Here is a 72089-nt window from a genome sequence, read left to right on the forward strand (position 1 = left end):
CCCCTCCCCCAACCATAAGCAACAAGGATATATTGTATAGCACAGGGAATTCTAGCCATTATCATGTAATAACTTACAATGGAGTATAATCTGCAAAAATACTGGATTACTATGCTGTACATCTGAAAACAATATAATTCTATAAATCAACTATACTTCAATAAAAACAAAAATCTTGGTGACTGTTTCTCTCCAAAATTAAACCACACCAAGAGGCTTTCACAAAATTAGTACTCGATAAATATTTATTGAATGAAGAAATGAATAAACCATAAACTGTTTCTTTCACAATTAAATCTTTATGATTCCCTTTACTGAACTGCAGCCTACTGAAACTATTGTGCAAGTGAAACATTTGGTGAATTGAATTGAACCAAACCTGAAAACAAAAATGAAATAGACACATAGAATGAAATGAAGTAAACCCATTGTGGTAGTTAATTTTATGTGTCAACTTGTCTGGGTCATGGTGCTCAGATATTTGGTCAAACATTATTCTAGATGTTTCTGTAAGGGTGTGTTGGGTGAAATCTACACACAAATCAGTGGACTTTGAGTAAAGCAGATTGCTCTCCATAATATGAGTGGGTCTCATCCAAACCACTGACTTGGGAATAGAAGAAATGGCTGACCTCCCTCAAGCAAGGGGGAGTTTGGCCAGCAGACTGCCTTAGGATATCATCTGCAGTATTGGACCTTCCTGATTCACCAGCAGACTGCCTTTGCACTAAAACTGCCACTCTTTTCGGAGTCTCCAGCCTGCTGGCCTCCCCCAGATTTTGGACTTGTGGAACCTTCACAGTTGCATGAGTCAATTCCTTAAAATAGATCTCTCTCGTGCTGTATCTATACATCCTATTGGTTCTATTTCTCTGAGGAGCACTGACTAATTCACCCACGCTATGCCAAAGGCCAAACACAAAACCAGTGGTAATAATACTGATTTTTTTTTTAGCCCAGTTAAAGTTGATATGGCTCTGCTCGCTATTGAATTAAAAGACTTAGTACTCCTAGAAGTCAGATTGTAATGTGTGTTTTTTATATCCCCCAATCTCGAACAACAAACTCAGCTTATTTGACCACATATATGCTTTATTTTTATATTTAGGTAGTTGATACAAAGTTTCCTCATGCCTGTGGTTGGCGTCACTATCAAGTTTTATAAGCAGGGATAGGAGAGCCCACTTCAGCTTTCAGCGATTCTCAGAGTGTGGTCTCCAAAGAGCAACATCGGCATTACCAGGCACTTGTTAGAAATGAATGTGAGAAGGCCCAACCAAGATATACTGAATCAGAAACTCTCAAGTAGTGACCCAGTAATCTGTCTTTTAACAGGCTCCCAAGGTTGTTTTGGTGCAAACTAAAGTTTGAGAACCACTGCTTTTACTATAAAATGCCAAAACATTTCCCCAGTTACAGAAGGTAAAGGTATTCCTCCAAACACCTCTTTTGATTGGGAGGGCCCTGAATAGAATCCTTCTAGATTGGCTATTGGAAAAGTAATAATTTTGTACAACCAGAAATGCAGATAGATTTAGAAAACAGTCCCAACCTGACTTTTGTTGCACCTCAGAAATTAGCAGAAGTAGTAAAAATAAGCAAATTTCTATCACTGCTCAAATCTTACCTTCCACTTTAGTTAGACTCAATTCCTGTTCCTTCCTGTTTTTGTGCCTTCCCTCATGCTTTTCACCCCATCACCTAAACTACTAACCCTCTCTCTGATTCATTGATTAACCAACCACTCAAGACCCAGCTGAAGTCTCACCTTTCTTATGATGTCATTTCAGCTACACTGCTCTCTCCCTTTACCAAATATATGGTAGGATTATCGCATTTTCTCACTTAGTTACTTTAAGTCAGCATTGGATTGCACTGTTATTTATTTTTTCTCCCTTCCCAGACCCCACAAAAGATTGCAAACCTCTGAAGGGAGGTGTATACCACTTTAGGTATACAACTTTGGTCAGCCCACTCTGCTAAAACAAGACACCCTGAAGTGGGTGGCTTATCAAACACAGAAATTTATTTCTCATAGATCTGGAGGCTAGAAGTCTAAGATTATGGTGCCAGGACGTCCAGGTTCAGGTGAAGACTCTCAGGTTGCAGACAGCTGACTTCTGGTTGTATCCTCACATGGTGGAAAGAGCTAGCTAGCTCTCTGGGCTTTTCTTATAAGGGCACTAGTCCCATCATGAGGGCTCCACTTTCATGACCTAATTACCTCCCAAAGCCCCCACTTCCTAATTTGATGATATTGGGGATTAGATTTCAACATATGAATTGTGTGGGGAAGGACACACACATTTAGTCGATAACAATATCCCAAAGCACCTAGCACAAGGCTAAACACATAGTAGATAAGTAACCCGTCCTTGTTAAATTAAACCGATCAACAGATCACCATCAGTTTTATTGGTCTCTGGCAATTGTTAAGATTGCCAGAGACCAATAAGAGATTTGCCTGTCTTTACTCAGCTATCATGAAGAAATCTCCATGCTGTGCCTTGGAGGAATTATATTCTAGGAAAGGAAAAACAAGTATACACAAATAAATATAAAAATCAAACTGGGTCCTTGTAGAGGGGCAAACAGTGTGTTACAAGATTACAGAGGTGGGAGAAATAAAGTATCATCCAAACAAACTGTATCTTCAGTATCCGGAGCACTGTTGGCACTCAGTAAATATTTCTGGTGGACTAAATAAGGTCCAGGTTTTGTTGTTTTTGTAGTAAATAGAACAGAACATAATACTACTCAAGAAATGTTTGTGGAATGAATGAATCAACTCAGGTCAAACATTAGACCTGAGATTCAGGCGCTCACCCAGCCTCACGGCCAGCAGCATACCCTAATATGTGGTGAGCCCTCTTGTTTCTAAAGTCTATGCACTGGGCTAAATCTGTAGTAGGAACTTGCAGAAAGTAGATCAGAAGGTTGTTCCTGCTCAGAGAATTGGGATTCTCTTGTGGTGACTATATCCTCTTTCCCTTGGAGAGCAAATAATATGTCTGCATCATCTGATGGTCCTCAGTCATCTGCTCAGAAAACTGCATCCTTGGGGAGCTGAACACTCCAGTTCCCAGTGGCTTTCCTGAATTTGATATGGTGGAACCTGGTAGATGGAGATCCTGATGCCTCTGCTAACATGGCTCACAAGACTGCTAACACAGCTGCCTTCCTTTGAGCTCTGGGACTGCTGAGAAACGCCAGGCTGGATAAAGTACCTGTTTTTGAATGGAGAAGGGGACTTCCTTTACCCAAGGGTCTGTTGCTCCACTGGAGGGAAATAATTTACCCACCCCCCCACCCCCCCCCGGCAGTGGACAGCTTTCTAGTATACTGGAAAGGACACTAGAAGGAGACCCAGGAGATACCAGTTCTGAGCTCTGTCATTAGCTAACTGCATGACTCTGGGCAATTCACATTTGTAGGTTTCAGTTTTCTCTGCAGAACAAACAGATCATCTAGTTTAATTCTAGCTCCTTCTAGCTTAGACATTCTATTATTTCTGATTTCAATGCTCTTATGCCTATTTTGTATCCATTTCTAGTCATCAAAGAATATGTTTGCTTCAATGTACTATGTCCACCTGGATAATACTTTTCCTGATTACTCAAGTTTCTGGCTAATTTCTCATTATTTTCTGGTCTTTCTGGCAAATTCTAACATCAGTCTTTGCGTGTCTAGTTTATAAAGCATGCAACTAATCTCTAATTTATTTTGTTTCAACTGCTATATTTCAAAACTGACCCTAACTATCCAGGCTATAAAGCCAAGGCTCTAAACCATAAACAAAGGAATTATCATGGTTAGAACCATTTCTTCATGACTGGACTCACTAGAGTTCAGAGAGGTTGGAACCGCTGAAGCCCAAGTTACTGAGACCTTGAGGTCTCCAAGATCACCTAGCCCAGAATTGTTGGTATTTTTAGAAACTGGTGTAGAGTTACTATTGAGAAATGTGAGTGTGATAAAATTACTTCCAGCAGTATTTGTTGGCTGAACTGAATCTTGAAGCCTGTTTTGTGTTAGGATGACAAGGTGAACAAAGTATATAGAAGCATGGGATCTGACACATTCAGGGATTTTCTTTTCATAAACTTTTAGATGAAGCTGATGTCAAGCACTGATATAAGAATGTATACTCTGTCTTGGAGGTTGCTATAGTATCTTTGGTGACTTGAGGGTTGTAGCATTAGGGATATAGGGTTCTCAGTCTAGGATTCCAAGAGAACTCTTCCTTAATGGGCATAATGACAGCAGAGGTGGCCATGCCAATAGTGAGGAGGGAGGGAAGTCCTGGTGCAATTGATGGTTTCAGGACAAGGGAAGGGACATAGAAGAGTGAGGCCAGAAGGATCTAAAAGGCCATACTTAGATGTTCTTAGGTTAATATGGCTAAAGGTCTCAGAAAAAGCTCAGAAAATTTTAATGAGGATTCTTGGTTTGTTAAAGTTGTTTTTGTTTTTTGTTCTTTGTTTTAGACCATCTTTCGGGAAATTCAAACTTCCCATTATTAATCATATCAATGACTATCATCTATTGAGGACCCATCATTTTCTAAAACCTGTGATATCTAATATAGTAGTTACATGGTACTATTTAAATTTAAATCAAATAAAATTTAAAAATTGAGTTCCTATCTTATGGGCATTATTCCTAATCCTCACCCTCTCTGCAGTATTATTACCTCATTTTTGCTGCTGAGGAAATCAAATCTCAGAGGGGTTCAGTGATTTGGGCAAGTTTGTGTACAGAGTAAGTGGCAGAGTTAGGACACAGTTTTAAGTTGGTCTGGTTCCTAAGCCCCTATTCCTCTCTTTCTTCCTTCCTTCCTTCCCTTCCCTTCCTTTCTTTCTTCCTTCCTTCCTTCCTTCCTTCCTTCCTTCCTTCCTTCCTTCCTTCCTTCCTTTCTTTTTTCTTTCTTTCTTTCTTTCTTTCTTTCTTTCTTTCTTTCTTTCTTTCTTTCTTTCTTTCTTTCTTCTTTCTTTCTTTCTTTCTTCTCTTTCTTTCTTTCTTTTCTTTCTTTCCTTCTTTCTTTTTGGTTTTGTTTTTTAATGAATATTCCAAATATAGGGAACTATAGAGAATAAATGAACTCTACTGTAATCTTATACGGTTGTCAACTAAAAAAGTATACTCACAACATAAATTTGAGGCTTATGTTTTATTCAGTGGATATGCTGAGGACTTCAAGTCTGGCAGGCAGTATCTCAAGTAACCCTGAGAAAACTGCTCCGAGGAGCAATGTACCATGTTTCTTAAATACAGTTTTACGGCATGGAACATTCTTTTTCAAAACGTCTTTCAAAGGGATATTCACCAAAGAACAGAATTATCATTGAGCTATTGAGAATTTGAATAGTCTGTCAAACTACCAAGGTGAAGGCTTATTTAAGTTGACAGAAAAATGGCATAGGAACTTCAGTATGGCTATGTGTAAATATACTCTATCACTGTTAGGCTTAAGTGATGCAAACCAGATTTGGGAACTATTAGACCCACCTGGTCGGTCCAAGAAATAGATGTAAACACCCTTGAAGATATAATTCCAATGTGCTCCTGAAGTCAACAAACATCAACCTGCCATTGGATGTCACCTGTTAGTAATGAGACATCCGTCTTATAGAAATTCATATTTTGTCTAGAGCAGGAAGCCTGTGTACAAAATTCTAGAATATACCTCAAGAAATTCTTGAAAGAACTGGATCAAAAGATTCCAGACAGAACTAAATTCATTAAAGAAATAGATAACCTCTAGGTAAAGGGAGAAAAAAAAAGAGCTTTTATCAGTGGAATGATTAAGGTGGGATTATGACTAGAGTAACTGGTATATGTTTCTCACCTACAGGAGCAAGAATTGTCTTCTTTTATCGCCTACAGATGCTACATATTAGTGGTGTACAGTTGTTGCTTATTAATTGTTTCTTCAACTGAATCAAATGTAAGAATTTTCTGCCTCCATAAACCCTGATGAAACAATTAGAATTATGTGATAGATGATCTAGTGTGGCGTTTTGGTCAATTTTAGGTTAAGAATGGTTTTGTTCTCCTCTAATATCCACATTCTCTTCTGTGGCACGTTCCTCTTTGATATTGTGTTCAGTTTAGGTGACTATAACTTATTATGGTTTACCCTCACAAACTCACTGTGAGAGGACAAGATTCATACCCCTTAGATGTGTCGACTGTTCAAAGTAAGCAGAGCTCAGCTCCAAGGGAATCTGTGTGCTGCGCCTCGGATGCCCATAGGATGGTCTGAGTACTGACTGTGAATCCTTGAACCTTGGATATCTGCCCTGGAAGGCAATCTGGACAGAGATGACACCAGCTCTACGCAGATGGGAGAGAGGACAGCTTGTTTTTAATACAAGGAATAGGAATCAAGCCAGAGGTCAGTGGAGGGTATCAAGTGGCCAGAGGGAAACACTGTTTCTTGCCAACATTTTTCTACCTCTATGCAAGTGGTCATCTTCAAAGACACTTCCTGTCAAGGTTACAATGATAGAGGGCAAATCCTGCCTTACCCCTGCATGCCATGGATACTCATACGTTGTATTAATAGGACATTATCAGCCCAGGTGCCAGGATTTGCGATTCACCAGGGAAAAAAACAGTGACACATGCTGGGTGGTTGTTAGCTTTCCAACAGTCCAAATCCCAGAGCTGTGAGTTCCTGCTCTGAGTGTAAGAAAGCTTTGCTGAACATTCTTTGTCAAGGAGGCCTCCCTAAAGTCACAGAAAAACTAACAGTATAGTTTTTTTCCAAGCCAAGTAATGAGGGCTATGCCTGGGGATTTGTCAAGGAGAGATTTAACGGTTCCCTCTAGCCCAAGGGCATGATAAAGAAGGATCAGTAGCAGCACAGAGAATGGATGAGAAGGAAGGAAAACACTCTTTAGCAACTCTTAGTTTATGCTAGATTTTCAGCTTCTCCATAGAGCACTTTAGGAAGTTGTAGAGGCATGTTGAAGATGAGCTGCAATTCATTCTTTTAACACATATTGGGCTCTTATTCAAGTGTCTGGCCATGAGGACACTATGTGAGCGTGTAGGTTACCTACACTAAACTAAGAGTGAAAGTAGAGACATTATCCCCCAAGGGAAAGATATCTGAGATAAGACATGCACAATGATAGCAGTTAGATAAAAAAATTAGAGGAAGGGTGTTCTAAGTCCTGGGAATAACATATACAATGACTTATAGGGGAGTGAGAGCTTGGATATTCAGGGGAAAGAGGTTAACAGTGACTGGAGCACCAAACATAAAGTGGGAGCAGGATGGGTGATGACGGAGAGGTGGGAAGGGCCAGATCTTGTTCTTTAAGCCACATTAGCCCAGCAACTTACATCAGCTGAGTACCTGTATGGACCTAACACTGTTTTATGTGTGTGATTTTATTTATTATTGAGAACAACCCTAGGAAGTGGTTACTATTATTTTTCCCAGTTTTAAAGGTAAGAAAACTGTGGCTTAGTGAATTCATATGACTTGTCTGTGATCATTGTTCTGTGGTTAATTAATGAGAGCACCAGAATTTGAACCCAGGCAATCTGTCACCAGAGCAATCCTCAAGATTAAGTGATAAGGTTAAATGACATAATTAAGTTGGAGTTCTAGACCTGTTGGTCAAAACAAATCTTAACCAAGCCCACTGAGCCACAATGCTTTATAATTTGCTGAAAAGTATTACTAATATTGGAAGTTAATTGTATAATTCATTCATTATTCCTTCAGTAATCAAGTCACCGTACATTTGAGTGCCTACTATGTGCTAGTACTGCTGTAGGAACTAGGAATAAGCCAGTGAACAGAACATGCCTTCACAGAATCTACAGCTCTAAAGAGAAGAGTCAGGCAGTTAACAAAAATTAACAAAAATATAATAAACGGGATTAAGGTTTTTTTTTCAATGAGCAGAACTCTTTAATTTTAATATAGTAGAATATATCAACCTTTTCTTACATGATCAATCTAAGAATATTTTCCCTACCTTAAAGTCTAAAAGACATTAATGTATATTTTCTACTACAGTTATTTCCTAACATTTTATTTTAAAAAATTTCAAATCTACAGAAATATTGTGAGAACAGTACAAAGAACCTCCATATACTCCATACCTAGATTCAGCTAGATTCATAAATTGTTAATATCTTGCATTGTTAATAATTTTACAAATTATTATTACTACTACTGTTATTATTAGTTTACTGAACCATTTGGATATACGTTGCAGATATTAAACACCTCACCCTTAAATAGCTCAGCAAGTATTTCCTGTGTTCTACATAATCACTATATAATGGCAATACTCAAGAAATTTAACACTGATACTGTTTTATTTTTCAGTATGCATTTTATATTCTAATTTCTCCAGTTGTACCAATAGTGTCATATTTGGATTTAGGGTCCAATCAAGGTTCACATATTGCATTTACTTGTCATATTCTTTTAGGCTTCTTTAATCTAACACCCCAGCCTCTTTTTGTCTTTTATGACCCTGATAATTTGTAATAATCCAGGCCAGATGTTTTGCAGAATGTCTCTTTATATGGGTTTATCTGATTGTTTCTCCTTCTTTAGATTCAAGCTAGTATTTGTTCCTGGTGTTAGTGGCAGTCAAAGATCCTTGAGGAAAGTTCCCATCTCCTCTAGGACTTCTGTTAAAAACTCAAGTTCCTTTCCAGTCATTGCATTAATTTGGGCACAGATTAAGCTACTATAACAAAGACACCCTCAACTTGGGAGCTGAAACAAGGTAGATTTTCATTTCTCTCTCACATAAAGTCCACAGGTGAGCAGTCTGCAGTCCTGGTAGAGTGGCTCTGCTCCATAAAGTCATGCAGGGACTCAGGGTCCTTTTATCTTGTTGTTCCATCATTGTCATCCTCGAGTATCCGTTTTTCACAAAGTCAAATCTTCATCACTAGCACCACGTCTGCATTTCAGCCGCAGGAAGAGGAAAGAGAGTAAAGTGCATGCAATTTCCTTTTTTAAAGGATGAGACCAAAAAGTTGCTCGTTACTTCTACTTGTACTCATTGGCAAGACTCTGCATCTAGGCACAAAGGAGGCTGAGAAAGGCAATTGGTAGCTGGGAAGCCAACTGCCCAGCTAAAACTCTAGTGGCTGTATTAGTAAAGGGAAGGAGAGAGTGGACACTCAGGGGCCATTAGTGGTTTCTGCCACAGCCATCCACTAGGTTTTATTTCCTTTGGTGAAGACTCAATACATGAACAAGTGGATTAACTTAACCATTTCCTTGGGTTCTTTTTCATGATACTTATTCAGATGTTTTCTTCTCTGAGGAGAGGTCTTCAGAATTCTCTTAATGCAGTTTTTAAAATATAAAAAATACTCAGTAAAAAAAAATAAAAATCATCAGACCTAATTTCCAAGAATGGAGTGTTGTCATCTCAAGAAGGTTTTTGCATAGTTTCTCAAAGACAAACCTGACGATGATGGCAAAATTAATTCAAAAAACAGAAACAAATTGCTTCCATCCCAGAATCGAGGTGTTTGTCTTTTCATTCATTACTGGAGAATCTTGGGGGTGGGGGAAAGATATTTATTTAGTGGGCTTATGTAAAGTATAAAAGGCACAAAAACACTGAGAGGTAGCTATAGAGTGTTAATGCCAACAGTGACCTTAGAGGTTGCTTCAATTTATCTCCTCATTTTATATGTGATGAAAATTGTAGGTGCCTCACAGCTAGTTAACTGTAGACCAAGACTTGGAACCAGATTCCCTGACTCTGTTTCAGATTCCCCCTTCATGTCATACAGCCTCTCATTGATTTGGAGTCAGTTTCTCCTTCCTGACATATCTGACTCAGTTACTAGAGTCCAGGTAATATCTCTATCTCTTCAAAGTTATCTGAAAGAGAAGTGCATTTAAAAAAGCAGAACAAACAAACAAATTAACAAAACAATCACTGGAAGTATTTGCTTGAGTCACGCCTTAGAATCTCTTTTAAACCAAGAGAACACTCAGGCCCAGCATGTCTTAGGTAAGATAATTAGTAAATAGTTGTTGCTTTTTTTAGGCAAGTATTTTTTTAATTTTGAAATAGTTTTATATTTTAATATTGCAACTATAGAAAAAAAATGCAAGATCAGTATAAAGAATTTCAGCTTCTCCTTCACTTAGAGTCCCACTTACTAATGTTAAAAAAGAAGTAACAGGCCCCTAATGGAGTCATGTGTGCTAAGCCCCATGTCAGCAAATGGAGACCTAACACTTAGCCTAATTGCAGTTTCAACCTCCTCCAAGAATGTAATTTTAACAGGTTAGTCTCGAATTTCCTGGTCAGCACTAGGGAGGTAATCCCTCAAGACCCTTTCCCTCCCCCAGAGGAGGGTGACCTAAACCACAAACTATCCACCTTTGCCAGAAATTTCCCTTTCTTGTCCCTTTTCCATCTATAAACACCTTTTCTTTTCTGCTGCTTGCAGAGCTCTTTTCTGTTTGCTAGATAGGATGCTGCCTGATTCATGTATTGTTGAATAAAGCCAATTTGATCTTTAAATTTACTCAGATGAATTTTGTTTATTAATAGTTTTGGTGGCAATGGTGGGATTGAAGGATTCTTCTCGCAGCTTCAGTGACAATGAGAAACACAGGCATGGTACACCTTGAACGCTTTTGAGTTGTCTGTCTTTCTCACCATTTCTGAGGGCCATAGATAAGTTCCTTTCAGTTCTGAGCTCCACTCTTTTTACATCAAACTCCTGATCTAACTGGATTGCCACAGTTCCACACTTGTTTGGAATCTCTCCCCAGACTGTCCCCAGATTCCACATTGGGAACCAGAGCCAGAGTTGGATTGGGTCCAACTGAACCAAACTAGGACTCCACAGAAGCCACTGCTCAGACCAGACTCCACTCACATGTACACCTTGCTCTGTTTCCTCTGAAACCATGTCTGACAGATTTGGTATGGCTGACCCTGAGAAATCCAATAAATCAAAATTGAAGAAGACAGAAACATAAGAGAAAAACCCACAGCCTTCAAAAGAAATGATTGAACAGGAAAAGCAAGCAGGTGAGTCATAATGAGGCAGGAGCCTCCAATATGCACTGCACGTTCCACAAGCTTTGCCTTCTTATTTGACTTCTTGTAGCTGTTTAACTTTGTAAGATGTAGAGAGGTTGGATCAAGTTCAAGTGACAGTGCTGTCCCTTTTCACACTAAAGAATGGTGAATTATTGGCAACAAAATCCACACCAGCTTCTCCCATCTGCCTGTCTGGTTGGCAGGGAAGGAAAGGAACTTGCATGTGGGTGAAAGAAAAAGCTGAGTGGGACAACAGTGAAACCTAGAGTAAAAAGCAAGCTGGTCCAAGGTGTCTTGCAGGCTATAAAATGCAGTTTAATCAGAATGCCATTGTTTTGTTCTAATGATTTTAATTCCTAGAGTGCATAATTTTTAATATGCAAATAAAAGTTTTAAAACCTGAAAAAAAACATGGACTTGGTCTGAGATCAGATTGGGCCTAACTTGAGCTGGTCTGGGTCCAATAAGTGAAAGCTGTTGCTAATGGAATCTCAGAAGAAAAAAAAAAAAAGAAAAGAAAAGAAAGAAAAACAACAACAAAACCCCAAAGACCAAAAAACGAACAAACAAAAGACAAAACCAGCAAAACTAATGGGCATGAGACAAGCAATTAAGAAATGTTAGAGCACTTGCCACCTAAGTCAAAGTCTCTCATGTTGAGATAAGTTGGTCATGGAATGGGTTAGATTGATTCAAAGTCACCCACCAACCTCAAAAAATTTACGTGCATTGAGGTACACTATAAAACACTGTGCAACCCCCAACACATCAGCACATCCCTTTTAGGTACTAGTTTGTCTCTGAGGGACCCAAAGGCTCAGCTGGAAAGAAAGAGGCTCCCTAAAATGTATAGAATTAAGTTTGCTACATTTCAGCATACCTGCTTATTTTACATCTAAGAATTATAGTCCTGGAAGCTGTAGATATCTACAAAAATGTCAAAATCTTACTTAAAACCACCTAGAATTACAATGGCCATTATGGGAAATATTCCAATTAGATGAGATTATTTATTCAAGAAGTGTACTTGAAAATAGGTGTTTCCGAATCAAATAAACAGAATGAGATACCTAATTTAATTGGTATGCAGAAGCTACTAAAATGCTTCAAGAGTCCAAAATAGCCTCATTAAAACAAATTTGTTGTAGAAGGCTAATGAAAAATTTAAGACACAAGAGGTTCCTGCAACCGAAGACAGTAAGACTGATGTGACTTCTACTGCTCCCCCTATCCTCCTTTGTCTGAGTACTTAAATTCTACTGATTCTCTATCTGAACTGCCTTTCCACTCTGAAGAGACCAATACAGTTACTTTAAAAAATAAAACCACCTCAAATTGCAGGTGATCCTCCTCAGATAACTTTCACTCCTTGGTCAAAGACTGAACTAAGGACCATAGGTAAAGACTTGCCTAAACCAAGGAGGATCCCCAAAAGCTTTCTGAAGAATTTAGCATTATTGTCAGGACCTATGACCCTGGGCTGCCAGATCTTTATCAGCTTGTGCACATGCTGGTAGCAGGTGGTAAAGCCCATAAATGAATGCAGGAAGCAAAATGGCTTCTTAATCTTCAACATGTTCTCTAAATGGACCAGAAAAAGCTCACAAAATAGAGATTAATCTTTTAAAAGCCATTCCTAGAGTCTTCCTTGCCCACACTGATTGGTCTCTTATTCAGACTTGCAAACAAAAGAAAGATGTGGCAGACTTTAAGCCCATCTGAAAGTCCTCTTCCTGTGGCATTCTGAGTTCCATACAATAAATGAGGTCATTCAACCTGCTCTAGCTGCACTAACTGTAAATGGATTATGTCCTGAGATTTGTGTATTGATAAAAAGATAGAAAACAGGTTGGGAGGCCTTGAGTCTGACTGAACTTATGATCACAGCTGAGCACTCCGAAAGCACTTTAGAACAAGATCGTAAACAGAAAATCACCAAACTATTAGTCTTACAGCTACAACAGCTCCAAGGCCAGAGACCTATATAACATCTGGGTTCCTTGAATTGCACGCTTCTAGGGGTTCATCACCAAAACACTGGTCCAAGGATTGATGTCTCAATTGTCATCAACTGGGACACTGGAAAAGAGATTGTCCTCGGGACTTCCCTGGTGGTTCAGTGGGCAAGACTCCATGCTCCCAATGCAGGGGGCCCAGGTTTGATCCCTGGTCAGGGAACTAGATCCCTCATGCCTGCCACAGCTAAGAGTCCGCATGCTGCAACAAAGACCTGGCACAGCCTAAGCAAATAAATAAATAAATATTTTTTAAAAAGAAAGAAAAGAGATTGTCCTCAAAGGCCCTATGCAAATTCTACAGAATCAACTCAAATGCTCTCATATCTATCTCCAAAGGAGGATCCCTATATGGGCCCCTCCCAGAACTGACAGGGCTCTGAGAAGTTCTCCAGTAAACTGCCTCTAGTAATTCCCTTAAACAGCCAAGGGGAAGCTAAAACTAAAATTAATGGGAAATTTTGCCCAATTCTTGTAGATACCAGAGCCACACTTTCTACTTTAAACCCCACTCTCATAGGACAACAAACCCCTCATGAGTGAAAAAGAACTTTCCATATTGGGGGTGTCTAATAAAATTCAGAGAGGGCCTCTATCTCCACCAGTACAAATGGCTCTGGGACCTTTTACTGAAAAGCATTCCTTTTACTATGTGACACAGCCCAATCTATTATGCAGAGCTCTCCTTTCTAAACTAAAAGGGCTAATACATTTAGCAGCCAATGGAGACCTCATCTTAGAATTTCCTGACCAACCTGAATCTTATCTTTTATGTTCTTTACAATCTGTCTTTGACATAGAAGAGGAAGAACTCCAATAAAAGTCCCCTAATTTAATGGAGGTGCCTGAAAATCTCTGGGCTACTTCTAATATTGATTTTGGGAGAATAAAAAGTGCAGAGTCTATAAAAATTCAAATAGATATGACTAAACTTTCTAAATTGCCTCAACATCCATTAAAGCCTGAGGCCATGCAAGGCCACATACCATCAGTAGAAGATCTAATTGCCCAGGAGCTAATCATTTCCTGTACATGTCCCCTTGTAACAGGCCAATTTGTCCTGTCTGGAAACCTAATGGGTGGGGATGGTGATTTGTCCAGGACTTGAGAGTTATTAAAAAGATAGCTCTCTCCCTGTTTCCTAGTTGTTCCAAACCCAAACACCTTTTTCTCACAGGTTCCACCAGACTCAAAATGGTTCACCGCTGTGGACCTTTGTTTGGCCTTTTTCAGCATCCCTGTAGATACCTATTTGCCTTTGCTTGGAACAAAAAGCAATATACCTGGACAGTCAAGCCTCAAGGGTTCACTGAGGCCCTTTCTAATTTTCCCAATTGCTCCACCGAGATTTAAGTACCCTCTAGTATCCCAGGAAATTGACTCTTTTATAATATGCGGACAAGCCTCTTGCTGTGCGTGTTACCAAAGAGACATCCATAAAGATTCTACTTATTTGCTGCTACCGTTAGCTGAAGAGGGACATAAAGTCTCTAAAAAACAATGACAATGATCTCCAGACACTTTATTATCTAGGTCAAAATCTAAGCACTGGAGGAATCCAGTTATTTCCAAAAAGCATTAAGCAAATCCAAGAGTTTCCTAGGCCCACAGCTAAGTGACATCTTTGAGGATTTCTGGACCTGGCTATTATTATAGGCTATGGATTCCTAGTTTGTTTCTATGGGCTTTCCTACTTTATGAACTTCCTAACATTTTACTCCCTGAACTCCTTCCTTGGGAAGATAAACATGAGCAGAACTCGAGAAAGCTAAAACAGGTACTGCACAAAAAAACCTACCTTAGGGCTACCTAACTATTCTAAACCTTTTATTTGTGCATGAGAGAAAGACCCAAGCCCTGGGAATGCTTATGTAGCACATAGCAATAAACATAGGCTTACTGCTTATTATAGCGTGCAGTTGATCCTGTTCCTCTGCCTATCCCAAGTGCCTTAAGGGTATAGCTGCATTCACAAGGTTAGTAGAAGCCTCAGCAGATTTAATCTAGAATGACATTTATTAATCAACTCCACATGCTGTCCAAAACCTCCTTAATTCATTTTTTTTAACATCTTTATTGCGGTATAATTGCTTTACAATGGTGTGTTAGTTTCTGCTTTATAACAAAGTGAATCAGTTATACATATACATATGTTCCCATATCTCTTTCCTCTTGTGTCTCCCTCCCTCCCACCCTCCTTATCCCACCCCTCCAGGCGGTCACAAAGCACCAAGCTGATCTCCCTGTGCCATGCGGCTGCTTCCCACTAGCTATCTACCTTACGTTTGTTAGTGTATATATGTCCATGCCTCTCTCTCGCCCTGTCACAGCTCACCCTTCCCCCCTCCCCATATCCTCAAGTCCGTTCTCCAGTAGGTCTGTGTCCTTATTCTTGTCTTACCCTTAGGTTCTTCATGACATTTTTTTCCTTAAATTCCATATATATGTGTTAGCATACGGTATTTGTCTTTCTCTTTCTGACTTACTTCACTCTGTATGACACACTCTAGGTCTATCCACCTCATTACAAATAGCTCAATATCGTTGCTTTTTATGGCTGAGTAATATTCCATTGTATATATGTGCCACATCTTCTTTATCCATTCATCCGATGGTGGGCACTTAAGTTGTTTCCATCTCTGGGCTATTGTAAATAGAGCCGCAATGAATGTTTTGGTACATGACTCTTTTTGAATTTTGCAAAACCTCCTTAATTCTGAATTGACTCAATATGTCTCCACAAACAGACTAAGCTCCTATGAGATCCTTCTGTTTTCACCACCTAATCTTCATCTTAAACATTGCAACGTTCTTAATCCTGCTACTCTGCTACGCCTGCCTGACAAAGGTGAGCCCCAGGACTGCAAGGTAATAACATCCCATTTAGGGACACTGCATCTTGATTTATGAGACACCCCTTTGACTAACCCTGATCTAATCTTTGTTGATGGGTCATATTGCAAAAATTAAAAAGGAAATGTCTAAGCTTGTTATGCTGTTACTACCCAATAGGAATTACTCGAGTGGAAAAGTCTCTCACAAGCTAAATCAGCCCGACAAGCAGAGCTCCATGTTCTTACCAGAGAATGCCAGTTATCAGAAGGACAAACTAATATTTATACTGACAGCCAGCATGCCTTTGGGGTCAGCCATGATTTGAGAGTGCTATGGAAACAAAGGAGTTTTCTTATGTTCACTGGGATGCCAATCAAAAATGAACAACAAGCAAACAAACTTATTAGTGTTATTCTTTTGTTTTCTGAAATTGCTGTTATCAAAATTGAGGCTCACACTAAGAAGACTGCACCTGAGTTATCAGGGAGATGCCCTAGCTGTCTTTCACACAAAGGCAACAGCAGAACCTTTAAAGTTGTGGCATGTGTGAATGAAGTCCATGACCCCTATTTCCCAGAATTTTTGCCATCCTGATGTCCTTGCAACATGGCAGCAGCCTACTCCTGAATCAGAGAAATTAAGGTGGGCAAACAGTGGTTGTAAGTTCAATGAACAGTCTGGGCAATGGGAAGCCCAAGACAGCTGCTTGTTTCTTCTCAGATCCCTGGCAAACCCCATTTTATGTTTTTTGCATTTCTTTTTCCATCATGGTGCATTCAAAATGACTTAAATTTTGAATAACATTGGCGGGGAGACTTCTATAAAGTTACAAAACCAGTTAGCCACCAACGTTTGACCTGACAGGTCCATGTTCCTGGAAAAGTTGTTTTTGTTCCCAGAGGCCTGAGACCGCCTCCTTCTGAACCCTTTGAACATCTGCAGTTGGATTTCATTCAGCTGTCACTTAGTATGGCTTATCAATATATTCTTGTCATTGTATTGATGTTTTCTGAATGGGTTGAAGCCTTCCTCTGCTGCTAAGCCAGCGCCCTCACAGTGGCACAGAAAATTTTAGAGAATGTTTCCTGCTTGGGGTATACCTTCCACAATCTCCAGTAATTGAAGCACACACTGCACTGGGCAAATCACACAAGCCTTAACAAAAATGTTGTAAACTTTTCAGAATTATCACTGTCCCTATTACCCGCAGTCATCAGGCAAGGTTGAAAGGACTAACAGGATTCTCAAACTTAAAATCTCAGAACCTGCTGAAACTACTGGAATCCCTTGGCCTAACGCATTGCCTTTGGTTTTGCTATTTGCTGTACACTCTTTGGGAGACGTAAACTCACTCTACAGGAGATAGTCACTGACAGACCAATGTCCATTGGTATACACTTTTCTGCTGATCCCTTGTTATCTCATGCTAGTATGACTAGCTAGTACATGTCCTTAATGTCTTATGTTAAAGCCTATTATCAACAGGTTGCAAAAACTTTCCTGGATCCAAATTCAAAAGATCCTGTTGGTCACAGTCTAGAGTCTGGTGTCTGGTATTCTGGAAATGTTAGCAGAGGAGGGCATCCCTCAAACCCTTTTGGAAGGACCTTACCCAGTGCTCCTGACCACTGACACTGATGGGAAACTAAAAAGCATTGAGCCTTGAGTACACGTCTCACAGCTGAAAAAGGGTCCATCTGACATCTGGTCCTGTGCAGACACTAGATCAAATTGATAAAGAAAAGAAGTAGCTGACACTGAGGTGGAATACTTCTGCCCAAAATGCCAGATCAAGACTCATACTCTATTGAAACATGGAAACTTTTCTTCTTCTTTCTTTCCTTTACTCTGGCATTGGCCTGGAAAAATAATACCATCATCTACATCACACAGGCCATTGCTAAGTGGGGTAAACTTTCAGGCTGCTAGATCTGTCATCAAAGATTCAAATTTATCTGTGATGCTAGGAACCCCCTGGTCCTCCCTTGATCAATTTATCTTTTACTTCCAATGTCATCACAAATATGACTGACCCCTCTTGGAAATCTTTTATCGAGTTCAACTTTTTTTCTTCCTTTGGCTATGCTGCATGGTATGTGGGATCTTAGTTTAGTTCCCCCACCAGGGATCGAACCCATGCCCCCTGCAGTGGAAGCATGGAGTCTTAACCACTGGACTGCTAGGGAAGTCCCATGAGATCAACTTTTCTGACCAGAACAACCAATGCCTTGTTTTTACCCTTCTCTGATTATAACTGTACTTGTCTAATTAGATATAAATATGTACATAATTCTTAGTACACCTGCACACCCACATTCTCATAATTATCTAAATCGGATCTGCCCCCAATCACAAAATGATCTCACCAGCAGCACCCTTCTTTGCAAGGTATTTAGAATAACTTTTTATTTCAGGCTAAGAGACCTACTTTCCAAGTGCATTGAAAACCTTACTGACCCCTGGCAAATGCAACAATCCCTGCAAATGAATCCAATAACAGTGCCACCTTAATGAGAATCATTTATGCCCTGACAAGGTTTTTATTTTTAATTTATTTTATTGAAGTATAGTTGATTTACAATGTTGTGTTAATTTCTGCCGTATAGCAAAGCGATTCAATTATACATACATGTACCTTCTTTTTCATATTCTTTTGTATTATGGTTTATTACAGGATATTAAATGTAGTTCCCAGTGCTATACAGTAGGACCTTGCTGCTTATCCATACTATATATGTTTGCATCTGCTAATCCCAAACTCCGAATACATTCCTCCCCACAGCAACCACATGTCTGTTCTCTATGTCTGTGAGTTTGTGTCTGTTTCATAAATAAATTCATTTGTGTTATATTTTAGATTCCACACATAAATGATGTCATATGGTATTTGTCTTTCTCTTTCTGACTTACTTCATTTAATATGATAATCTCTAGGTCCATCCATGTTGCTGAAAATGGCATCATTTCATTCTTTTTTTATGGCAAAGTAGTATTACATTGTATGTACCACATTTTTATCCATTCATCTGTCAATGAACATTTAGGTTGTTTCCATATCTTGGCTACTGTGAATAGTGCTGCTATGAACATAGAGGTGCATGTATCTTTTTGCATTATAGTTTTGTCCCAACATAGTTTGTTTTTGTCTGTGGTGGTTGTCATTCTCCTTGGGCCCATGAATGCCTTGATAGCTGGTACATAACTGGGCAATGCCTTTTAGGTTATCTGACTGTGCCCCCTAACTTCTCACAAATGAACTAAGACCCCTCACTAGTTGACTCCCCTGAATTTATATCACCTAGTTAGAAAGACCCTACCAGGAGGCATTCATGACTCAGGATTTTCTTCCTTTAGCAGGGCCCTACCTCCCAACTTAGGAGTGAATGAAAATATGATCAGGAATCTCTCTTTAATCCTCGAAAATATTGCAGAATCCACTGTTACGACAGTAGCAGCTCTACAAAATCTTTAGACTCTCTGGCCAAAGTTATTCTTAAGATGGTCTTTGGTTATCTTTTAATAGAGCAAAGAGCTGTCTGTGCTGTGGCCAACATCACCTATTGTACCTGCATTAATACTTCTGGGGAAGTTGAAACTCATTTATCTTGATCGTTGAACAAGACACTTGGCTTAAAAATGTAACTCCTTCAAAAGGGTCTTTCCTTGACTTATTTGCTTCTGATTGGTTAGGGTCTTGGGGACCATGGCTTTGAAGTGAACTTCAGACAGTGGGAGTTATTCTGTTTATAATAATCATAGTAGTCTCCCTGGCACACTGTATTCTCTCAAAAGCTTTAAATGTGTGTTTGTAGCCACTGACCACCAAGAAAATGATTTCCATAACACTAGAATGCCAGAAAAGAAATGAAGAGAGTGATCAACTAAAAAAATGTGAACCTGAAGTCATGACCTGTGAACGCCAGAGATTCAACAAAATACATAACCTGTGAATACTACACAGAGGATTAACAAGATGTATGATGACTTCAGAGCAGTAATTGGGAGGGGCACTAATGGCTTAAATTTTGATCTCACCTCTCAGTTAAGCTAAGAGTCTGATGAAAAGGGGGAAATTGTTTTAAAAAAAAAAAAGAGAAGCAGCAACAGGTCCCAAATGGAGTCACTTGTGCTAAGCCCCACATGAGCAAACTGAGACTTAACACCTAACCTAATTGCATCTCAACTTCCCTCAGGAATGTAATATTAACAGGTCAGTATGGAATTTCCTGATCAGCACTAGTGAGATAATTCTCAAAGACCCCTTCTGTCCCCCAAAGGAGGGTGATATAAGCCTGAAACTACCCAATTTTTGCTAGAAAATTTCCTTTCTTGTACCCTTTCTGTCTATAAAAACTTTCCTTTTTCTGCAGCTCAGAGGAGTGCCTCTCTATTTGTTAGATGGGATACTGCCCAATTCATGAATTGTTGAATAAAGCCAATTTGATCTTTAAATATATTCAGTTGAATTTTGTTTTTTAACACTACATCATATGTACTCTCCTCCTCCCCCTTTTCCCTTTATGGTATGTGTGTCTCTCTCTGACATGGTGCTCTATCACCCCTAAATACTAGAGTGTGTATCTCCTAAAATCAAGGTTACTTTTTACATTACCACTCTATAACCCTCCCAAACAGGAAAATCAACATTGCAACAACATAAGCATCCAATCTGTAGGCTCCATTCAAATTTTCTAGTTGTCCTAACAACCTTTCTTTTTCCTTTCTGGTTCAGAATCCTGCACAGAAACTGGTGCTGTATTTAGTTGTTATGGGTCTTAGTCTGTTTATGCTGCTATAACAAAATACGGCATACTGGGAGTTTATAAACAACAAACATTTATTCCTCATAGTTCTAGAAGCTGGCAGTCCAAGATCAGAATGCTAGCATGGTTGGGTGAGGGCCCTCTTTTTGATCACAAGTTATTCATTGTATCCTCCTGTAGGAGAGGAAAAATAATTTTCCCTCCACCCTTCTGAGTTCTTGGCTGAGACCCCTGTGTAATATAAGACAGATTAACAGGGGAAAAATATTTAATTATGTACATACCTATGGGAGGTCCACAAAGATAAGAGACTCAAAAGGCAGCCAGACCTTTGAGGCTTATGTACCCTCCTGAGCTAAGGAAAGGGGTAGGAGTCTGGGACTGCAAGGCGGGGAAGGCAATTCATAGCAAGACAAGACGAGGAGATGATGTTTGGTAAAAAAAAAAAAAAAAAAAAAAAAAAAAGCCTGCCCTGCCATGCAGATAAGTCTCTCAGGTGAAAAAGTTAACTCTGGTAATAGCTCTGTTCCTGAAAGAAGCTTTCTTTCTAATGTAAATTTCCTTTATAAATTTAGACTTCTTTTGACAAAGGGTAACTTCTACTCTATTTTCAGAGTTTCTCCTGTGTCTGCAGTTTCTCAGAATAATCAGCTCAAAATAATCCTTGTGCCAAAAAGGCTTATTTTGGGGTGTCATGTTCTATCTTTCACTCACGTGGTGGAAAGGCAAGGGAGCTCTCTGGCTTCTTTTATAAGGGCAGTAATTTCATGACCTAATCACCTCCCAAAGGCCCTGCTTCCTAATACCATAACATTGGGAGCTAGGATTTCAACATACAAATTTGAGAAGGCACAATCATTTACACCATAGCATCATGTTGCATAAGTTTCCTTCAGTCTGGAACAGTTCTCAGTCCTGCACTCATAGTCCTTGACAGTATTAAAAATTCATGCATTTCCTTTTGTAAGCTGCCTCTCAATTTGGGTCCATCCAACATTTCCCCTTACCAGACTCAGGCCATGCATGCATGGCAGGAATCCCACAGAATGGCTGCTGCTCCCTTCTCAATTTGCACATCAGGAGGGACACTATGTGTTTGATCAGAACTTTGTAAGGAGATACTCCAATATTACACTCATATTCTTTTCCTCACTAAACCTCTACCCACTGAAGGGGAGTAGAATACCAAAATATACCTCTTTGGCAAAGGGTTATCTTGTTGGTTATTTTTAAGAAACAGTAGACACAAGAGAAGCTGTGAAAACAGAGTAGAAATTACCATTTTGTAAAGAACATTTGCATCTATACAGGAAATCTCCATTTGTAAGAATGTATCTGTCTCTGTACCGGAAAGATGAAAGAAGGCTATAAACCAGAAGAAACTCTTATCAATGGAAAAGTCACTTACTTAAATCTGCATAACAATCTTACCCTTATTTACTGTGCTTTTCCTGATAACCTCCTATAACTGCCTCTCCTCCCTCCCCACCACCTAACATTTCTTTTGTTTTTAATCAAAGATGGTATTTAAGGTGTGTCCTGGGCCATTTCAGGGAGTTTCTCAGTTTTTCCGTGTATTTCCCATGTATACAGAAGGTTTTTATTTTTATTTTATTAAACTTGTTTGTTTTCCTCTTATTAATTTGTCTTATTATAGGGGATTCTCAGCTGAGGATTTAGAAGGGTAGAAGAAAAATTGTTTTTTCTCCTCCACACAGAAACTTCAACATCCATGGATGACTCCGGCCTATACCAAATACAACTATGATGGTTTACAAAGAGGGATTTTCTATTTCCATCATCACTTCCACATTTATTAAATAATAGTCTACTATAAGGAATAGCTCTTACCCCCCACACACACATTTATTTATCTACTCATTTATATCAGTTAAAACACATGATTTCCTATTCTATTCTCTGGTTTTGTTACCGACTCCAAGCTCTCTCTGCTTGCTGCACAACAGGCCAATAAATTGGGGGACAAGGTACTGAGGCAAGGAGTAACAACTTTATTTGGAAAGCCATTAGACCAAGGAGATGGTGGACTAGTGTCCCCAAAAACCTCTTATCAGGGTCTGGATGTCAGTTTCTCTTATAGAACAGAGAGGGGGAGGAGGTGAGGAAGTAAAGTAAAAAGGCCATTAGTTTTGCAAGATATCTCTTTGCTTGGCCCGCATCAGGGAAGGAATGTGTTAACTTCTTTTCTGCAGCCATTCGCAGGTGGGCAGGGTTCCCTGTGGCAGGTCTTTATAGCTTACAGCTATAGACAGCATCCTTTTAGTAATTATAATAATGAAAGCAATGAAAAGCAAAGGTTAAAGTAAAAGAAACAGATCCAACATGGAGTCAGATTTTGCTCTTCCCTATTACAGTTTGTAATATAATACTCAGTACTAACCCTTCTCCAGAAAGCTTCATGACTCCAGTGATTGTGAAGGGGCCATAACACAAAACTCGAGACTTCTCTCCCATACTGACCTTTCTCTTTCAGAGCATTGATGGGAAGCTGAATTGAAACAAGATTTTTTGAAGTGATTTGCACTGCTATATCTGATCCTATATTTGTTCTCCTAACAAATATTAACTGTTGACTTTTGGTTAAAAATAGCATCTGGCTAGCCATCCCTTCAACCTCTCTTCTTTCTCAAGTAAAATACCTGAAAAGAAGTAAAAAAACAAAAATAAGAAATCCTGATACATAAAAACTGATAATCAAAATAATGCTAAATTCTTTGATGAATTTCCACAAATGGTAAGGCTGTTTGAATAACTGAAAACTGAATATGGAGATAAAACTCATTGTTCTGACACCATTAAGACTTTGAGATTGCTTATACAAAAATAGGAAAAAAAAGACCAACTCATGCCCCATCCCTCCATTACACTTTCCCTAGGTCAGGAAAACAAAGTCTCTACCATCCAGAAGACTGGGCAGCTAAGTTTGAGTCCCATCCAGTTTACTCGGCTACTCTGCCTCCACATTGGTGTCCCCCTTCCTATATCCATATGAAGCTTGTAGTTCTAAGAATCCAACTAGGGAAGTGAGGGAAGTGAAAGAGCCCTGGTTAACTGGATGTTGGAAAGAATGAATTCATAGTCCTTTAACTTTGAGCATAATTCATGTTTATAAATAGATAGAAAAGTCAATTAATATATTATATTATTTAATTACACTCCATCTTTCAAATGTACTTCTAGAGTTCATTTATTCTTTTTTTTTTTTTAAAGAAGATGTTGGGGGTAGGAGTTTATTAATTAATTTATTTATTTTTGCTGTGTTGGGTCTTCATTTCTGTGTGAGGGCTTTCTCCAGTTGTGGCAAGCAGGGGTCACTCTTCATCACGGTGCACAGGCCTCTCACTATCGTGGCCTCTCTTGTTGCAGAGCACAGGCTCCAGACATGCAGGCTCACGTAGTTGTGGCTCACAGGCCCGTGGCTCTGCGGCATGTGGGATCTTCCCAGACCAGGGCTCGAACCCGTGTCCCCTGCATTAGCAGGCAGATTCTCAACCACTGCGCCACCAGGGAAGCCCCTAGAATTCATTTATTCTTTTTACATTTTCTTTACAAGTGAACCTATAGTGATATGGATTAAACCCAATGAACATCTCATCAAGGCTAAAATAACAAATTTTGATATTCCTCATTATTTCTATTCTTATATGAAGTTTATACGTTTATTTCCTATTGCTAGCATCAACACTTTTATTTTTCCCATTTTCTACTTCATTTATGAACTAAGGATGAACTAAGATATTCAAATAATTCCACAAATACTGTTAAACATACAAAGATGATGATAGTACTAAAATATAACTTGTTGGCTGGAAGATAGGACCAGTAAGCAACAGCTCAAAAATTGTGTACGTCGGTGTATATATAAAAGTCTGAATATGGTGGATAAAAGGCAAAACTAAATAACTAGAAACATATTTATATGTGACGTTAACCATGTTTTTTAAAAGAGAGGAAATTATAAATACAAAATTCTATAAAGTTATGTCTGGGAGAGAGGGATTAGGGATAAATACACAGGTAAATTTAGTGTTATTGGTAATATGTAGGTATTATTTTGGGTGGTAGTTTCTAATTATACTTCATAATATACATCTGTTTCATATGTACATTTTGTATATATATAATATTTATATGTGTGTATATATATATATGTATATATAAACATACACAGTAGACCCTTGTACAACATAAGTTTGAACTATGTGGGTTCACTAATAGGAGGATTTTTTCAATAATAATTACTACAATGCTATATGATCCATGTTTGATGGAATATGCAGATGTGGAGAACATGTGGATACAGAGGACCAACTGCAAATTACATGTGGATTTTTGGCTGTGGGGAGGGTTGACACCCCTAACCCCCATGTTGTTCAAGGGTCAACGGTATATCATATGTGTAGTTTGTGTTTATATGTGTATCCCATGTCTAGTTTGTACTAGTGCTCACCAAAATTAGCACATATCTATAATAGAATTATGAATCCCAGCCCTGTTATTATAACATAAGGTAGTGCATTCTGAGTAGTATGGTATATATCAACCATCACATAATCAAAAATTTTGAGTACTCGAAGGAATTAGGGAATAATGTTCAAAAACAAAGGTTGTAAAAAGTTTTATCATATGAAAGATAAGGACCATCTGCAGCCCTCACAGTTAAATCAATATAACCAGTGAACAAGACAGAAACAGTGCAATCTGAAAGCAGTAGATTTTTGAATACATGCCATCTGTTTGAATTATCAGAGAGCCAGGAAGTCACAGGAAATTATTCTACTTTAGTCCAAAGCAGCCACAGTAGAGGAAGATTTGTTAGGTTTTAGGCTTAAAGGCTCTAATTGCCACCCCTCTGTAAGAAGCAGGACCTACAACTGCACTAAGCTAGACAGGGGGGCCAGGGAAAACCACACACTCTGCCTGCTGTAAAAATACAGGTCTGATGGGGTTTTCCTCATTCAAGGGTGAGTATATAGGAAACAAAAAAATATGGACTTTGTTTAAAATTAGAAAAAAAATAAACCAAAACCAAACTTCAAGATTGAGGAATGCAAACATCATCATAGAAGTTATAGAAACTTCTAAAAGAAGAAACTTAGAAAATCATTTACTACTCTCAATAATATGTGAGAAGCTATAATCTGTATTAAATAGGAAGAAAAAATAATAAAGAACAGTCTGATATGAAAAGACAAGAAGATAAAATAAAAAGGGAGCTATATCAAGTGAAAATTTCCCCTCAAATTAGAAATTCAACAGAATAAATACCACTTGAAGGGAATAAGGAATAAAATAATACTACAGAAAACTGAATGATTGATATAGATGAGAAATTTGGGAGGTCTTTTTACAATGTAAAGGAAAGGTCAAATAGATAAAACAGTGAAGGTGACAGTAAGTATAGACAATTAAAGAAGCAAAATCCTACTTCAGAAATATGCATGATCCTCAGGGAGAAATCAGGACACCAAGAATGAAAGCACTGATGAGAGACTTAGCAAAGTAAACTTTTTCTAAATCGGAAATATCTGAATGTATGCATATATAAGTGAATATGCAGACTAAAAGTGCCATCTTCCAAACAAAAATCAGTAAAAGACATCACTATATCTATTCTTGACTGGACTTTCAAATTATAAGGAAAAAATTACTCTCCAGGAATTCAGGAAAATAAAAAGGGCAGCTACTTCTATTAAAAAATGAAAGTTTGACAGTAACAAATAATGGAGCAACACCCAACAAGCTTTTAATGTGAAGACTGTAGCTCAGTTGGGTTAGACCACATGAGTGAGGGCAACAAAAATAAATGTTCGTTGTAATAAGGCTTAAGAAACATTTTCATATTACCTTCCTTGAAAAAAATATTTAAAAGACATTCCATAAACTGAAAGATTAATAAAAATTAAAAATTCAAGGATGGATAGGTCGTAATCTTGCCTTATTGTCTTGGGTCCCAAATTCTGTACTCTAGTTTTTAAAAGTCCTTTAGTGCAGACAAGAATCATCAATGAATGCTAAAATTAGTCAAAGTATGATGAAAAACAGTATGTTCACAAAGCCTCAAAGCATCAACTCACAAAATAGATATTAATTACAAGGGGAAAAACAGTAACTTTACAGAACAGAAACCTGGCAGAGGCCAACATAACTGAGTGATCAGTTATCATCACCAGTAATAAAACATATAGACATTATGTATCTCCTAAGGTGATGCACTGAGAAAAGCCCATCACCTCTGTAGTAGTATTCTTGCCAAATATGCATAAACTCAATCAAATCAGGAAAACACATCAGACTAATCCAAACTGAAGTATGTTCTACAAAATATCTGGCCAGTACCCTGCAAGTACCAAAGTCATAAAAGACAAAGAAAGACTAAGGAATTGTCATAAAGGAGGTGACGGAGACATGGCAATTAGGTATAATGTGGAATCCTGGGTTGATTCCCAGAATAGGAAAAGAACATTGGTGGGAAAACTAGTGAAATGCAAATAAATTCTGTAGATTAGTTAATAGCATCATATCAATGTTAATTTCCTGATTTTGACAATAGTACTATGGTTAGAGATGTTAACATTAGGAAAAACTAGGTGAAGAGTATTTGGAAACTCCCTGTCCTATTATTGCAACTTTTCTGCAAGTCTAAAATTATATCAAGGACTTCCCTTGCAGTCCAGTGGTTAGGACTCCGCGCTTCTGCTGCAGGGGGCACGGGTTCGATCCCTGGCTGGGGAATTAAGATCCTGGATGCCATGTTATGCAGCCTATATATATATATATATATATATATATATATATATATATATATATATATACACACACATATATATATAAAATATCAAAATAAAAAGCTAAAAGAGAAAAAAAATCACTCTGGGTAGTTAAAATGAAGTTCAAGTGTAGGATGAGGAGTGGGTTGTTGTCAGGCAGGTGCAGAACAGAGGATTTTGTATATGTTACTTGGTGAATTGTTTACATTGTTCTTTTACATTTTTGTGAAGCCATTTTTATACAGTGTATACAATCCTAGTGGGGAGTTGGCGGGGGGGTGGGGGGGAGAATTGTCCAAGTGGCCAAAGCAATTATTTCAGCTTGGCCTTGTCAAAATGTTGCAGCTTAGACTGCAACTATGTTTTTTAAAATTTCACAAGGAACATTCAAAAACATTCAGAGCAATTACATCTTGGTCAGAGAATGATGGGCAGCTTCTATTTTTTTCCTTATACCTTTAAGTAATTTTCAAATGATTTACGATTAGCGTATTTTGCATATATAATCAAACCTAAATTATTTTTTTAAATTTCAACACAACTATACATATGCCATATGATCACATGGTTATAGATTTTTGTAAAATTTCAAAAGTAGGATATTTATTTATCCTTATAAAATAATATTTATCCTATATAAAATCATATTTATTCCACAACTGGTTAGGACCACTTTCTTTTATGACTTGGACGTCTCTGTCTAATGGTAGTGTTGGAGAGACAGCACCATTATTGAGATCTTCCTGAGTGGAAGCTGATTTAGCAATACATTTAATTTTGGTTTAATGGGCTATATTTCAGGGTTCATTCTAATATAATCTTGCTACTGCTATCTATTATGGCATAAACATGGCTTCTAAGAAAACCCCTACTACCTGCTGTGCCAACCATTCAGCATTTGTACATAAAAGTGAAGGTTAGCAATTGTACTGAGACATGAACATATCTGTGATCTAACTTAGGAGGTCATAGATAGAGTAGGAAAAAGTTTAAAATGTATGGATCCAGATGCTAGCCTATGGAAAGGTGCTCCAAATCTTAAAGCCCACATATAAAAGAAAATTGTTAGAGGATGACTCAAGTTTAACAAAAGTTTAAAAAATTCACATCACATTATCAACAAAAATTGTGAAGCTGAATGAAACTTTTGTAATAATAATGAAGAACTGTTCATTTATACTAGAGGGAAAAAATGTATAACCTTTTCTATTCTATTTCTTTTCTCTATTACAAAACCACTGTATGAAAAGGCAATCAAAGTATGTAGCCAAAACAGTTTAAAAAGGTAGAAAAGCAATATTATAGAATGGATCAGGCAGTTGGTTGATAAAATTATGTTATCTCTTTGGATTTTGTAACAGTTTTTAAATTTGTAATTTATGATGATTTTTTTCATCTGAATATGTTTAATTCCATCACTTATTTTATATTTGGAGTTTATATTATTTTTTTAAAAGAGCACCCTTTGCCCAATCTTATAAGCTCAGGCACCCCAAACTGGATCTGTGGGGGAATGTGCTGTCCCTCAGATACGTTTTCTGATCACCTCTAAGGCTGCTTCCTTACTCAAGGAGTGTTAAATAAGAGGTTGATACTTTTAATAGACTAACAGGGATTTAGCACTAGAGTTAATAATTCTGACAGAGTAAGGCAGAGAATGCTGCTTTCAGTAGGGTGGGAAAGAATAGGATGGAATCAAAAATATCAATTTGTGTGCCTTCTGTGCATGGATGGTTTTCTGCACATCAAAGACTGTGTCTATTTTTTAAAAAATTAAGTTTTAATTTATTAATGTAAAAATCCTAGTTCTCTTTAAGTCTAGTTAAATGTAAGCTTTAAGTTCATTTTCATTATTCTATCTATAAATACAGTGAATTTAACAATCATTTTAAGGAGGCTTTTGATTACCATTTAATCAGTTTGTACTGAACAAAATATCCTAAATAAGCAACCCTATTTACAACTTAATTACATTTTTACAAACATTCAAAATTACTTTTGTAAGTGTAATATACTTGATTTCTTTTAAAGCACTTGGAATGCCTAACCTAAAAAGTAAAATCTCTTTTATCTAGCTACTCTCCTAAATCTAAATAAGTTAATTTTAAAAATGTAGTGAATTCCAAATTCCCTTAAACATTGCAATATTGTTTACAAACTTGTTCTTCTCTCTCTTTTGACCCAAAACTCAAGCCCAAAATAAATTGTTTAATTACACTTTTCAAATTGGAATCACAAAGCTATTCTGTCATATACACACATATAACAAATTGTCCATATATATAAATGATTTCTAAATTTAGCCCCAAATTATTATTTAATATTTGATTTTTTTATCTCTGTAAACTCAGTTCTAAGCCTTCCCAAGAGTTTTCCTATTCCAGGTAAATTGGAGTTGCCGTCATCAGAACCTGAGATATTTACCAACCATAGACTTTCAGTCAGGATAAGAAACTGGGTGTGGTGGGCAGTCTTCAAAGATGGCTCCCTTAATGAACCATGCCTGTTGGAATCCACAGCCTTGTGTAGTCCCTCCCCTCAGAATCTGTGTCTTGCTTGTAACCAACAGAATGTGATGGAAAGGAAGTCTTGTTCCTCCCCTCTGAACATTCCTTCAGAATGTTCAGTCTGGGGACTTCCCCAGTGGTCCAGTAGATAGGACTCCATGCTCCCAATGCAGGGGGCCCGGGTTCGATCCCTGGTCAGGAAACTAGATCCCACAAGCATGCTGCAACGAAGAGTTCACATGTCACAACTAAGGAGCCCCCCCCGCCACAACTAAGACTGGTGCAACCAAAAAAAAAAAAAAATTTTCTCAGCACAAGAAAAATTAAAAAAAAAAAAAAGAATGCTCATTCTGAAGGAAGTTAGCTGCTATGTAAAAAGTTTAACAACCTTGAGTCCACAATGCTACAAGAAAGCCCAAACTACCCACATGCAGATGCCATATGTGGATAGAGAGAGCTGTCTGGCCAGCTCCAGCTGTCCCGGTCCACAACCATTCATGTCATTCCAGTTGGGGCCCCAGATATTGTGCTTCTGAATCAAACCATCCCTGGGGAAACCATCTGAACACCTGACCTACAAAACTGTGGAATATAAATATAACAAGTTTCTTTTAAAGCCACTAAATCTTAGGATAATTTGTTACACTGCAATAGATAACTGGAACAAGATGACTGGGCCACTAGCACATGCTGAGCTCCTTTCTATGGTTTTTATAGCATAGGATTCCAGGTTTATCTCTTTCGACTAGAATTCCATTATCCTGATTTATACTATCTTTTAAATTTTCAAATTTGATTTGAGACAATTGGTGCCCAGCCTGAAGGTTATAGCAACTTCCTTCACATCTTGGCTGGATCTTGCTTTTTATTTATTTGTTTATTTTCTCTTTTTTATTATGGACAAAATTTTCAAAGAAATTAAATGACATCTGGTTGGATTCTACATCTGTTTCTTTTTCAGGCTCCAAGCAACAGCATTAAGGTCAGGCTAGTGAAAAGGAGACTTGTGCCTCTGACAGTGTATAGAATCCCCGAGGTGAGCAGCTCAGGGCAGATACTACTTCCCTGAGGTAGATAGCATTTAAAATCCCACTCATTGCTACCAGGAGACCAGGCAGCTGGAGGGCTGCTCTGCTGAAAGGGTGCTAGAGCCAAAAGTGCTTAAAGACTTTAAGCATGTTAAGGTTTGAAACCTACAGAATACATTATTGGCTTCAAAATATGTTGAGAAAGTGAAAATGCAAAAATATTTAACAGAATGTTCACAAATACATGTTAACTTCACGAAATGCTAAATTTGGTACTTATAGAAATTTCATTACATTTAAACACAATTTTATTAACTCAGACTTTTTTCCACTTTACAAGAATTCCTGAGGGCCAAAACGTCAGTCCATCATAAAATAAATTACTCACACACAAAAACTCAAAAGTAAAAATATATTTTAAATAAAAAATTGTATTTAATGCAGATTAAGGGTACACTGTGATATTATCATGATTCCACAAATAGGAGAATGAAGTCTCTCCTACGTCATAACACGGTCTTGGGGAACTGGTCAGTTTGCGTAAAAAACAACTCAGGTAAATTTTACACATACAGTCACTATCCTTCCAGCCTGCTCAACTCTCCTTGGCTATACACTATTCTTTCACTATCTCTCTTACAGAAATAGATCCTAAATGATTCTTCCCCTAGGCAATTAATGTATTATTGCCATTTTCAGAAATAAGTCACAGGCAAATGAAATGATTTGCCTAAATGGTTCACAGCTAGTAAATAGAAAAGGGTCGAAGACTGGAACTCATGTCTCCTGACTTCAGCATTCTTTTTTCCCCTTATTTTTCCCTTCAAAGCTCCTTGTAACTTTCATTTTACTCACAAGCTGAAAGCCATTGTTAGTGTCAGGAAAGATACACCATGCAATTTTCCCATTCTCCTGGGACATGATTCTACACCAATTGACCAAGGAATCACTCCTAGGACTGTGCTTTGGGGAAAAAAATGAAGAATAAGAAAGGCTACATGGAGAAGGGAGAAAGGAAGAGTTTGAGTAAAGAAGCACAAATAATAACAAAAAACCCAAACCCAAACCCAAACTATTTCATAATGTTGTCTTGGGCCAGATCTCCTGCTACCATACATCTTAGATGTGGTTCAGGGCAGAGGCTGGAGTGTAGGAGCCAGAGTAGATTTCTGTGATTGGATCCTGGGGGTAGGAGACAAGAAGGACAGGATATTAGAGAAAGACTTGATTGTCTTTGGGAAACTTGTATTTTTCCTCCCTTTCAATCAAACCCAGTTCCAAGAAAACCATCTGTTCTTGGTCACTTGCACAATCCAAGTCAGTAAATGACCTCAAGAGGCATTGCATTTCAGCTGTCTTATTTTGGCTGCAAGAAATAGAACTGAATTTTAGCTCACTTTTGCTAATCATGTAGGACTTCATGTTGTGTCTTTCTGTTTACTGACAGTCCTCTGCTTTCATGTTGACATTTGACCTTAATTTTCCTTTCCATCATATGCCTTATTATGAAAACATTTCTATTTTAAGGTACATCAGAAGCCTTTGTTGCTATAAAGATTATAATTTATTAAGTTGAAAAATAATTATGCCCCCCAGCAACTGAGAAAAGTTTATTTTCCCTAAGGAACTTTCACCTCTTAAATCACACGATTTAGTCATATAGCCCTGGACTATTCCACCAACATAAGGGAGCCCATCTTGCCCTCACTACCCCCAAAGAGGTTGCAGAAGCCCCTCACCCATGGAGAGTCTTTTCTGGAGCACTAAGCAAGGGACAAAACACCCATGTGGTCTATATGCTTGGAAACATAGAGAAAATCAAGCCAAGAAGCAGCAGAATAAAAATAACCCTTCAAAGAGTTTAAACATAAAAAAAGTCTTCTCCTTTTCAATATTTTGACAGGGAAAAGTGAAATAATCCCAAATAGCAAAAAGTTGATTTATTTTGCCTTCATGTTAATTCTATGATGGTTCTATGCTCTCTTTATTGCCTACTTCCTGTTGGGAGTGTCCCTTTAGTTTCCCCACCCAGCCAGTAAAGGTCATGGAGGCAACTCACCCACATTCTTGCAGGAGATCCTCTCTAGTCCACTGGAAGAGCGTCCAGAGCAGCTTCCTAAGCTTAACCGTGTGACTCTCTGTCTTGAGTGTGCCTTCCATCTGGAGGCCATTGTGACTGGATAAGTGCTGAGTCTTTCCCAGTCAGGAGAGCAGGCCTACCAATTCCTGTTGCCCCACAGTAACCTGTAAATCTCCCAATCCTTCAACTGCCCTGCAATAATCCCATCCAACCGCTTGTGTCAGATAGAAACCAGAGTTGTCAGGAAACTGTCATTTGTTGTGTTCTTGGTGAAGATGATATGCGAATAGGATAATGAAGAGACCACTAAGCAATTCTCATAGAAGAGCGTGGACCTCTTTAAAAATCTTATTGTTTGTCACTCTAGTCTCTTCTGACCTATTTCCTCCTTGCTTCAGACTTAGCTGAGAAGAAACACAGCTGGTTTTCATTATTTTCTCCACCAGTACTCTTCACGTAATTGAAAACAACTACTTCAGACTTCCCTTTCTCAGATGAAATAATGCCAAATCCATGAGTATTTCCTCCATGTTCCATTTTCTTTGTGTGTGTGTGTGTGTGTGTGTGTGTGTGTGTGAGAGAGAGAGAGAGAGAGAGACAGACAGACAGACAGACAGACTGAGAAAATTCTGAACAAATCAATTAGAAAAATATCTCTGGGAAATGTGAAGGTGAGCTTGTATTAAGTGAGCTTGGTAAGAATGATGGACTGAGAAATTTGATGTTTATCATGGAATCAGAGATAAGTCATAGAAGCATTTTAAACAGTACAGTCTTTTTATTTTTATTAGTCATCCATTTTATACACATTAGTGTATACATGTCAATCCCAATCTCCCAGTTCTTCACACCACCACCACCACCCCTTGCTGCTTTCCCCACTTAGTGTCCATACATTTGTTCTCTACATCTGTGTCTCAATTTCTGCTCTGCAAACCGGTTCATCTGTACTGTTTTATAGGTTCCACATATATGCATTAATATACGATATTTGTTTTTCTATTTCTGACTTACTTCATTCTGTATGACAGTCTCTGGATGCATCCATGTCTCTACAAATGACCCAATTTCGTTCCTTTTCATGGCTGAGTAATATTCCATTGTATATATGTACCACATCTTCTTTATCCATTTGTCTGATGGGCATTTAGGTTGATGGGCATTTAGGTTGCTTCCATGACCTGGCTATTGTAAATAGTGCTGCAATGAACATTGGGGTGCATGTGTCCTTTTGAATTATGGTTTTCTCTGGGTATATGCCCAGTAGTGGGATTGCTGGGTCATATGGTAATTCTATTCTTAGTTCTTTAAGGAACCTCCATACTGTTCTTCATAGTGGCTGTCTCAATTTACATTCCCACCAACAGTGCAAGAGTGTTCCCTTTTCTCCACACCCTCTCCAGGATTTGTTGTTTGTAGATTTTCTGATGATGCCCATTCTAACTGGTGTGAGGTGATACCTCACTGTAGTTTTGATTTGCATTTCTCTAATAATTAGTGATGTTGAGCAGCTTTTCATGTGCTTCATGGCCATCTGTATGTCTTCTATGGAGAAATGTCTATTTAGGTCTTCTGACCATTTTTGGATTGTGTTGTTTGTTTTTTTAATATTGAGCTGTATGAGCTGTTTATATATTTTGGAGATTAATCCTTTGTCCCATGATTTATTTGCAAATATTTTCTCCCATTCTGAGGGCTGCCTTTTCATCTTGTTTATGGTTTCCTTTGCTGTGCAAAAGCTTTTAAGTTTTATTAGGTCCCATTTGTTTATTTTTGTTTTTATTTCCATTACTTTAGGAGGTGGATCAAAAAAGATCTTGCTGTGATTTATGTTAAAGAGTGTTCTTCCTATGTTTTCCTCCAAGAGTTTTATAGTGCTTGGTCTTACATTTAGGTCTCTAATCCATTTTGAGTTTATTTTTGTGTATGGTGTTAGGGAGTGTTCTAATTTCATTCTTTTACAAGTAGCTGTCCAGTTTTCCCAGCATCACTTATTGAAGAGACTGTCTTTTCTCCATTGTATAGCCTTGCCTCCTTTGTCGTAGATTAGTTGACCATAGGTGCGTGGGTTTATCTCTGAGCTTTCTATCCTGTTCCATTGATCTATATTTCTGTTTTTGTGCCAGTACCATATTGTCTTGATTACTGTAGCTTTGTAGTATAGTCTGAAGTCAGGTACTCTGATACATCCAGCTCCGTTTTTTCCCTCAAGACTGCTTTGGCTATTCAGAAGACCAACTGCTTTTTAAATCTTGTTAACATGGTTCAAGTTTCCTGCCTTGACCAATTTAATGAGTCGATTAACTGGGCCTTTATACTTAACTCAATAAAAAGCTAAGCAGATGTAAGTTAAAAAAAAATTACTTGTAGCTTTATATCTTAATAACTGGCACAGTTTGTCCTCAGACATTATTCTTATTCTTTTTCAGAGTCCTTATTTATTTTTCATGTGGCAGGTGGATTCTTAACCACTGTGCCACCAGGGAAGTCCCTGAGTCATTTGATTTTTTTTTTTTTTTTAGTCATTTGATTTTAATAAGTGAGTTTGTATCAAACATTTGCATTTCCTGAAGTTACAACATGAAGATAGACTTCTAGTTAGTTAAACAAATGTTTCTGTAAAATATTCAAACTTTTACAGTGTGGAAAGTATGACACATCAGTTCTAAAATTTTTACCCAAGAGTATTAAAAAACAATATTGATGTATTTGAATACAAGAATTCTGAGGCATATTCCTATTCAGTTTTCTCATGTTTAGAACAAAGCTAAATGTTTAAAGCAGCTCTTAAATTAGCTGTGAAAATATCTGACATAGACATACTTGTTAGCATATATATTTATATTGATAGATTTAATTTTTGATGTATTTTAAATTCCACAATATTCTTTTTAAAAAAATCAAAATATAACATGAATTTGGCTTAAAACTCAATTATCTGCCCCAGAGGCAACCACTTTGAATCATTTCTTTTTTTTCCTTTTTTTTTTTAGGGTAAGAAATGGTTTTATTTAGAGAGAAACACACTTCACAGAGTAAGGACCATCTCTGAAGGTGAGAGGCCTGAATCATTTCTATCTTTAGTTTAAAAAAATTTTCAAATTTCTAAACAATAACTTTACTCACCCATTTCTTTACTAATTTTAGACATTATCAGTCAATAATGTGACAGATGAGGGTTTTGTTCATTTACACACACATCATTAGTCCCACTCTTTACTCCCAATACCATTATTCCACTGTATTTAGTCTTTCTATTGGTTACTTTTGTTACTCTTATTAAAGTACTTAAATCTCTTGACTAAGTTGTTTATTGTTGTACAACAAATTACACTAAAAGTTAGTGACTTACAACAGCAATAAATTCTTATTACCTCACCGTTTCTGTGGGTCAGGAATTTGGAAGCAAATTAGCTGTGTGTGTGGTCCTGGCTCATGAGATTTTAGTCAAGTCATCAGCTGGAGCTGCAGTCATCTGAGAACTTGACTGGGGCTGAAGAATTTGCTTCCTAATGGCTCACTCACATGGATGTTGAGTTGGTGCTGACTGTTGGTGTTGACTTTGTTCCTTGCCATCTGCACTTCTCCACAGGGCAACTTAAGTTCTTCACTACCAGACATTGGCTGCCCCCAGAGCAAGTGTTCCAAGAAAGAGCCAGGTGAAAGCTTCCATGTGCTTTATGGCCTAGCCTCAAAAGTCACACACCACCATTTCTGTAATAGCCTCTGGATTATACAGCTTGCGTGAGGGGACTACACAAGGTCAAGGATAACAGAAATGGGGTCATCTTCTTCCTTCTGGCCTCTGTGATTCACATCTAACCCGCCCCCACTCCCCCAAAAATACATTTACCTCTTCTCAAGATGTCACACGAGTCTTATCCTTTATAGCTTCTACTGAAAGTCTGGGACCTTGCCATCTAAATTAGTGTAAGTGTAGGTGTGATTACTTGAGTATAGGTACTGTACAGATCCTGTTAACCTGAACACCTGTAAACTAAAGAGACATGTTATCTGCCCCACACGTTCAACATACAGTAGTGGGACAGACACAGAATAAACCATTATAGACAGTTCCATTTAAAAGTGGAGTAAAAGTGATCACTTGTCCATATCAATTCTGAAATCCAGTTGTAATTTTCTTGATTGGAAAGTTTCTTGGCTCAGTCTTACTCCTTCCCTGGAATAGTTCTCATATCTCTGCCTTCTGGGCTACTGTTGCCATCCTTTGAGTTACCCTACCTTTTCTATGAACAGTTGCCTGTGTTTGCTTGCTTCCTGCCTGTGTTTATGGGTCCAGTGCTTCTTTCTTTTCATATGTTTCTGTCTCTTTCAGTCCAAGCTAGCAACATTTCTTCCAGTATAATTTTCTTTGGGGGGATTTATTCCATTAAACAGAAATGCACACATAGGGTTTCTTTATGATAACCCCTTCATCTTGATCTTCAGCTAAGACTGCTGAGAAAAAGCACCCTTAAGCTTCTTAGAAAGCTCTATGGTTCTTAGATCTTTTTGAGGTATTAACAAAAGATTTTATAACCACATCCTTGACTTCACCTTTTTCCTGACACTGCCCAGGATTTTATATTCTACTAAAAGCCATATCTTAATTTTAGTGTTGTTTCCTACCTGGAGAGACTGGAAACATTTTTACAGCTGGCTTCATCAAGTCCTGGCTTCTTACTGTATAAAAATTCTTTCTCCAGCTTATGTCTTTCCTCTTGTGTTTCAATATAAGCTACAAGAAGAAACCAGGTGGCACCATCCACGCACCTGTGTGGAGATCTTCACTAGATCACCCAGTTCATTAGGTACATTTTTTATTTTCCATGTTACTTCAGGCAGCGGTATTGCTACATTCTGTCTCTACATAACAAGGATTCCCTTTTTCTGGTATTCAGTTACATTTTTCTTAGTTTTATTTAACCTCTCACCAGCAGCCTCCTCTAAGGCCATCCAGGTTCTACGAAAAATCACTTCAAGGCACTTTAGGTTTTCACTAAAACTTTTTTTTTTCAGCTTCCACCCACTGCCCAGTTCCCAAGCCACTCCCACACTTCAGTTTTTGTTATAACATCACTTCACTTCTAGTACTAAAATCTGTGTCAGTTATCTATTGTTGCTTAAATAATCACTCTAAAACTTAGCTGTTTAAAATAGTGATAAACATTTTTTATCTTAGACAGTTTCTTTGGATCAGAATTTAGGAGAGGATTAGCTAGGTGGTTCTGATACAGGTTCTCTCATGAAGTTGCAGATGAGATGATAACCAGGGCTGTAGTCATCCAAAGACGTCCAATTCCAAGAACAGCTCACTCACATGGATTGCAAGTTGGTACTAGCAGTGGACAGGAAGCCTCAGATCCTCATCACATAGACATCCACAAGACTATACCAGTATCCTCATTACCTGGCATACACCAGGAGCAAGTGATCCAAGAGAGAAAGCCCCATGGAAACTACAGTGTCTCATAAGAACTAGCTTTGGAATCACACACCATCATTTCTGCAAGATCTTCCTGGTCATACACTTATATCAGTCATACTAAATATAGGAAAGGACCATACAAGGGCATGAGTACCAAGTGTCAGGGATCACTGGCTGCCAGTTTGGAGGCTGGATACTGTGCCTGTCTTTCTTACTCATCATGTACAGGCTGCATCTCCTAGATTGCCAGTTAGTAAAATAAAGATACTAGCTCCTCTAGTATACTTGCCCCTCGTATCTCTATCACTACCAACCCTTTCCACCACCCAGCTGTTGCCAGCTGTCATTTACTTATTTATTTATTGCTAAAGTTAAGAATATTTACATTCTATTCTGAAACCATAGTTCATATCTATGCTTTGTCTCAGTTAATTCTAGAAACTAAAATCAGTAAATAACATTTATATTCTTATAACTTTATAAATAATGTAAAGAGCCAAGTAGTGAGCAATGATATTGTTTCTTTCCTTTTTGTTCCAAAGTCGAATTCCTATGCCATATAAAGAATAATGTTTAAATTAATTATATTTCCTTCTAATTCAACAGTGGCTCAAATTTATTTATTATGTCATTTTAACTTTCTTTTCTATTTAAACCACGCCCTTCTGTGCAATTTTTATTTCCCTGGAGTGTGGTGATCCATGTTTTTTTATCATTGGTAGAAGAAACCTATGCCTTCTGAATACCTCCTAGTCCTTACCTTTTCTATCTATTAATTATCTACTAAGTCAGTCTGATTTTTTTTTTTTAATTTGACCACACCATGCAGCTTGTGGGATCTTATTTCCCCAAACAGGGGTTGAACCTGTGCCCTCAGCAGTGAAATCACAGAGCCTTAACCACGGGACTGCCTGGACCGCCAGGGAATTCCCTGTCTGATTTTTCTATTGCTATGAATATATCTATTCAGTGCTTTCAGCCTCATAGAACAAAAAACACAACTCAAACTGGCCTAAATAATAACTGAAAATCCAAGATAGGATGGATTTCAGAGTTGGTTGATCTGGTTGCCTCATGAATGGAGGGTAGCTACCTTCACTTAGGGGTACCTACTTCCTCATTCATGACTGGTGGAGACAGAGAGTTACTACCAGAAACCTTTCCAGTATAATAAGAAGAAACATTCTCAGATCACCCTCACAAATCTTTCCTGCTGCTTCAATGATCATTCTTGAGTCTGTCACTCAGGAGGAGATTTACTCTGATTGGCATATGCCAATAAGAGTCTGTTCCGAATGCTGGAGGTGAGGCCAGTGTCCTCTAAATCATATGAGCTAAATGGAAATCTAGAAACTTGAATATCAGGTTTCTCTTGGGAAAATAGAGGGGTTTGTGAATTCTGGGTAGGCAACTAACTATACATTTTTAAAAGCATGGCTTTTTAGGTTTGGGGGGTTTACAATGATGTTTTAGAGTATAGTTCTTTTTCCTTTATCTTACTTGGCATGCAACAGTCTATTTCAGTTTGAAGTCTTGTGTTTTCTTTCAGCTACAAAATTTTTCATATGTTATTTCTTTGATAATTTCTCTTCCATGATTTTTCTCTGTCTAGTCTTTAGGTCAGTTATCTCATTTGTCTTTGTGAAGTAATGACAGCCTCTACTAAATCCCAAGTTTGTTTGTTTGTTTTTAGATGTTTCAGATACAACTTGATTCTGCTTCTAAATGAAAAAGAATGGAAATGACAGTAACAAACAAGATTTCACCACTGAATATTGTGATGTGACTGTAGCAGACTTATATGTGAAACTCAAGAAGGAGCTGTGTTCCAAAACAGCTAAATATGCAGTTCCGAAAAAATTAAACCATTTTGTTTAACTGCCACATTCACTCCAAAGCCCATTCATCTCCTTCAGCAACCCAAAGATTAAGCACACGTTCTGCTTAGCTATATAAAAAAGTGGCAAACATGCTGCACCAGTGACATCACAGGACAGTTGCCTATAAACTAGACTTCTGATGCTGGGCTTCAGCTTCATTTTCTCACAGGTCATCATCTTCATCCAAGAGAGCAGTTGTCTGAAAAACCTCTAGCTCATGCTCACACTGCACTGCCAAGGCTGGGTCCATGACCACCTCTGGTGGGTAAAGAGCAGGCATGGCGATGAACTCCAAGTTAGGGTCTTTGATCAGTTTCAGAAGAAGGGCTTTTCAAAGTTGTAGTTACTTTTGGTGGAAATGTCATAGTGCTGAGGATTCTTCTTTTGGTGGAAGACAATTGATTTTGCTTTAACTTTTCTGTCCTTAACATCCATTTTGTTGTCACACAACACAATGGGGATGGTTTCACATACTCATACCAGATCTCTATGCCCATGAGGCACATTCTTGTAACTTATTTTTTTCTTGTAACTCTTGGTGTTACATCAAACATTATGATGATACACTGAGGTTGGATATAATAACCATCTCTCAGTCTACCAAATTTCTCCTGACCAGCTGTATTCCATGAATTGAACTTAATAGGTCTTCTGTTGGTATGGAACACAATGGGATGGTCCTCAACACCCAAGGTAGCTATATACTTCTCAAATTCACCAGTGAGATGACATTCCTCAAATGTAGCTTTTCCAGTACCGCCATCACCAACCAATACATGTTTGAACTGAACTTGGGGTTCTCCTTGGGCAGCCATCCTGATGTTACTTCCAGAAGCGTCTCCATACCCGTCTGACTGAGGGCTCTGAATCCCAAGTTTTGATCCTTAGTTTCAATAAATATATTCATCTTTTCATTAACTTACTCATTGAATTATTTATTGAAACTTTATTAAATATTATAAAACAGGCACTGAGCTCTGTGGTAAAGATACAAATATAAGTAAGATATTTTCCTGGCTCTTAAAGGACACCTGTCTAGTGGGGAAGATACACTGATGTATACAGTGCTGTAGTTGAAATACGTGCAGAATAGAACTGGAGTCCAAAGAGGAAATAGACTATTTAATTGGATAGCAGACAGAAAAGACTTCATAGAGAAGTAATACTTAAGCTGCATCTTGAAAGATGAGCAAATACTCACCAGGTCAGTGGTGGGCAAGGAATCAGGGCTTTCCAGGCAGGAGAAGCAAAGTACCATGATGTTCTCAGAGACATTTCAAGAAGTTTGAAAGGGATTGATTGTAGAACTGTGGTATAGAATGAGAAGGGAGAGGTAAGTAGGACCCAAATCATGGAGGACCTTATATGCCAGACCACAGAGTTTGGACTTTATCCTGTAGGTAAAAGTGCTTTAATTAGCAGAGTGACATGGTCATAATTATGTGCTCAGATACACCACACTGGTTATGATGCAGAAAGTGGATGGAGACATTAGAGCCTGGGAAACCAGTTACATTGCTATCATTACATATCAAGTGAAGGATGATGATTACATCATCTTATAGATCAGAATATGTCACCCGAAAATATGTCACTCTGGCATAAAGATTATTTTGAGGTGAAAGCAATTGAGAAAAAGAGCACAGGACGAGCTCTCTACATTCCTACTATGTACCTGAAAGCAAGATAACAAATTCCCTTTGTGAAGATGTCCTCCTTCCCCTTTATATACCAGGGAGAGAATAGCAATCTTATCACCAGAGATGAGATGGCACTGAGAGTCCACTAACTTGTCATTATCCACTTTTAGCTTCCCATATATTTGCCTTTCTACAATTTGCCACCCCTAGAAGCTTAAAGTTCTGTTTCTTCATCTTGTCCCTTCTCTTTAAGTGTATCCTCCTTCATCCAAATGATACCAAAGCCTCCAAGATTAGCCATTTCTTTGGAATTATTCTCTTCTTTCTATGAAGACTGCCACACCCTGCTCCATGCCACATAAAAATTATATCATCAGATAAATGTGTATGCCTTTTTTGCTGTTACTCTTTCACTTGTCAGTTTATTTCATACATCCAGCTGGAGAATCTAAGACAGTAGAGGAGAAATTTCTTCCCCTCCAGTCTGAAGTCATAGACAAAAGGATGAAGAAATATGAATGATGTGATAGAGGTTGCATTAATGAAGCTTGATTAGATGTGCATTAATGAAGCTTGACTAGATGTGAATGAGGGGATGGAGTAAAGTACTACCCAGAGTGACAATCGAGTTCCTGGATGGGTAAATAGCTGGGCATTGATGCCATCCACCGAGGTATCAAACATAGCAGGAAGAGCAACAAAACATTTCGAGAGAAGATAATGTGGTTTTCATACCGGACAGGGTTCTTGGCCTTCCCCAATAAATAGAAATTGACTAGAGGCCAGAAAAGAAATTCAGGCAAGTTTTATTGGGGCCCCTGCTGTAGCAGTGGGGAGAGAAAAAAAGTAACAAGTTCTTGCTCTTTCCCCGAGACGTAGCAAGCTCTTTCCTAATATGGGGTGTGGGTAGTGGTGTGTCCAGGAGTAGGGCCGGAGAGGCAGCTTAGGTTTTTTTTTTTTTTTAAACATCTTTATTGGGGTATAATTGCTTTACAATGGTGTGTTAGTTTCTGCTTTATAACAAAGTGAATCAGCTATACATATACATATGTTCCCATATGTCTTCCCTCTTACGTCTCCCTCCCTCCCACTCTCCCCATCCCACCCCTCCAGGCTGTCACAAAGCACCGAGCTAATATCCCTGTGCCTTGCGGCTGCTTCCCCCCAGCTATCTACCTTACTACGTTTGTTAGTGTGTATATGTCCATGACTCTCTCTCGCCCTGTCAAAACTCACCTTTCCCCCTCCCCATATCCTCAAGTCCGTTCTCCAGTAGGTCTGCGTCTTTATTCCTGTCTTACCCCTAGGTTCTTCATGACATTTTTTCCCCTTAAATTCCATATATATGTGTTAGCATACGGTATTTGTCTTTTTCTTTCTGACTTACTTCACTCTGTATGACAGACTCTAGGTCTATCCATCTCATTACAAATAGCTCAATTTCATTTCTTTTTAAGGCTGAGTAATATTCCATTGTGTATATGTGCCACATCTTCTTTATCCATTCATCCGATTTACAATAGCCCGGAGATGGAAACAACCTAAGCAGCTTAGGTTTTTTCCCACCCTTTTTATTTTTTCAACATCTTTATTGTAGAATAATTGTTTTACAATGGTGTGTTCGTTTTTGCTTTATAACAAAGTGAATCAGCTACACATATACATATATCTCCATATCTCCTCCCTCTTGCATCTCCTTCCCATCTTCCCTATCCCACCCCACTAGATGGTCACAAAACACCGAGCTGATTTCCCTGTGCTATGCAGCTGCTTCCCACTAGCTATTTATTTTACATTTGTTAGTGTATATATGTCCATGCCATTCTCTCACTTTGTCCCAGCTTACCCTTCCCACTCCCCCAGTCTTCAAGTCCATTCTCTACATCTGCATATTTATTCCTGTCCTGCCCCTACATTCTTCAGAACCATTTATCTATTTATTTATTTACTTAGAGTCCATATATATGTGTTAGCATATGGTATTTGTTTTTCTCTTTCTGATTTACTTCACTCTGTATGACAGATTCTAAGTCCATCCAGCTAACTACAAATAACTCAATTGCGTTTCTTTTCATGGCTGAGTAAATTCCATTGTAAATAGAGCTGCAATTAACATTGTGGTACATGAATCTTTTTGAATTATGTGTTTTTCAGGGTATATGCCCAGTAGTGAGATTGCTGGGTCGTATGGTAGTTCTATTTTTAGTATTTTAAGGAACCTCCATACTGTTCTCCATAGTGGCTGTATCAATTAACCTTCTCACCAGCAGTGTAAGAGGGTTCCCTTTTTCCAGATCCTCTCCAGCAATTATTGTCTGTAGATTTTCTGATGATGGCCATTCTGACTTGTGTGAGGTGGTACCTCATTGTAGTTTTGATTTGCATTTCTTTAATGATTAGTGATGTTGAGATCCTTTCATGTGTTTTTTGGCCATCTGTATATCTGCTTTGGAGAAATATCTATTTAGGTCTTCTGCCCATTTCTGGATTGGGCTGTTTGTTTTTTTGATATTGAGCTGCATGAGCTGCCAGTAAATTTTGGAGATTAATCCTTTGTCAGTTGCTTCATTTGCAAATATTTTCTCCCATTCTGGGGGTTGTCTTTCCCCTTGTTTATGGTTTCCTTTGCTGTGCAAAAGCTTTTACATTTCATTAGGTCCCATTTGTTTATTTTTGTTTTTATTTCCATTTCTCTAGGAGGTGGGTCAAAAAGGATCTTGCTGTGATTTATGTCATAGAGTGTTCTGCCTATGTTTTTCTTTAAGAGTTTTACAGTGTCTGGTCTTACATTTAGGTTTTCAATCCATTTTGAGTTTATTTTTGTGTATGGTGTTAGAGAGTGTTCTAATTTCATTTTTTTACATGTAGCTGTCCAGTTTTCCCAGCACCATTTATTAAAGAGCCTGTCTTTTCTCCTTTGTATATTCTTGCCTCTTTTATAAAAAATAAACTGACCATATGTGCGTGGGTTTATCTCTAGACTTTCTATCCTGTTCCATTGATCTATATTTATGTTTTTGTGCCAGTACCATACTGACTTGATTACTGTAGCTTTGTAGTATAGTCTGAAGTCAGGGAGCCTGATTCCTCTAGCTCCATCTTTCTTTCTCAAGATTGCTTTGGCTATACAGGGTCTTTTGTGTCTCCATACAAATTTCAAGATTTTTTTTGGTTCTAGTTCTGTAAAAAGTGCTAATGATAATTTGATAGGAATTGCATTGAATCTGTAGATTGCTTTGGGTAGTATAATCATTTTCACAATATTGATTCTTCCAATCCAAGAACCTGGTTTATCTCTCCATCTGTTTGTATCATCTTTAATTTATTTCATCAGTGTCTTATAGTTTTCTGAAGACAGGTCTTTTTTCTCCTTAGGTAAGTTTATTCCTACATATTTTATTCTTTTTGTTGCATTGGTAAATGGGAGTGTTTCCTTAATTTTTCTTCAGATTTTTCATCATTAGTGTATAGGAATGAAAGATATTTCTGTGCATTAGTTTTGTATCCTGCTACTTTACCAGATTCATTGATTAGCTCTAGTAGTTTTCTAATAGCATCATTAGGATTCTCTATGTATAGTATCATGTCATCTGCAAACAGTGACAGTTTTACTTCTTCTTTTCCAATTTGTATTCCTTTTATTTCTTTTTCTTCTATGATTGCTGAGGCTAAAACTTGCCAAACTATGTTGAATAATAGTGTTGAGAGTGGACAACCTTGTCTTGTTCCTGATCTTAGAGGAAATGGTTTCAGTTTTTCACCATTGAGAATGATGTTGGCTGTGGGTTTGTCATATATGGCCTTTATTATGTTTAGGTAAGTTCCCTCTATGCCTACTTTCTGGAGGATTTTTACCTTAAATCGGTGTTGAATTTTGTCAAAAGCTTTCTCTGCATCTATTGGGATGATCATATGGTTTTTCTCCTTCAATTTGTTAATATGGTGTATCACATTGATTGGTTTGCATATATTGAAGAATCTTTGCATTCCTGGAATAAACCCCACTTGTTATAGCATATGATCCTTTTATTGTGTTGTTGGATTCTGTTTGCTAGTATTTTGTTGAGGATTTTTGCATGTATGTTCATCAGTGATATTGGCCTGTAGTTTTCTTTCTTTGTGACATCTTTGTCTGGTTTTGGTATCAGGGTGATGGTGGCCTCGTAGAATGAGTTTGGGAGTGTTCCTCTCTCTGCTATATTTTGGAAGAGTTTGAGAAGAATAGATGTTATCTCTTCTCTAAATGTTTGATAGAATTCACCTGTGAAGCCATCTGGTCCTCGGATTTTCTTTGTTAGAAGATTTTTAATCACAGTCTCAATTTCAGTGCTTGTGATTGGTCTGTTTATATTTTCTATTTCCTCCTGGTTCAGTCTTGGAAAGTTATAGTTTTCTGAGAATTTGTCCATTTCTTCCAAGTTGCCCATTTTATTGGCATATAGCTGCTCGTAGTAAACTCTCATAATCCTCTGTATTTCTGAAGTGTCAGTTCCTATTTCTCCTTTTTCATTTCTAATTCTATGGATTTGAGTCTTCTCCCTTTTTTTCTTGATGAATCTGGCTAATGGTTTATCAATTTTATCTTCTCAAAGAACCAGTTTTTAGTTTTATTGATCTATGCTATTGTTTCCTTCATTTCTTTTTCATTTATTTATGATCTGATCTTTATGATTTTTTTCCTTCTGCTAACTTTGGGGTATTTTTGTTCTTCTTTCTCTAACTGCTTTAGGTGTAATGTTAGGTTGTTTTTTTCAGATGTTTCTTGTTTCTTGAGGTAGGATTGTAATGCTATAAGCTTCCCTCTTAGAACTGCTTTTGCTGCATCCCATAGGTTTTGGGTTGCTGTGTTTTCATTGTCATTTGTTTCTAGGTATTTTTTGATTTCCTCTTTGATTTCTACAATGATCTCTTGGTTATTTAGTAACATATTGTTTAGCCTACATGTGTTTGTGATTTTCACATTTCTTTTCCAAGTAATTAATTTCTAATCTCATAGCGTTGTGGTCAGAAAAGATGCTTGATATGATTTCAATTTTCTTAAATTTACTGAGGCTTGGTCTGTGTCCCAAGATGTGATCTATCCTGGAGAATGTTCTGTGTACACTTGAGAAGAAAGTGTAATCTGCTGTTTTTGGATTGAAAGTCCTATAAATATTAATTAAATCTATCTAGTCTATTGTGTCATTTAAAGCTTGTGTTTCCTTATTAATTTTTTGTTTGAATGGTCTGTCCATTGGTGTAAGTGACATGTTAAAGTCGTCCACTATTATTGTCTTACTCTTGATTTCCTCTTTTATAGCTGTTAGCAGTTGCCTTATGTATTGATATGCTCCTATGTTGGGTGCATATATATTTATAATTGTTATATCTTCTTCTTGGATCGATCCCTTGATCATTATGTAGTGTTCTTCCTTGTCTCTTGTAACATTCTTTATTTTAAAATCTATTTTATCTGATATGAGAATTGCTACTCCAGCTTTCTTCTGATTTCCATTTGCATGGAAAATCTTTTTCTATCCCCTCACTTTCAGTCTGTATGTGTCCCTAGGTCTGAATTGGGCCTCTTGTAGACAGCATATATACAGGTCTTGTTTTTGTATCCATTCAGCCAGTCTATGTCTTTTGGTTGGAGCATTTAATCCATTTACATTTAAGGTAATTATTGATATGTATGTTCCTATTACCATTTTCTTAATTTTGAGGGGTTTGTTTTTGTAGTTCCTTTTCTTCTCTTGTGTTTCCCACTTAGAGAAGCTCCTTTAGCATTTGCTGTAGAGCTCGTTTGGTGGTGCTGAAATCTCTTAGCTTTTGCTTGCCTGTAAAGATTTTAATTTCTCCATTGAATTTGAATGAGATCCTTGCTGGGTAGACTAATCTTGGTTGTAGGTTTTTCCCTTTCATCACTTTAAATATGTCCTGCCACTCTCTTCTGGCTTGCAGAGTTTCTGTTGAAAGATCAGCTGTTAAGCTTATGGGGATTCCCTTTTATGTTATTTGTCGTTTTTCCCATACTGCTTTTAATATTTTTTCTTTGTATGTAATTTTTGGTAGTTTGATTAAAATGTGTCTTGGCATGTTTCTCCTGGGATTTATCCTGTATGGGACTCTCTGCACTTCCTGGACTTGACTGACTCTTTCCTTTCCCATATTAGGGAAGTTTTCAAATATAATCTCTTCTCAGTCCCTTTCTTTTTCTCTTCTTCTCGGACCTCTATAATTCAGAAATTGTTGCATTTAATGTTGTCCCAGAAGTCTCTAAGACTTTCCTCAATTCTTTTCATTCTTTTTTCTTTATTCTACTCTGCAGTAGTTATTTCCACTATTTTATCTTCCAGGTCACTTATCCGTTCTTTTGCCTCAGTTCTTCTGCTATTGATTCCTTCTAGAGAATTTTTAATTTCATTATTGTGTTGTTCATCATTGTTTGTTTGCTCTTTATTTCTTCTAGTTCCTTGTTAAATGCTTCTTGTATTTTCTCCATTCTATTTCCAAGATTTTGGACCATCTTTACTATCATTACTCTGAATTCTTTTTCAGGTAGACTGCCTATTTCATCTTCATTTGTTTGGCCTGGTGGGTTTTTACCTTGCTCCTTCATCTGCTCTGTGTTTCTCTGTCTTCTCATTTTGCTTAACTTACTGTTTTTGGCATCTCCTTTTCTCAGGGTGCATGTTCATAGTTCCGGTTGTTTTTGTGGTCTGCCCCCAGTGGCTATGGTTGGTTCAGTGTCTTGTGTAGGCTTCCTGGTGGAGGGGGCTGGTGCCTGTGTTCTGTTGGGTGAGGCTGTATCTTGTCTTTCTGGTCAGCAGGACCACATCTGGTGGTGTATTTTGGGGTAACTGTGACCTTATTATGATTCTAGGCAGTCTCTCTGCTAATGGGTGGTATTGTGTTCCTATTTTGCTAGTTGTTTGGCATAGGGTGTCCAGCAATGTAGCTTGCTGGTCATTGAGTGAAGTATTCTTACAGGAGAAAAGTACAAATAGACATAGACAAGAGAGGAAAGCCATGTGAAGTGGGAGACAGAGATTGGAGTAATGTGTCTACAATCCAAGGAACATCAAAGATTGCTGGCTACCACTGGAAGCTAAAAAAAAAAGCATGAAATGGATGCTTCCTCAGAACCTCCAGAAGGAACCAACCACATAGTCACCTTCATTTCAGACTTCTAGTCTCCCGGAATGTGAGAATAAATTTCTCTTGTTTTAAGCTGCCTGGTACTTTTTCCTTGTAATGTTAGGGGAGCCACTGACCAAAACCATGTGCCCTGGCCAGACACGATAGTAACCACTTGCATGAGTTATCTTACTACAGGAGATCTTTGTAAGGAACTCAGAAATAACAAGGTACCACAAACTGGAAGAATTAAGGAAAGGTCAAAAAGAGAGAGGAGATGTTAGTCCATATGTCCTACCAACCTCCCAGAACCCTTCTCACTGGAATCCATCTTGGCTGAGCCATGCACACACCACCACCACCAGGAAGACCTTGATTCAGAATGATTGGCCAGAGACAATCCAGAAACTAACCCCATTACCATAAAACCGAAGACTGCGAGCCACGTGGCAGAGCAGTTCTCCTGGGTTCCCTTACCCTGCTGCTCTCCACCCGGACACCCCTTCCCAGTAAAGTCTCTTGCTTTGTCAGCACCTGTGTCTATGGTACAATTTATTTCTGAGTTTTAGACAAAAGCCCACTCTCGGGCCCTGGAACAGGTTCCCCTTCCTGTAACAGTAATTTGTTATGCCACCCTGCGAAACTAATGCATCTCCCTGTTGAGTTTTCTTTCTCTGCATTTGTCTCTCACAGCAATCAGAGTAATCCTTTTGGAGCCCAAGTCAGATCATCCCATTGTTTTACTGAAAGCTCTCCAGTGGCTCCTGTCTTAGAGTAAAAGCCAAGGTCCGCTCAAGGACCTTCAAAGCCCTTGACACTGGGGAGTGATGATCTGGTCCCAGTTACCTTTCCAGCCACATCTCTTAACCAACTCTCTCATGACCCCTCCCAGCACCCACAGAACACAGAGCTCTAGCCACACTTAAGTGTTTCTGGAACTTGTTTCCCACCTGCCTAGAATGCTTTTCTCCCCAGGATGTTTCTGTTGGCTTATTTCCTTACCTCTTTCAACTCTCAAATAACACAGTATCAGAAAGAGGCATTCTCAGAACACCCTATCTAAAATAGTGTCACTCTTCTCTCTTCTCCTTACTCTGCACCTGACATCATGTACACATACAGATAAGTATGAATATGGACGCGGATATAGATTATGGACTTGTAATACAACTCATCTCTCCCAATAGAATACAAATTCCCTGAAGACAGGAATTTTGTTTTGTTTGCTGCTGCATTCCCATTACCTATGTCTGAAATGTCATATCAGTGTGTTTTTGCCTGTCTTTTGACACATCACAATTACTTTGCATTAAGGATAATTTCTTTATGTCTCATCTCTTCTAGTGGACTGCAAGCTTCTTAAAGTTAGAAACTCTGTTTCAGTCATACCTGCCTCACTTTCTCCCTCTGCCTAACCTAAGAAAGTACTTTGTAGATAGTCAATGCTCAAAACATACTAATTTTTTGGACCACATTTCTATGAAGTATTTTATCCATTGTTTTTAAGTATAAAAACTGTGTAAACTAAAATTTGAATTTCTTATTTTTTAAAGACTTTTAAGGATAAGCTCTCCTAAAGATCTTGGATTTTTGTAAGTTCCTTTTGGGAAGAGAGCAATTCTATAAAATGTTGTAATCCAAATCATCCTTTAGTGAAAAATGATCTTATCCTCTTTGATATTTATTAAATGTCAATAACATATGTAGTTCTTGGCATATTAGATTTTGCTTCTTTAAAAATGTCAGGTATGATGTAAGCCATGTATTGAAAGGACTATAAAAGATAATTAATTTGAACTTTCCTAGTTTTGAGATTTTGTCACTTCCAACAGAGAGGTGTGGCATGGGCTAAAGTACCTGATCTAAATATATAAAGAAAAGTTTTTTCAGATTTTAACTGGCATCTCAGGGAAGTTGTTTGAACCATTTATGTAGTCCTCTAAGATAAGCATTCCTAAGTACCATACTTATAATTTCTTCAGGTCAAATTTCCAAAAATGAACCTGATAAAAGCGTTCTAATTTATTCACTAATCTAAGTCTCTGAGGATTTTCTGAAAGCAGGACTCCTGCCTATCTAAAATAGAGGTGTCAGCAAGGCAAAGACTTGATCAAGGACATGGGCTCTCAAAATGATTTGTCCAAGGAAGATTTGCAGTGGGCATAAAGAGTCTATAAATCAGTACTTTTAATTAGGAAATTCAAAGTTTAAATAAACTTTATTTAAACAAACTTGCCTAAGTCTGTATGAGTTTAAAATATAAGAAGAGGCAGGAAGGATTCACCCTCTTTTTAAAATTTTACTTAATTTTTAGCTTAAAATGATGATAATTTGAGTAGCTACTTGACTATAATATGAGTAAATATAATTTGAGTAATTCAGACCAAAGATTTAGAGTGATATTGGGAGAAGTCAGATTCTAAGATCCTTGAAGGTAAAGAGGAGGTGTATGCTTTATTTACTTTGTGTCCTCTGGCCCCAGAACAATTCCTGGCACATATGAGGTGCTCACTAAATGTTGGCTGAAATAATCTGGGTTATAACAACCACTCATCAGAAAGCCAAGCCATCAATAATAGTCCCAGGTCAGGAAACCCCCTTACTTCCCAAGGTATGCCAACTCAGCTCAGGCCTTTTCCCATAAAGTCCCCAGTGACTTCTCCTGTCTCTTCTCTAACCTCATTTAACCTTGACTGTCACTTCTCAAGTGAGCAGTTGTGGTGTTTGTTCAGTTCTCTGCAAGAGCCCTTTATCTCAAGTCCTTTATCAATTTATCAACTCCTTCCAGAGGGCAAAGAGCATTTCCTATCTTTGCATTCAGTGAAACAAAAACTGTTAGCATCTTGTGGCTATAATCCCTTCACACTTGGATTGTGTAACAATTGATTGTCTGAATGACAGCCTAGGAACAGCCTAGAGAGCTAAAGATCTTTGACCTTCCTAATTACACCTGGAGGAAGAGGGGGTGCTTGTCTACAACTCATAAGTACCTATGTCTGGTAATAAAATTAGAGTTGTAATCTGTGCTGAAGGTCCTGTACCTCTCATTTGTGCTTTCTCTCTGAACTGGGGAAGAAGGCCATTCCACCCCTTAATTCCATCCCTTAATTCCATCAGGAGCTCATGTTTTTGATTCAGTATCTTCATTACTAGAGGTCCCTCATAGTAACAATAGTTCTCAGATTTGGCTGCACGTGGTAATCACCTGGGGGAATTTTTAAAAATACAGATGCCTGGTTCTCATCTTAGAGATTTTGATGTAGTTCATATGGGGTGCGGCTGAGCATTTACATTTGTCAAATCTCCCCAGTTGATTCTGATATGCAGTAAAGTTAGAGGACTGCTGTTATTGAACTCAGATTCAGCTGCTTTCCACTCAAAGGCTGATACTTGACAAGTGCTGGTTAGAAAGGAAAGATTGCTTTATTCAGGAGGCTGGCAACCTGGGGAGAAGGCAGACTCAGTATCCAAGAACCAACTCTGACGGTTTTTTAAAGGGAGAAAAAAGGGATTAATCACAGTTAATCATTTGGGGAAGGGTTGAGAGTTTTTGCTGTCTTCCACTGTGTGCAGGTTTTCTTCTGATTGGTTGGTGGTGAAGTAACAGGGCAGTGTTCCAGGACTCTTGTACTTAGCCTGAAGTTACCATCCTTCACTGGGTGGGAGCCTTAGTTTCTACAGAAAAGCTCAGAAATATATTGTTATATATATTCTTTAAGGAGGATCCAGGACTCTGACCCATCACTGCACTATTGTTTCTTGACTGCTCCTCATTTGTTTCTGCATTTCCCTCCCTTCCCTGATTAGAAACTGTTTGAAGCTGCTCTTCGGAACTCAGGGAAGGTCAAGGAAACTGAATGAAACCTATTTTCTACAAACAAGAAATGAGGGAAAGGATTTGTACCCTGGAGAACCCCACAGGGTCTTGCTTGATTTCATTGTCCTTGTAGAGCATATAGGACATGCTTAAGCTGATATCAATTATTGATTTTGGTGGGGTCTTGTCTGTCTCTTTGCCTTTTTGTGTGTGTGTGAAAAAACAAAATTAGCCAGATAATTCTACAGGGAACTCCCTAATGCTAAACCCACATGTTGCTTTACAGCCGGCTGTAGTCACGTGCAAATCACAATGGGGAATTACAAGAAGGAATTTGCCTGAATGTAACATTCCGCAGCCTTTCCCAAGTTGGAAATTTACTGTTTTTAACACTATTTTTCTTGCTGAGTCTATAATAAGTGACTTGATAATTTTCAGGAGAGATAACCAATATAAGAGTTAAAGTAATACATATAGCTGATTCACTTTGTTGTACAGTATAAACTAACACAATGTTAGTTTACTACATCTGTGCTGTAGGTGAGGGTAGAAGCTACTTGCAAGACTTCACTTACCCTGCAGGAAAAAAGTATAAATCCCTTTATCTTCCATGGTTGCTTGCTTGTTCTGAAGCTCCCATTTTTACCAATAGCTAAAGAAAAACAAAAGTTAATTTGCTGGTTAATGGTAATCCAGTCCGTTAAAAGTCCTAACTCCTTCTCAGGGTAGTTTTAGCCTTCAAAGCTTTGCACCCCTTCCCAGTATGAGTGTTCATACTCATGGAATTGGAGTGTGTGTGTGTGTGTGTGTATGCCTGCCTTGTGTGCTGGCTTTCCCTGATGGCTGCTGCTGACCTTTGTGCAGACCCACTCAGACCTCTATAGCTGGTATAAAGATTATTTTAAAGTGAAAACATTTAAGCTAAAGATAACGCAGAAAAAAATCTTATTTGATTGTTCTTTATCTGACTAAAGCAAAGCATTCAGAAAATACAGCTGCCATTAACCCCATCCAAGGTGATTTCCTGAAAATTCAGCTACCATGGAGACAGACTGTCTATTTTCATTAAACATCAAAGCTCAGTAGAACTTTCCCCACTTTCCCATTTCTCCCTTTTTGTCAAGTTTGGTCTATAAACCTCTTATCTGTGGCTATTGAATAACATACTCATTACTGAGTACTCCTGCTGCTACCTGTATGCATAAAGCCCATCTTTTCTTCTGTTAATTTATTGTCACTTAATTTGCAGTTTCCTCCAACTACCAGACTTAACTTGGAAGAGGAAGAGTTTTCCTCCCAACACCTTACATGTATCAGCTGGCTTCTGGGCATTTGCCTCTGTTCTTACTGGATTTACTACTGAAGAATTGTCCAAGGGTGGTGTAAGTCATGATGAATCCAAGCAGGACCCTGTGGGGTCCTCACAGGTACAAAAACCTTTCCTTTCCCTCATTTCTTGTTTGTAAGCCTTCTCTGAGTTCCAAAGGGCAGATTCAAACAGTTACTAATTAGGGAAGTAAGGGAATGCAGAAACAAAGGAAAAGCAGTCCAGAAACAATAGTGTAGTGATAAAGCAGAGTCCTAGTTCATCCTCAATGGATATATGTAACAATCTGATATATATCTTTGAGTTCTTCTGAGGCAGGAGATAGATGGGCCCCCATCTGAGCAGTTGGAATTCGTCCCCTGTGGACAGATACTCCAAGATGAAGATAATAGCAGGAAGATAATAAGAGAGACTGAGCCCTGCCCAGATAAAAGATAGAGACCACATATGTCTCAATCTCGAGGTCAAGGAGACCTTCCCAACTCTACATGGGCAGAGAGGTTCCTTCTCCTTGGAGGTGAAAAAGGGAGTGATGTCAACCTACCCACTGGCCTCTTCACCGGAATCCATCTTGGCTAAGAGATGTGCACACACATGGGAGGACCCTGAGATATACCAAATACAGACTCCGAACCAGGCAAATCAAGATGATTGGCCAAAGGAAACTCAGAATAAATGCCCCATATAAGTGATTTAAGCTACCATGAACATGAGACTCTCTCTCTGAGCCTGCCTATGTGTGCCTATTCACAAGTACTCTTTTTCATCCTGATAAACACTTTATTTGTTTCACTGCTTTCTGTTTCTCTGTGGGAATTCATTTCTACAAAGCTGATGGGCCAGGGGCCTTGTCACTGGCCACTAGTCTGGTGGCTAGGATTCAATGCTCTTACTGCCGTGGTCTAACTTCAATTTCTGACCAGGAACCGAAATCCTGCTTCAAGCTACTGCAGGCTGAGGCCACCCAAGATCACTTCTACAGGATCTAAGGCCTCCACCCAGGTGGAGGATGGTAACTTCAGGCTGAGCACAAGATTCCTGGAACAACACCCTCTTACCTCACCACCAACCAATCAGAAGAAAGTCACACACACTGCAGCCCTCACCCAAAATTTTGCCTTTAAAAACTCTTCTCCCAATACCATCAGGGAGCTCGGGTATTTTGAGCATGAACCTCCTATACTCCTTGCTTGGGTATTGCAATAAATCTTTCTGTGCTCCGAACTCCAATGTTTCAGTTTGTTTGGCCTCACTATGCATCATGCACATGAACTTGGGTTTGACAACAATGACCCCTCCTACTGTCAGTCATGGGTATTCTCTTTTGGGGGCTTAGCCTTACCTTAACTCTCCTAGTTGCTGCTCATCCTCTGGGTCTCAGCTGTATATTCCTGGTCTAGGCTGCCCTCCCTAAGTTTCTGCTAAGGGTCGCCTCACATTGGAGACCCCAAGTTAGATACACAGCCTTTTAACTCTTAGTTATCTTCCATGTTCCCACCTGAGACCTAAAGAATTTTTAATACCTTTCATACAACAGTGTAACTACAGGAGATGTACAAGTTCTAGCTCTGGCTTATTTTCTTATCAAGAGACCACCATGCTATATTTATTGGCGGTCAGAATATGCCACCCTAAAATATGCCACTTTGGCATAAGGGTTATTTTGAGCTGAAGGCAATAGGTGCAAGAGTTGTTTACCCTCCCCTTATTTGCCTAAAAGTACAGAATAACTTTCCCTTTGAGAAAAATCACCTCCTCTCCCAGACCAGGAGATAAGAGTGACTCATCAAAGATAGACTGTTGATACCAAGAAGAGTTTTCATAAACAGAATTTAGTAAAATAACTTTATCTTCCATTAGTTCCTTTCTATATTTCCTAGTCGCTTTCCCACAGTTTATCATCTCTTAATGTCCAAACCATCTTTCCTTCGTTAAAAGGGTATATAAAGCCCACAGTCTAACTGCTTCTTTGAATTTTACTTCTTTTCTGTGAGCTCCCATGCATGCAAATGTTAATGAAAATTGTGTTTCATTTCTCCTGTTAATCCATCTTTTAATGAATTGACAGAACCCCTGCTACTAAACCTAAGAGGGTAGAGAAAAAGTTTTCCTCCTTAAAACTATTCTATTAAGCCATCCTATGTTAGTACAGGGACAACCTACAAAGTCATCTCCCAGAATTCTTAACAGGAATTGAGGCACAGTTTCCTTTGTTTTTGACTTCTGTCTCAACCCATCTGGACATCATTCTGAAATTCTTGTTCCTGTCTCCACCACTCCAGATCAAGGCCCAAGCCAGAGGGGCTGAGTCTCTTTTAATTATTTCATTTATTTATTCATTCATTCATTATTTGACTGTGCTGGGTCATAGTTGTGGCATGCAGGATCTTTTTCTAAGTTGCGACATGAGGGATCCTTAGTTGCGGCATGCGAACACTTAGTTGCGACATGTGAGATCTAGTTCCCTGACAGGGAATCGAACCTGGGCCCCTTGCATTGAGAGCATGGAGTCTTAGCCACTGGACCACCAGGGAAGTCTCTATTTCTTTTTTTATCTTTAAAAGGGATTTTACTTCGCCTTTCTGACCTGGAGTGAATAACCATATCCTGCTTCTTTTCTACCTTGTGAATTTCATTATAAGCAGAATTCTAAGTAAGCATCTATGTGCAAAAAAAAAAAAAAAAAGGAGAGAGAAAGCAATGGGGAAACTCAGGGAACTTGTAATAAGAGGACCCTACAATAACTAATAATATTCAAGGCAAGTGCAGCTGGTGAGTTTGAGAAGAGCAACTGAGCCAGGCAGAGGCATTGCCCTCTTCAATAGAAGTGAGGATAAGGAATTCATGGTAAAGTCTGCAGGGCTGGAGCAGTTTAGCCCTATGAATTTTTGAAGCAGATCAGTAGGGCTACCTTTCAAAATAGGAACTCATCATGAGGGAAAATTGCTGAGTGTGGAAGCAAAAGTGATCTGAACAATAGAAACAAGGGGAAGAAACATCTAAATAAAAGTGGGGGAGATCAGAGCCAGAAAATCTTAGAAATAAGCAGCCAAATTTTGTGTGATTTTATTGAGATAATTGTAGATGCACATGTAGTTATAAGAAATAATACAGAGGAATCCTGGGTTCACTTTACCTAGTTTTCCCCAATGGTAGCATAATGCAAAAATGTAATATCAGCACCAAGAAGCTGACATGGATACAATCCACTGACCTAATTTTCCCACTTTTACTTATACCATTTGTGTGTGTGTGCATATTTAGTTATATATAATTTTTATTGAATTATTATTGATTTACAATATTGTGTTAGTTTCAGGTATACAGCAAAGCAATTAAGTCATATATATATATATATATTTCAGATTCTTTTCCATTATAGTTTATTACAAGATGTTGAATATAGTTCCCTGTGTTATAGAGAAGATCCTTGTTGCTTATCTATTTTGTGTATAATAGTTTGTATCTCTTAATCCCATACTCCTAATTTATCCCTCCCCCCTCCCTTTCCCCTTTGGTAACCATAAGTTTGTTTTGTATGTCTGTGACACTGATTCTGTTTTGTATATAGATTCACTTGTATTATTTTTTTGATCCACATATAAGCAATATCATATAATATTTGTCTTTCTGTCTTACTTCACTAAGTATAATATCCTCTAGGTTCAGTTATGTTACTGCAAATAGCAATATTTCATTTTTTTATGGCTGAGTAATATTCTATTATATATATATATATATATATATATATATATATATATATATATATATATATATATATATCTCATCTCCTTAAGCCAATCATCTGTTGATGGGCACTTGGGTTTTTTCCATGTCTTGGCTATTGTAAACAGTGCTGCTGTGAACATTGGAGTGCATGTATCTTTTTGAATTAGAGTTTTTATTTTTTCCAGATATATACCCAGGAAGGGGATTGCTGGATCATATGGTAACTCTATCTTTAGTTTTTTAAGGGCACAACTTACTGTTTTCCATAGTGGCTTCACCAATATTAGTTATATACAATTTTATCACAAGTGTAGGTTGGTGTATCCACCACTGCAGTCAATGATATTGAACAATCCCAACACCACAAGGATCTTTCATGTTATCTTTTTATAACCACATTCTCCTACCTCCCCCTCTTTACCACTACACCTTCTTTGCAACCATTGATATATTCTCCATCTCTGTGATTTTACCATTTTAAGGTCATCATATAAATGGACTCATTATATAAATGGAATCACACAATGTAAGCAACAACTTTTTGTGATTGACTTTCTTCACTCAGTATAATTCCTTGTAGATTCATCCAGGTTGTTATGTGTGCAAATAGTTCCTTATTTTTATCACTACATAATATTCCATGGCATGAATGTACTTCAATTTGTTTAACCATTTACCTGTGAAAGGATATCTGGGCTGTTTTTAGCTTTTACAAATCAAGATGCTGCTATAAACATTAATGTACAGGTTTTTATGTGAATATAAGTCTTTATTTCTCTGGGATCAATGCCCTGGAATGCAAAAACTGGATTGTATTATAGTTGCATGTTTATTTGGTTTAAAAAACTGCCAAAGTGTTTTCCAGAATGGCTGTGTCATTTTATTTTCCCTCCAGCAATGTATCATTGATGTAGTTTCTCTACATTCCAAATGCTTCAAAACTATGCAAACAATAGGGGAAAAAAAGCTCTGTGAACTTAGACTCTTTCTAAAAGTGTTTCTTCCCCTCTAAAAGAGGAAAAGGAATTTCATGTAAAACAAAAACTAATAAAAATGGGCAAAAGAAAAATACCAAGGTTAAATTTAATATTAAGTTATTATAAGAATCAAAGAAAGTAAGAAACTGAATAACATTCTTAAAAACAGGAAAAGCATGCCAGAAAGTGACCATAAAAGAGATCAAACTAAATCTATTTTTTAAATTAATTAAAAGACATCAAGAAGATGATAAAGGCCATGAAAGAAGAACATAGTAGAATTGGAAAACTCAGAAATAATGTGATAGAATTCAAGGAAGAGGTAGAAATACAAGAAAAATCATTAGAAATAAACTGGAAGGAACACAAGCTCTGTTCACTGAAAAGGGCTATGGATGTACTGTTACTGCTGTATCCCCCACTGCAAAAAAAAAGAAAAAAGAAAAAACCACACCTCCCTGCCTTTGTGTAGTTACCACCCACACTGACTCTGGGCTAGGCACTATGACCAGTCAATGAGACATGAGCAAATAACATGCAAGCAGACGCTTGATAAGTGCATACTGAGGTTTATCCTCTTGAAATGTTAGCTTTTAGGTTACTCCCTGTTAGAACCCAGCTACCATTCTGTGAGCAGCTCTACTTAACATGTGGAGAAGCCATGCAGGAAGAAAACTAAGACCTTGTCTGACAGCTCCAGTTGAGTTGCCAGTTGACAGCACCAACTTGCCATCCATGTGAGTGATCTTCCAGCCCTGGTGGAGATGTCCCAACTGACATGGTGTGGAACAGACATTCATAGTCCACACCAAGCCAAATTGCAGAATTGTGAGAAAATAAACAATTATTGTTGTTTTAAGCTATTAGATTTGGGGATAGTTTGTAATGCAGCAGTCAATGAAACAAGTCTAGAAACACTGACAACACAGTAACAATAAGCATCCCTGGCACCAATGCTGTCATCCTGAAATTTCATTTCATACTAAAAGAAACTAAGGTTTTTTTTGGGAAAATGGCTAATTCCATTTCTGGGGCATGAAATGGGACATCTTATATACTAGAGAGCAAGGAAGCTTCAAAGGGACATATCAAAAAGACAGAAGCCATCTTGAAGAGGGTTTCACTGGCCAAAGATGAAGTAACTTGAGCTTTAGTAAAAATATAGCTTGGAACATAAAATTATGTTTAGGTTCAAGTGATATATTTAAAAATATAATCAGCCATATTCTGAGAATGACAGGAAATCAATTTATTATAGTGAAAACTGTGAGTAAAGAGAAAGAAAGAATCCAACATAATTCCTGCCTTTCATATATGAACTGTATGACTGGATCATCAAGGAGTATGTAAGGGAAGCATTTCATGGGAATGAAATGATGGAATCAGAATGTCATCACCTTACACCCCTAACAAATTAATGGATTTAGATGATGATTTAGATGATGATGATCATCAATGGTTGATAACATCACACAAAGAAACACACGGACATATTATATGCCTCCTGATGAAAAGATGCATTACCTGTGATCTTGCTGAAAGGATCAAACCTCAGTCTGGTCAAGCCTCTGGCTTCAGGTGCCAATATGCAGAAAATACAGAGGACAGAGGAATATGCTGAAAAGCACCATGATCAAAATCCTGACCAAGAGAAATTCAACAGTTCAAATAGGCCTGCTTTTTCAACTAATAAATCATAGGGAAAAGAAAGGAATGGAGGAAATACCTGTAGATTAAAGAACTAGATGACAAGTAAGAAAAATGGGGAAGATTAAACTTTAGTGTATAAGGATGTACATGTGAATGATAGAGCCATAAAGAAATGTAAGGAATAACTAGAAAGGCAGGAGAGTAGTAACTTTTAGAGGGAGGGAGAGAGTTATGATTGAGACAAGGCACTTGGAGGGAGCTCTGGGGCAGAGTTCTATTTATTGGTGATTGAAAGGATAAAAACATGAATTACTGATACCTGCAATACTATGCATGATTCTCAAAAGTATTATGTGGTGTGAAAGAAGCCAGCATGTACACAAAAAGGTGTATAATGTGTGCTTCCAATTATATTAAGAGCAAACACAAGCAAAATTAATTTATAGTGGTAGAAATCAATATAATGGTTGCTTCTTGGTGGGCAGGGATGTACAGTCAACTGGAAAGGGGCAGAAGAGAACTTCCTGGGATAGTGAAAATGTTCTATCTTGATTGGGATGTTAGTTCCATAAATATATACTTTTATCAAAATTCACAAAACTACACACACACACACACACACACACACACACACACAGAACCCTAATAACGAAGAACAAGGAAGCACTTATAGAAATGGTTGATTCCAGATCTTGTTTAGAAAATGTACAAGATGAGCCAAGAATACCTTGTCTTAAAAGCAAGTAATGATGGTATAAAATACAAGTAAGTTTGTTATAAACCAAATTCTGATCCCCTAAAATTCATGTTGAAGTACTAACCCCCAGTGTGACTGTATTTGAAGATAGGGCCTTTACAGAGGTAATTGAAATTAAAAGGAAACATTTCAAGAAGAATAAAAATAATACTAACTACCAAGATAGGAACACAGTCAGAAGACAGTCTGCCTAAAGTCATACTGAGTTCACAGCCACCTCAAAACACACTTCCCTTGACTCGGCCCTGCCCATCAGAGCGACAAGAACCAGCTCCACCAACCAGAGGGCAGGAACCAGTCCATCCTACCATGAAGCCTGCACAAGCCCCTGGACCAAATTCACCCATTAGGGGGCAGATACCAAAAGCAAGAGGAACTAAGATCCTGCAGCCTGTGGAAAGGAGACCACAAACACAGAAAATTAGACAAAATGAGACAACAGAGAAATATGTTGCAAATGAAGGGACAAGGTAAAAACCCACAAGAACAACTAAATGAAGAGGAGATAGGCAATCTAACTGAAAAAGAATTCAGAGTAATGATAGTAAAGATGATCCAAAATCTCAGAAAAAGAGTAGAGGCACAGATCTAGAAGATAGAAGAAATGTTTAACAAGGAACTAGAAGATTTAAAGAACAAACACAATACAATAACTGAAATGAAAAATACACTAGAAGGAACCAATAGCAGAATAACTGAGGCAGAAGAATGAATAAGTGAGCTGGAAGACAGAGTAGTGGAAATCACCACCACAGAACAGAATAAAAAAGAATGAAAAGAAATGAAGACAGTATCAGAGACCTCTGGAACAATATTAAATGCACCAACATTTGCATTATAGGGATCCCAGAAGGAAAAGAGAAAGAGAAAGGACCTGAGAAAATATTTGAAGGTATTGTAGCCAAAAACTTCCCTAACGTGAGAAAAGAAACACTCACTCAAGTCCAGGAAGTGCAGAGAATCCCATATAGGGCCCAAGGAGGAACATGTTGAGACACATATTAATCAAACTGACAAAACTTAAAGACAAAAAATTATTAAAAACAGCAAGGGAAAAGCAACAAATAGCATACAAGGGAACCCCATAAGGTTCTCAGGTGATTTTCCAGCAGAAACTCTTCAGGCCAGAAGGGAGTGGCACAATATATTTCGGGTGATGAAAGGGAAAAACTTACAACCAAGAATACTCTACCCAGCAAGGCTCTCATTCAGATTTGATGGAGAAATCCAAACTTTACAGACAAGCAAAGGCTAAGAGAATTCAGCACCACCAAATCAGCTTTACAACAAATTCTAAAGGAACTTCTCTAGGCAGGAAAGAGACCAGCAACTTAAAACAATTTTGTACATATATAGACTTCTATATTAAAACCTCATGTGAACAGCAAACCCCAAAACTGCAATAGAAACATTCACATACACACACAAAAACTGCTAGACAAAAAAACCTAAATCTTCACAAAGAAGTGAAGAAAACCAGAAAAGGCAATTATATGGGTAAATAGAAATATAAAATAAATAATATACATTATATATATGTATAAATATATATTTAACATATATATAAATATAAAATATATTTGACATATTTTTAAAACATAATCATACTAGTAGCAAAGAGCACAAAAAACACCCATATTTTCATTTGCTTTTTTTAAACGTCATATATTTATTTATTTTATTTATTTTTTGAATTTTATTTTATTTTTTTAATACAGCAGGTTCTTATTAGTCAACTATTTTATACATATTAGTATATATATGTCAATCCCAATCTCCCAATTCTTCCCTCCACCACCACACCACGCTCATCCACTTTCCCCTCTTGGTGTCCATATGTTTGTTCTCTACGTCTGTGTCTCTATTTCTGCCTTGCAAACCAGTTCATTTGTACCATTTCTCCAGATTCCACATATTTGCATTAATATATGATACTTGATTTTCTCTTTGTGACTTACTTCACTCTGTATGACACTCTCTAGGTCCATCCATGTCTCTACAAATGACCCAATTTTGTTCCATTTTATGGCTAATATTTCATTGTATATATGTACCATATCTTCTGTAAACATTCGTCTGTCGATGGGCATTTAGGTTGCTTCTAGAACCTGCCTACTGTAAATAGTGCTGCAATGAAAGTTGGGGTGCATGCATATTTTTGAATTATGGTTTTCTCTGGGTATATGCCCAGTAGTGGCATTGCTGGGTCATATGGTAGTTCTATTTTTAGTTTTTTAAGGAACCTCCATACTGTTCTCCATAATGGTTGTATCAATTTACATTCCCACCAACAGTGAAAGAGGTTTCCTTTTTCTCCACAGCCTCTCCAGCATTTGTTGTTTGTAGATTTTCTGTTGATGACCATTCTGACTGGTGTGAGTTGATACTTCATTGTAATTTTGATTGCATTTCTCTAATAATTAGTGATGTTGAGCAGCTTTTCATGTGCTTCTTGGCTTTCTGTATACCTTCTTTGGAGAAATGTCTATTTAGGTCTTCTGCCCATTTTTGGATTGGGTTGTTTGTGTTTTTAATATTGAGCTGCATGAGCTGTTCATATATTTTGGAGATTATTCCTTCATCCATTGATAAGTTTGCAAACATTTTCTCCCATTCTGAGGGTTGTCTTTTCGTCATGTTTACAGTTTCCTTTGCTGTGCAAAAGCTTTTAAATTTCATTAGGTCCCATCTGTTTATTTATTTTTTTTATTTCCATACTCTAGGAGGTGGGTCAAAAAAGATCTTGCTGTGGTTTACATCAAAGAATGTTCTTCCTATGTTTTCCTCTAAGAGTCTTATAGTGTCCGGTGTTACCTTTAGGTCTTTAATCCATTTTGAGTTTATTTTTGTGTATGGTGTTAGGGGGTGTTTTAATTTCATTCTTTTCCATGTAGCTGTCCAGTTTTCCCAGCACCACTTATTGAAGAGATTGTCTTTTCTCCATTGTATATCCTTGCCTCCTTAGATTAGTTGACCATAGGTTCCTGGGTTTATCTCTGGGCTTTCTATCCAGTTCCATCAGTCTATATTTCTGTTTTTGTTGCAGTACCATATTGTCTTGATTACTGTAGCTTTGTAGTAATGTTTGAAGTCAGAGTGTACGATTCATCCAGTTCCAGTTTTTTCCCTCAAGATTGCTTTGGCTATTTGGGGTCTTTTTTGTCTCCATACAAATTTTAAGATTTTTTGTTATAGCTCTGTAAAAAATGTCATTGGCAATTTGATACAGATTGCATTGAATCTGTAGATTGCTTTGGGTAGTATAGTCACTTTCACAATATTAATTCTTCCAATCCAAGGCCATCATATATCTCTCCATCTGTTTGTGTCATCTTTGATTTCTTTCAGCATTGTCTTATAGTTTTATGAGTACAGGTCGTTTACCTCCTTAGGTAGGTTTATTCCTAGGTATTTTATTATTTTTGTTGCAATGATGAATGGGATTATTTCCTTAATTTCTCTTTCTGATCTTTCATTGTTAGTGTACAGGAAAGCAAGAGATTTCTGTGCATTAATTTTGTATCCTGCTACTTTACCAGATTCATTGATTAGCACTAGTAGTTTTCTGGTAGTGTCTTTAGGATTCTCTATGTATAGTATCATGTCATCTGCAAACAATGACAGCTTCACGTCTTCTTTTCTGATTTAGATTGTTTTTATTTCTTTTTCTTCTCTGATTGCTGTGGCTAGAACTTCCAAAAGTATGTTGAATACTAGTGGCGATAGTGGACATCCTTGTCTTGTTGCTGATCTTAGAGGAAATGCTTTCATTTTTTCATCAATGACGATGATGTTTGCTGTGGGTTTGTCGTATATGGCCTTTGTTATGTTGAGGTAGGTTCCTCTGTGCCCACTTTCTTGAGAGTTTTTATCATAAATAGATGTTGAATTTTTGCAAAAGCTTTTTCTACATCCATTGAGATGATCATATGCTTTTTATTCTTCAGTTTATTAATATGGTGTATTACATTGATTGTTTTGCATATATCGAAGAATCTTGCATCTTTGGGATAAATCCCATTTGATCATGGTATATGATCGTTTTAATGTGTTGTTGGATTCTGTTGTACTAATTTTTTTAGGATTTTTGCATCTGTATTCATCAGTGATATTGGTCTGTAATTTTCTTTTTTTGTAGTATCTTTGGTTTTGGTATCATGGTTATGGTGGCTTTGTAGAATGAGTTTGGGAGTATTCCTTTTCCTGCAGTTTCTTGGAAGAGTTTGAGAAGGATGGATGTTAGCTCTTCTCTAAATGTTTGATAGAATTTGTCTGTGAAGCCATCTGGTCCTTGATTTTTGTTTGTTGGAAGATTTTTTTTTTTTTTTTTTTTTTTTTTTTGTGGTATGCGGGCCTCTCACTGTTGTGGCCTCTCCCGTTGCAGAGTACAGGCTCCGGACGCCCAGGCTCAGTGGCCATGGCTCACGGGCCTAGCCACTCTGCAGCATGTGGGATCTTCCCAGACCAGGGCACAAACCTGTGTCCCCTGCATCGGCAGGCAGACTCTCAACCACTGCACCACCAGGGAAGCCCTGTTGGAAGATTTTTAATCACAGTTTCAATATCATTACTTGTGATTGGTCTGTTCATGTTTTCTATTTCTTCCTGGTTCCATCTTGGAAGGTTATACCTTTCTAAGAATTTGTCCATTTCTTCCAAATTGTCCATTTTATTGGCATATAGTTGCTTGTAGTAGTCTCTTATGGATCTTTGTATTTCTGCAGTGTCCATTGTAACTTCTCCTTTTTCATTTCTAATTTTATTGATTTGAGTCTTCTCCCTTTTTTTTTCTTGATAAGTCTGGCTAATGGTTTATCAATTTTGTTTATCTTCTCAAAGAACAAGCTTTTAGTTTTATTGATCTTTGCTATTGTTTTCTTTGTTTCTATTTCATTTATTTCTGCTCTGATCCTTATGATTTCTTTCCTTCTGCTAACTTTGGGTTTTGTTTGTTCTTCTTTCTCTAGTTCTTTAGGTGTAACATTAGATTGTTTATTTGAGATTTTTCTTGTTTCTTGACGTAGGCGTGTATTGCTTTAAACTTCCCTCTTAGAACTGCTTTTGCTGCATCCCATAGGTTTTGGATCATCGTGTTTTCGTTGTTATTTGTCCCTAAGTATTTTTTAATTTCCTCTTTGATTTCTTCGGTGATCTCTTGGTTATTTAGTAACATATTATTTAGCCTCCATGTGTTTGTGTTTTTTATGTTTTTTTTCCCTGTAATTGGTTTCTAATCTCATAGCATTTTGGTCAGAAAAGATGCTTGATATGATTTCAATTTTCTTAAGTTTACTGAGGCTTGATTTGTGACCCAAGATATAATCTGTCCTGGAGAATGTTCTGTGTGCAGTTGAGAAGAAAGTGTAAATGCTATTTTCGAATGGAATGTCCTATAGATATCAATTAATCTATCTGGTCTACTATATCATTTAAAGCTTGTATTTCCTTATTAATTTTCTGTCTGAATGATCTGTCCATTGGTGTAAGTAAGATGCTAAATTTCCCCACTATTATTGTTTTCATGTCCATTTCCCCTTTTATAGCTGTTAGCTTTTGCCTTATGTATTGAGATGCTTTCATGTTGTGTGTATATATATTTATAATGTTATATCTTCTTCTTGGATTGATCCCTTGATCATTATGTAGTGTCCTTCTTTGTCTCTTGTAATAGTCTATTTTAAAGTCTATTTTGTCTGATATGAGAATTGCTACCCCAGCTCTCTTTTGATTTCTATTTGCATGGAATAACTTTTTCCATCCCCTCTCTTTCAGTCTGTATGTGTTCCTAGGTCTGCAGTGGGTCTCTTGTAGACAGCATGTATACAGTTCTTCTTTTTGTATCCATTCAGCCAGTCTATGTCTTTTGGTTGGAGCATTTAATCCACTTACATTTAAGGTAATTATGGATATGTATGTTCCTATTACCATTTTCTTAATTGTTTTGTGTTTGTTTTTGTAGGTCCTTTTCTCCACTTGTGTTTCCCACTTAGAAAAGTTGCTTTAGCATTTGTTGTAGAGTTGGTTTTGTGGTGCTGAATTTTGTTAGCTTTTGCTTGTCTGTAAAGGTTCTGATTTCTCCGTCAAACCTGAATAAGATTCTTGCCAGGTAGAGTAATCTAGGTTGTAGGTTCTTCTCTTTCATCACTTTAAATATATCATGCCACTCCTTTCTGGAGAGTAGAGTTTCTGCTGAAAGATCAGCTGTTAACCTTATGGGAGTTCCCTTGTATGTTATTTCTCATTTTTCCCTTGTTGCATTTAATAATTTTTCTTTGTCTTTAATTTTTGTCAATTTGATTACTATGTGTCTTGGCATGTCTCTCCTTGGGTTTATCATGCTTGGGACTCTCTGCCCCTCCTGGACTTGGGTGGCTATTTCCTTTCCCATGTTAGGGAAGTTTTTGACTATAATCTCTTCAAATATTTTCTCAGGTTCTTTCGCTCTTCTCCTTCTGGGACCCCTATAATGAAAATGTTGGTGTATTTCATGTTGTTGCAGAAGTCTTTTAAGCTGCCTTCATTTCTCTTCATTCTTTTTTCTCTATTCTGTGCTGTGATAGTGAATTCCACTATTCTGTCTTCCAGGTCACTTATTCTTTTTCATTTCAGTTATTGTATTGTTCACCTCTGTTTGTTTGTTCTTTAATTATTCTAGGTCTTTGTTAAACATTTCTTGCATCTTCTTGATCATTGCCTCCATTCTTTTTCCAAGGTCCTGGGTCATGTTCACTACCATTATTCTGAATTCTTTTCCTGGTAGTTTGCCTATCTCCACCTTATTTTGTTGTTTTTCTGCAGTTTTATCATGTTGCTTCATCTGGTACATAGTCTTCTGCCTTTTCATTTTGTCTGTCTTTCTTTGTATGCGGTTTTTGTTCCACAGGCTGCACTATTGTAGTTCTTCTTGCTTCTGCTGTCTGCCCTCTGGTGGATGAGTCTATCTAAGAGGCTTGTGCAAGCTTCCTAATGGGAAGGACTTGTGGTGGGTAGATCTGGATGTTACTCTGGTGGGCAGAGTTCAGTAAAAGTTTAATCTGCTTCTCCTAATAGCTGGATTGAGCTCCCTCTTTGTTGGTTTTTGGCCTGATGTAACCTGGCACTGGAGGCTACAGGCTCTTTGGTAGGGCTAATGGTGGATTCCGGGAGGGCTCATGCCAAGGAGTATTTCCCAGAACTTCTGTTGCCAGTGTCCTTGTCCCTGCAGTGAGCCACTGCCACCCTCTGACTCTACAGGAGACCCTCCAACACTATCAAATAGGTCTGGTTCAGTCTCCTGTGGGGTCACTGCTCTTTCACCCGGTCCTAATGCACCCACTAATTTGTGTGTGCCTTCCAAGAGTGGAGTCTCTGTTACCCCCAGTCCTGTCGAAGTCCTGCAGTCAATTCTCACTAGCCGTCAAAGTCTGATTCTCTGGGAATTCCCCCTCCCATTACCACACTCCCAGGGTGGGAAGCCTGACGTGAGGCTCAGAACCTTCACTCCAGTTGGTGGACTTCTGTGGTATAATTATTCTCTAGTTTGTGAGTCACCCACCCAGCAGTTATGGGATTTGATTTTATTATGATTGAGCCCCTCCTACCATCTCACTGCAGCTTCTCCTTTGTCTTTGGATGTGGGGTATTTTTTTGGTGAGTTCCAGTGTCTTCCTGTCAGTGATCGTTCAGCAGTTAGTTGTGATTCCAGTGCTCTCACGAGAGGGAGTGAGCACACATCCTTCCACCATGTTGAGCATACTTTCATTTCTAAGTTCCATCCTCCAAAATCATCAAATCCATGAAATAGGATAAATCTGACAAAAAAGTGAAAGACTAGTATACTAAAAACTACAAAACAATAACAGAAATTTTAAAAGTCCTAAATAAATTAATGTATGTACAATATTCATAGATCTATAGAATCAGTGTCATATAGATGTCAATTCTCTCCACAATGATCTATAAATTGAAGGCTATCTAATCAAAATCCCAGCAGGATTTTTTTCTAGATATTGACAAACGTTTTAATATTCATATGAAAATACAAAGAATAAAGAATAGCCAAAACAACTTTGAGACGTAAGAAAGTTGAAAGACTACCTCACTCAAGACATATTATAAGGCTACAGTAATCAAGACAGTGTAATATTGTCATCAAGATAGTCAAATAGCTACATGGAACAGAAAGAGTTTCAAGAAGAGACCATACCTTTATGCTCAATTGCATTTCAACAAAAGCACAAAAACAATTAACTATAGAATGCAGTTTTCAACAAATGGTGAAGTAATAACTTGGTATCCACATGCAAAAAATTATTTTGGCCCATATGTCACACCATGTATAAAAATTAATGCAAATGGATCACAGACATATAGAAATCCTATATCAGAACTCTGAAAACTCAACAACAAAAATTAACCAATTATTTTTAATGGGTAAATGATTTAAACAGACTATAACCAAAGAAGATGGGAAATAAGCCCATAGTAGAGTGCTCAGCATTATTAGTCATTGGGAGGTAATGGATATATGTTCTTTGTATTGATTATGAGATGGTTTCTCAGAAATATAAGCAGCAATTAGAAGAAAATTTATAGAATTAAATGCTATACTAGAAGAGAAATCAATGACCTAACTTCACTTTCTGCCTTAAGTACCTAGAAAAACAAGAGTAAATTAAATCCCAAATAAGTATGTGTCTATCTATATATCTTTTTTTCATAATAGTCATCCATTTTATACATATCAGTGTATACATGTCAATCTCAATCTCCAAACTCATCACACCACCACCCCCACCTCCCACCGCTTTCCCCCCTTTGTGTCCATATGTTTTTTCTCTACTTCTGTGTCTCAATTTCTGCTCTGCAAACCAGTTCATCTGTACCATCTACTAGGTTCCACATATATGCATTAATATACGATATTTGTTTTTCTCCTTCTGACTTACTTCACTCTGCATGACAGTCTCTGGATGCATCCATGTCTCTACAAATGACCCAATTTTGTTCTTTTTTATAGCTGAGTAATATTCCATTGTATATATGTACCACATCTATTTTATCTATTCGTCTCTTGATAGGCATTTAGGTTGATTCCATGACCTGGCTATTGTAAATAGTGCTGCAGTGAGCATGGTATCTTTTTGAATTATGGTTTTCTCTGGGTATACGCCCAGTAGTGGGACTGCTCGGTCATATGGTAATTCTACTTTTAGTGCTTTAAGGAACCTCCATACTGTTCTCCATAGTGGCTGTATCAATTTACATTCCCACCAACAGTGCAAGAGGGATCCCTTTTCTACACACCCTCTCCAGGATTTGTTGTTTGTAGATTCTCTGATGATGCCCATTCGAACTGGTGTGAGGTGATACCTCATTGTAGTTTTGATTTGCATTTCTCTAATAATTAGTGATGTTGAGTAGATTTTCATGTGCTTCTTGGTCATCTGTATATCTTCTTTGGAGAAATGTCTATTTAGGTTTTCTGCCCATTTTTGGATTGGGTTGTTTGTTTCTTTACTATGGAGTTGCATGAGTTGTTCATATATTTTGGAGATTAATCCTTCATCTGATGATTCATTTACAAATATCTTCTCCCATTCTGAGGATTGTATTTTCTTCTTGTTTATGGTTTCCTTTGCTGTGCAAAAGCTTTGAAGTTTCATTAGGTCTCATCTGTTTATTTTTTTTTTTATTTCCATTACTCTAGGTGGTGGATCAAAAAAGACCTTGCTGTGATTTATGTCAAAGAGTGTTCTTCCTATGTTTTCCTCTAAGAGTTTTATGGTGTCCGGTCTTACATTTAGGTCTCTAATCCATTTTGAGTTTATTTTTGTGTATGGTGTTAGGGAGTGTTCTAATTTCATTCTTTTTCATGTAGCTGTCCAGTTTTCCCAGCACCACTTATTGAAGAGATTGTCTTTTCTCCATTGTATAGTCTTGCTTCCTTTGTCATAGATTAGTTGAACATAGGTGTGTGGGTTTATCTCTGGGCTTTCTATACTGTTCCATTTATCTATATTTCTGTTTTTGTGCCAGTGCCATATTGTCTTGATTACTGTAGCTTTGTAGTATAGTCTGAAGTCAGGGATTCTGATTCCTCCAGCTCCGTTTTTTTCCCTCAAGACTGCTTTGGCTACTTGGGGTCGTTTTTGTCTCCATACAAATTTTAAGATTTTTTGTTCTAGTTCTGTAAAAAATGTCATTGGCAATTTGATAGGGATTGCATTGAATCTGTAGATTGCTTTGGATAGTATAGTCATTTTCATAATATTCATTCTTCTAATCCAAGAACATGGTATATCTCTCCTGTCATCTTTAATTTCTTTCAACAGTGTCTTATAGTTTTCTGCGTACAGCTCTTTTGTCTTCCTAGGTAGTTTTACTGCTAGGTATTTTATTTTTTTTGCTGCAATGGTAAATGGGAGTGTTTCCTTAATTTCTCTTTCAGATTTTTCACCATTAGTGTATAGGAATGCAAAAGATTTCTGTGCATTAATTTTGTATCCTGCAGCTTTACCCAATTCATTGATTAGTTCTAGTAGTTTTCTCATGGCATCTTCACAATTCTCTATGTATTTTATCATGTCATCTGAAAACAGTGACAGTTTTACATCTTCTTTTCCAATTTGTATTCCTTCTATTTCTTTTTCTTCTCTGATTGCCATTGCTAGGACTTCCAAAACTATGTTGAATAATTGTGGTGAGAGT

The 72089-nt window shown here is 37.7% G+C and overlaps 2 pseudogenes; one reads left to right on the forward strand and one right to left on the reverse strand.

Moving 5' to 3' along the window:
• Positions 1-10924: 10924 nt before the first annotated feature.
• On the forward strand, positions 10925-11059 carry LOC136124501 (thymosin beta-4-like; annotated as a pseudogene).
• Positions 11060-40550: 29491 nt separating this feature from the next.
• Positions 40551-41202, reverse strand: LOC136124603 (GTP-binding nuclear protein Ran-like; annotated as a pseudogene).
• Between the last annotated feature and the right edge of the window lie 30887 nt (positions 41203-72089).

Source organism: Phocoena phocoena, chromosome 6 (assembly GCF_963924675.1).
Source record: "Phocoena phocoena chromosome 6, mPhoPho1.1, whole genome shotgun sequence".
Taxonomy (NCBI): domain Eukaryota; kingdom Metazoa; phylum Chordata; class Mammalia; order Artiodactyla; family Phocoenidae; genus Phocoena; species Phocoena phocoena.